Source organism: Sphaeramia orbicularis, chromosome 24, assembly GCF_902148855.1.
Source record: "Sphaeramia orbicularis chromosome 24, fSphaOr1.1, whole genome shotgun sequence".
NCBI lineage: Eukaryota > Metazoa > Chordata > Actinopteri > Kurtiformes > Apogonidae > Sphaeramia > Sphaeramia orbicularis.
This window is the reverse complement of record NC_043979.1, coordinates 48,828,257-48,900,345: the sequence shown is the minus strand read 5'-3', so window position 1 is coordinate 48,900,345 and position 72,089 is coordinate 48,828,257. Positions and strand designations below refer to the sequence as shown.

Here is a 72,089-nt window from a genome sequence, read left to right as displayed (position 1 = left end):
CTCACATTTTGAACAAAATGAGCTGCTTTTAACATGTCAGATTCCTTCAAGTTGAATTATTTTAGAAAAATGACTCCTGAGGAATATCAAGAGTATTGATATGCTCATTTTGGTTTTAGGTTGACCAGCTGTAACCTCTCCGAGAGAAGCTGTGAAGCTCTGTCCTCTGTCCTCAGCTCCCACTCCTCTAGTCTGAGGAAACTGGATCTAAGTCAAAACAACCTGAATGATTCAGGGGTGAAGATGCTGTGTTCTGCACTGAAGAGTCCCAACGGCAAACTGGAAATCCTCAGGTTGTGATACAGGTTTTACTGTGATACTTGTTTCCAGAGTCATTTAATTTGAGTATGCAGTTTCATCATAAGGAAATGGTGAACACTCAACTTCAACAAATCTGTCAAACCCGACTGATAGCCTATATATCACGAATCCATTAGTCTTTCCATGATTACGCACCTGAATGACTCCCCTCATAGTGAAGAACTTTGAATTGTACTCCACCACAAACACTCTATTTGTTTACATAGCAAAACGAAACCTAAACGAACCCGTCACTCTGTTTTTTTTGGGATTCCACGCAGCTGCAGTAGCAAAAAGCAATTTAAGCCATTTCCATGGTTGTTGCTACTATGGCCATACTGCGGCTGCATGGAATCCCAAAAAAACAGAGTGACGGGTTCGTTTAGGTTTTGTTTTGCTGTGTAAACAAATAATGTTTGCAGTGGAGTACAATTTGAAGTTCTTCACCGTGAAGGGAGTGATTCAGGTACGTAATCACGAAAAGACTAATGGATTCGTGTTACTGGGGCTATCACTCAGGTTTTACAGATTTGATGAAAAATTGGTGATGAATGTCATACACACCTTTAAGGTCAAATCACAATCAGAACCATAATCTCTTATAAAGCCATATTTTAACAACTTTTACTTTAATACGTTCTGGTTTCAGGACTCATAGGCTAGGTATGGGGGTTGTTATTGCTGTTATTTTGCTAAAAACTCTACATTTGTATTGTATCGGACCAATGTTGCAATATTGTAAGTGAAGCCACAAGTGACTGGAAACCGGTCATTCCAACTGACAGTGACCATAGTTTATCTCCCTTGAGTTTTATAGTGAACCAAAAGGTTTTTTAACTCCAACATTTGTGGCATTGGCTCAGCAAAGCATCCGCTAAAGCAGTTACTGAGTTATTGTCTGATTTTGTTATTTCAATTGTCATTTCTTCAGTAACTAAACATCACATAGTTGTTGCAGCTAACTTTGGATGAACTAAACACAAATTAGCATTTTTTGCAGGCAGATACTAACCCAGTGGTTCCCAACCTTTTTTGGTTCGTCACCCCATTTTAACATCACAAATTTCTGGCGACCCCAGACATTCAAACCAAGACATTTTTTTTTTTGCTAAAATTAATCTGTTTTTGATCATGTAATAGTTTGCTATACTATGTTGCAAATTAAGGTTAATTTTAGAGGACATTTAGTCTATATAATGTATATTATTCTGGACAGAGGCAGTAAATGCAGGTGTAGATTACTGTACAAAGGGAGAATTTGATTTTCCTTGGTCAGGATAAGTACAGTCAGTCCAGCTTGGATTTACAAGACTGACAATTAATACTGAACAAACAAGAACTGAAACTATGAATTATGAAAGAGCTGCAGCATCTGAAACCGACCACAATGAACATTTGACAGATGAACAGAACCACAGTGCCTCAGTTTCAGCTTCAGTTTGTCGTGTCTTTTATGGATTGGCGTTGCCTCTGTCAACTCACCATAGATTTTTTATTAGTAAGTTTTGTTTTTTTTTTTTTTTTTTTTTTTTTTTTTTTTTTTTTATTTTTATCAATTACTCGAAATTCCAGGTGACCCCATTTGAATTCCGAACAACCCCACATGGGGTTCCAACCCCAAGGTTGAAAAACAGTCTTAAAAGGTATTATTTTTGTCCAGATCTTGGGTTAAATTCCAGGCGACCCCAAGGTTGAAAAACACTGTACTAAAGAGTCACTTTAAACAAACATGAGTAAACTTTCTAGCCTTGTAACATTGTACATAAACAACAGTATCCATACTGCTGGCAATGCTCATTTCTGTTTATACACTGATGACACCATCCTGTATACATCCTGTCCATCCCTGAACACTGCCCCGACTTCCTTGCAGCACAGCTTCAACATCCTTTCTCCAGCCTTCACCATCTTTGAAACAAACAACCAAACTCATGATTTTCAATCGGATTTTACCCCAGAAGGAGGTTCCTTGGATGGTTTTTCCCAAGGAAGATTCTGTAGTCTCAGCTCTACTGTAAAACAATTAAGACGATAATCACATCAAACGTAAGATCAACTGATTCTGTGCACAAACATGAACAGAGAAAACAATAAGATGGTCATTACCAAATATTAAACACATCACTGTCTTCCTTTTCATCACAGTTTGATAGTGTGTAGACTGTCGAGGAGAAGCTGTGAAGTCCTGTCCTCCGTCCTCAGCTGCCCATCCTCCAGTCTCCGACAGTTGGATCTGAGTAACAACAAGCTGTTGGACTCAGGAGTGAAGATGCTGCTGAGTGGATTAGAGAGTCCAAACTGCAAACTGGAAACTCTCAGGTCCAGACGCAGGTTTTATTGAAGTGTGACACTGTCTGATGCTTGTTTTCAGATTAATTTCATTTGATTTGATCATAAAGAAAAACAAAGCTTATATAGTGACTTTAACCCTTTTTACACGATTCTCTGGCGACTCACTTTTGCATTCACCGACATTCAAATTATCGCAGCTCCTGAACCGTATGTGCTGTTAACGAAATCCAAACGTCATCCGAATGCTGAGATTGGGAGCTTTCTATTGGTTGTTAACAGAATGTAAATAACTGTATATACTAGTGATAGTGCTGTTTTGAAATGTTCTACTAGTGTGATTTGCCGTGTTTTTGTTGAGTTTCATAATGTAACAATAAGATTTATTGATTTATTGATTTATTTTGCACATACATAACATTGATCAGAGACATAATAAAACAGTAAAGGTGTAGGGAGAGAATGGTTTGAAATGGCTGGTTTTAAAGCCTGCACCTTAGAAATATGTGGACATTATTATTAAGTAATTTGGATGGATGGATGGATGATACTGGTGGGTGGATGGATGGATGGATGGATGGTATTGATGTATGGATGGATTGATATGGACGATATTGTTGGATGGATGGATGGATGGATGGATGGATGGATGGATTTGGATGGTATTGATGGATGGATGGATGGATTGATATGGACGATATTGTTCGATGGATGGATGGATGGATTTGGATGGTATTGATGGATGGATGGATAATATGGATGATAATACTGGTGGATGGATGGATGGATGGATGATTATGGACAGTATAGATAGATAGATAGACATTTTATTAATCCCCAGGGAAATTCAAGGACTTTGTCATATTTGTGACATATTTAATATGAACTATATGTCAAAATAACTACAGCGTAAAATTCTGTCCTTTCACACAATTTAACTTTAGAAGTTTAGTTTAGAAATGTAGCGAAGTAACGCTAAAGAATATCAATCCTCCAGAACTAATCACGAACCACAAATATTTAGACGCACAATAACTTTTAAGTTGCAGAGTATTAAAAGCATAATTGTGTTTTTGTTGCAGGTTGAACGGCTGTCACATGTCAGAGGAACATGTGAAGATCTGTCGTCAGTTCTGAGCTCTCAGTCGTCTGGTCTGAAGGAAGTGGATCTGAGAAACAACAACCTGATGGATTCAGGAGTGGAGCTGCTGTGTTCTGGACTGAAGACTGACCACTGTACCGTGGACATCCTCAGGTGAGGACGGACACCGGTCTAACAGAACCAGTAGACCTCAGACTGAGCTGTTTTATCACTCATTAGAGCTCACTTTAACCATATCAGCAACAGCATCCCATTGAACGGAACTTTAAAGCTGCGTATGACTTTTGTTGCCAATTTTTCATCAAATCTGTAAAACCCGAGTCGTAGCCTAAATATCAGGAATCTGTAAGTCTTTCCATGATTACTCACCTGAATCTCTTCCCTCACGGTGAACAGTTTTGAAGTGTACTCCACCATAAACAAACCATTTGTTTGCAAACAGAACCGGTAGGTCACTCGGGCATTTTCGTAAATTTATTGCGATGTGCATTTTGGGAAGGGGAGCTCCACGCACCTGCATTATGGCAGCGGCAACAAACATGGAAATGGCTGGAGATCCACTTCCTACAATGCATGTTGCGACAAATTTCCGAAAACACCTGACTGACCTACCAGCTCTGTTTGTAAACAGAGATTCAGGGGCGTAATCACGGAAAGACTTACGGATTCCTGATATTTAGGCTAAGACTCGATTTTTACACATTTGATGAAGAATTGGCGATGACAGTCATACGCAGCTTTAAATAATCACCTATGAAATATTTAATTTAATTTACTCATTTATTTGAATGGGACAGGAGGTTAAGGAAGGCCACGTTCATCTTCTTACTTCATTGTTATAATGTTGACCCTGTAAGTAGGCTGCCTTGTTTTCTTTAGGGTTTTTTTTTAATTGGAATGAAAGTGTCAGAAAATGTCTTTTTTTGCCAATTCTTTTGCACCTTTTTTTTAGGAAGAACTTAATTTTCAATATCTGTCCATTAATTATCATTATTAATAAATGCTTAAAACAGTGTTATAGCAAAACATTTTAAAACGGAGTCGATTTTTTTATTATATTTATTATGAAAAACAGCTCTAAATATTTAGAATGAAATTTTCTGAAATTATAGAAATAAACTTTAAACTATTTCACAACATGTTAGTTTGTCTAGATCGTTCTATGTCCGTGTTACAGCTTCCTATTTTTAATTTTTTTAAATTTTATTTCTAGTCATTTTTATCCTGTGTGATAGTCTGTGTTCACTTCCTGTCTAGTTGTAAACAGACCCCCTCATTCACTGATAAAAACATACATCATCGGATTCTTTTACAGGCACACTGCATCTCTTTCTGCCCTGGTTAGCATTTTGCATATAGATTTACATGTGTCTAAAAATTATACATACATTTATATAATATTTACAGCTAAAATACAACTACCAGTGAACTATGCAAACCAGAAAAATACAGAAAACAGTGGGAAAAAAAGAGTGAAACTTGACAGAAACACAGCAAAACACACGAGTAGAACACTCCAAAACAGCACTATCACTATTATATATAATTATTTTCAAGAATTCACCACTAAAACCTCGCTAAAATGCTACTAAAACTAATAAAATCTTCCATCTCTCTGTCACCGGCTGCCCTCTGCTGCTCTCTGCTCCGCCCACTTCCACCCCTCCCCCTCAGCCAATGCAGACCTCTACCTTATTTTGCTATAGACCAATAGAAAGAACCTGATCTCAGCTAAAAGATGACGTTTGTCTGTAACAAGAACAGTTCAGGACTTACAGTAACTTGAATGCTGTATAAATAGTAAATTCCTGCCACACATGGTCTTCAAAGGGTTAATGACTGACTGTGTTTCAGCCTGACTGGATGTAATCTGTCGGACAGAAGTTGTGAAGCTCTGTCCTCAGTTCTCAGCTCTCAGTGTTCGGTTCTGATGGACTTGGACCTGAGTAATAACGACCTGAAGGATTCAGGGGTGGAGCTTCTGTGTGCTGCGTTAACCCGACCCCAGTGCACCCTGGGAATTCTCAGGTGAGGAGGAAGGAAATGGTTAACAAGGACCTTATAGTCAATAGCATCAAAGAAAATTTAGACGAAGATGCAGAATAAACATTAAGACCAAACATAATTGTGTGTACATATGTAATGAGGCTGACGTCAAACAAGTACCACAGTGAATATTGGACTGGTTTGATTCATGAGTGAAAACTGAAAACCTCAGATGGTCATTTGTGGCTTTAAACTGTTCTTTAAAGCAGCAATGAGACAAAAATTATGTAAAAGATGCAACACAAAGAAAATAACATATAAGATCTAACACGTGTGCAATGTTTATTTGTTGTTGGTAATTTAGTTTTCTTGCTGTTTATTGTTATTAGCTATTATTACTTTATTCTAATTATCATTATTAGTAGTTTTGCGTTTATGAAACTATATAAATAAATACATACATACTGCACATATTCTAATGTAACATAATTACTTTTTTGTTATTTATTATTATTATTACTACTTTATTATCGATTTACTTTCTAATGTGCAATTGCCTTTTTGTCAGTGCCATTTTTAGAGCTATTGTTATTACTTTCTTTCCTTTTTGTCTTGTAATATTTCTTATTTGTGTAAATTTGGTATTATGTTGCGTCTGGCATCAATGAAGTTCAATCTAAAATAATCTAATCTAAGATGACATGTAAAAGTAGCATTTGACAGCATGTAAAGGTGGAGATGTAAAAGCTGAAATATTATGAATTTTAGCTGAGGATATACATACATGTAACAAGTGTTCAGAGAACGCAAACCTCTGTCAAGCACCCTGAACAGTGTGCATGTGTGGATCGACTATTTCTGTTTAAATTCAACAGTTTCCAGGTTGTTCCATACAGCAGAAAAAGTTGCAGCTTGGTACCAGTCATGTGTCTGTCAAATTATATTCAATTCCAATCAATACTTGTTGAGTTCTAATTTTAAATGTGTGGTAAATGGGATTTTCAATGTTCAATGTAAATGTCCACAGAGTCCACATTCCACAGTGGATGTGGACAATTTAGTTCCAGATACAAGATAATACTCTAAGCTACAGGTGGATCCAATTGGAGGCTAATCGGAGTCATTTTGAATTTTTGATGAATTTTGGAAAATGGCTCAATGATGACAGATAGGAAAATTGTAGATGTTGTGACCTTGCTGTGACCTTGAACTTTGGCCTACTGGGACCAAAATGTACTGGGTTGGTCCCAGGGCCTAGGCCTATCTGTGGGGAAGATTTGGGAAAGATGGGTGGAAGAGTTTTCCAATAAAGTTACAAACAAACAAACAAACACACAAAGCAAAGTGATCACAATACCTCCTGGCAGAGGTAAATATATGTGTCACAGTGTAAGACATTAAACATTAAATATCATTGTAGGTATTTAAAGGACAACATTTTGTTTCCAGGTTGACTTTCTGCAGTCTTTCAGAGAAAAGTTGTGAGGCTCTGTCCTCAGTTCTCAGCTCCCAGTCGTCTAGTCTGAAGGAAGTGGACCTCAGTAACAATGACCTCCAGGATTCAGGAGTGAAGATACTTTCTACTGGTCTGAAAAGTCCACACTGTGCCCTGGAAACTCTCAGGTAACCCTTAGTTGGAAGCTGTTTTCTGAAAGAGTATCCTGTTAATGAACGTTAATGGTGTTGGACTGGGTTTGTGTGGAGTTCTCCTGTTTCCCCCACCATTAAAAACAGGGACATAAGGGTTCATTCTCCTGACCACAATACTGATGGAGATCTGGAGTTGGTCCCTTTAACCTCCTGAGACCCAGGACAGAACATCTGTTTTTTGTCTTTTTTGTATGAAAGATTGTCTTGAGTGAAAACAACATCCGACATTTTTCAGATACATCTTTAATTTATAAAAACATATTTAAAAGAAGTATATAAATACAGTCGTGAAAAACGTTATTGGACCAGTTTCAGTTTCTTGTTCGTTTTAATGCCTGGTCCAACTAAAGGTCCATTAGTTTGGACAAATATAATGATACCAACAAAAATAGCTCATAGTAGTTTAATTTCAGAGCTGATATCTATCCATTTAACATGTTTTCTTGATAAAAAACAAAATCACTTCACTTCTTCCATCAATATGTCATTGTACTGACAAAAACGGTGCTTTTACACATTCCATGTTTTCTTTTCTGTCTGTTTTAGTCACATGATACACACAGGAGTTAGGACTGGATTACAGAACCATTGTTTATAATGTCTTTGGATGATCTAAGAATTTTTTCCACGACTGTATACCAGGAATTCTGTCCGTCCTTCTGTCTGAGATTTTCGTCCAACCGATCTCTCAGACACTATTCACCCAATTCTTTTCAAATTCGACATGTGTGCTTTTATATTTTGCACTTTTATACAAATTGTGGAAAACTTTTTGAAAAGATTTTTTGAAGTGTTTTGCGACTGGGTGGGGTTATTGGTAAGCTCCGCCTAATTTTACCTGTTTTTCAATGGATGTGTTTTGCTGTAGACACCTTTTTGTTTTTTGTTTTTTTCCCAAATATAAATAAGTAAAGCTCTGAAACTCTTGTCCACAAATAGGGATGTAACGATATGAAAATTTCATATCACGGTCACTGTGACCAGAGTTGTCACAGTTATCATTATTATCGTGGTATTGTTGAAATTGTACTCAAAATGTTCAAAAAGTACTAATACACACACTTAAAATTAATTTAACCAAGTTGTATTTTGACTTTACTTTCTGTTGCAGAAACATTCAAATATTAACCTTCCAAAGTCTGAGCCTATTTTGGCCGTTTGTGAGTCCATTTGATTTTGCCTTTATATACTATATAAACAAATGTTTACTATACCCATGTTTGAGATCTTTTTTTTTCAGCACAACTTCATCTATATCACCTGCCGATTATTTTTTTCACTTTAACCTGCTATAAAAACATAAAAGGCCAGAAAACACACACACACAAAAAAAATCCGATTTGAAAATTGTGTATACTTTATTGCATAAATAACACAAAGATGCTTAACGAACCTTTTCAAAGACTTTAAAAGTGAATATTGGTTCCAAATATTAGGTATAGAAAATCAAAATTGTCATAAATTAAAACTATACTCAAATATTGAACATAAAAGCATAGCTTTATGTAGGGTTTTTTCCTCTAAACGTGCGGTAATCAAACAGTTATCATGATAATTAGAATTTAAACGGTCATACTAACCGTCTACAATTTTACCGCGGTTTATCATTATACCGATAATCGTTACATCCCTATCCACAAACGTAGACAAAAACCCATAGATGGGTCTTCGGAGGTTCATAGCAGCTCAGAGTGCTTTTTAAAAAATGTAACCTTTATTTAACCTGGTCAAGACTCACCTAGGTCAGGGTGTCATGTAGAAGGGTGTCAACATTTAACACTTCATCCTGTTGTTCCAGACTGTCAGGGTGTCTGATCACAGAGGGGGGGTGTGCATCTCTGGCCTCAGCCCTGAAGTCCAATCCTTCCCACCTCCGTGAACTCGACCTGAGCTACAACCATCCAGGAAAACCAGGAGTGAAGCTTCTGTCTGCTTTACTGAAGGATCCACACTGGAAACTGGGTGTTCTCAGGTGAATCTGAACCTCCTCTACGGGTTCTTCTGCTCCGTTCACTTGTTGAACATCATCTGGTCATGTTGGGTATGGACCAGAGGTCAGGAGGCTCATTCACACTGGACCCTTGGGTGGACTGATTTTGGACCATGGGCCGTGTGGTTGACACCCCTGGGTTAATATTTTCAACTAAAATCACAATTTAGTTTGTGAGAAGGTATTTATGAGGAGACAGTAGCTGATGAATATGTGAAAAACAAAAATACTGATTTAACGTGGTGATTTGACCTGTGAAGCTTCTTTAAGCAGGTAAATTAAACACAAAGCACAGATAAAAGAAAGCAATAAGGATCATTCATAAGGCAGGTTACACAGATCACACAAACACATTATTTTTACAGTCAAAGTTACTAAAACTCAAAGATATCATAGAGCTACAAACAACACAAATCATATTCAAAGCCAAAAATAATCTACTACCAGGAAATATACAGAAATTATTCACTGAAAGGGAAGGGAGTTAGAATTTAAGGGGTAGATTGAATTTAAGGGGTAGATTGAATTTAAGGGGTAGATTGAATTTAAGGGGTAGACTGAATTTAAGGGGTAGACTGAATTTAAGGGGTAGATTGAATTTAAGGGGTAGATTGAATTTAAGGGGTAGATTGAATTTCAAAATACAGAAGGTTCGCACTGCTAGGAAAACTTTTCGTCTGTCTGTGTGGGGTGTTAAAGTTTGGAATAGAATTGAGGGAGGAGCACAAGGAATGTCCAAACATAAACCAATTCAAAAACACTTATAAGAGAATGCATTTCAAAAGATATAGGGATGAGGGTTATTAATTGTCACCGTATGTTCACTGTTGTTACCTCCGCCAGGGAGGGTATGTTTATGTCGGCGTTGGTTTGTCTGTCTGTCTGTTTGTGTGTCCATGTGCAAGATAACTCAAAAAGTTATGGACGGATTTGGATGAAAGTTTCAGGAAATGTTGATACTGGCACAAGGAACAAATGATTAAATTTTGGTGGTGATTGGGGGTGGGGGGGCCCATGGGGGGGCCCACTGATTGGCCTTGGTGGAGGTCTGCGCTCTCTGAGTGCTTCTAGTTTTTGTATATATTTCTTTCTTGGAGTTATTTATTATTTATTTATTTGCCAGCACAATTAAGAAACACATAGGTAAAAGATTATGGGCCGGATCTACTAAAGGTATTCAAATGTGTGCAAACTCATTGCACACGCAAAAAAATGTACAAACTGATTTACTAACAGTGCGCACTAAGGGCTGCGTCTTTCAAGGGTGCAAAATAGCACGTCTGCATCCAGTTAGTACATTTGACACAATGAATATGAAATATAGTGCGTTTACACGCAGTTGTGTGTGCGCTGGGAGGAGAAAATGTAAATATATTAATTTAGCACGCACAAAGTGATTTATTAAACCCCAAAGTAATTTTGCTGATAGAAACTGCATCTATATTTACCACGTCTCAAAAGGAGGAGCAAACAGTTTGGATGTGTAATTACATACATGGCTGTGGTTAGGAGACAAAGAAATGATGAGATGAGATGCAGAGAACGCCTTTTCTCCCTGGTGTGAACATTTTTGGAGTGACGGAAGGAAAAATAATTGATACGTATGCGCCCCCCCCCCCCCCCCCCCCACGCCTGACAGTCATTCAATCCAACTACCCCCACCCCACCACCACCACCACCACCACCTTTAAAATGAAAAATTAATGAACTAGAAAAGCACTCGGAGACCACAGACGTCCACCAAGGCAGACCAGCAACCCCACCCCACCCCATCACCACCAAAATTTAATCATGTGTTCCTTGTGCCAGTATCAACATTTCCTGAAAATTTCATCCAAATCCGTCCATAACTTTTTGACTTATCTTGCACACAGACAGACAGACAGACAGACAGACAGACAGACAGACAAACCAACACTGGCATAAACATAACCTCGTTGGCGAAGGTAATGAGTCATGCAATACCCTCTGTGACTAAACTCCTCCAACGTTACATTTCCGTGCGTCTGGATCATTCAGTCTCTGTTCCCATTAGCGCTGGTTTATCCCACAGCAGTTTTTACAGCGTTTTGTCTCAGTAGCGCTCGCAAAATCCTCATTTAAATAGGGCGGTCTCCAAGACTTTGTACCCATTGTAATTTTCGCAAGTAATCTTTGTAAATTACCTGCAAACTGCAGTTCAACCCCACACGCAAAATTCTAGATTGCGCAAGTAAATTAGGACACGCAAACTGGGATCTTAGTAGATCCGACCCTACATGTGTATTGGTATGTGTGTATGTGTACTTGTATGTTATGGGTATATGTAGAAACGGATGTATGTGTATATGGATGAATGAGTGTGTGTGTGAATGAATACATATATAAATATAAAAGAGTAATGTAAAAGGAAGAGGGATATATATATATATATATACATTATTTATAGTATTTTATGGAGAGGGGGTGGGATTAAAGAAGTTGCACTTCCTCCCACCCCTTTTCGAGTGTTCGGCTTGTTTGCATATATGTGAAATGTCATTGCATGTTCGGAATAAAACACTAAAATCAAAAATCAATTCAAATATTTAATATTTAAAAACAGTGTAATTATATTCTCTTCTTTTAAGATTGTAGAGGCTTTAAGACACTGACCTTTAACCTGTTTCTTAAACTCATGTCATGTTGGACAGAAAATAAAATCATCTGTTTGTTTTTCCAGGTTGGACCATGGTGGACCACACAGGTTAAAACCTGGTCTGAAGAAGTGTAAGTGTGGATTTAATCTGTAGTTTCAATAAGAACTGTCAGTTTGTGATTGGTTTAGATTTACTCTATCTTAATTTTCCCTCAGGCTTTTGTTTTGTACATTTCATTACAGTTTCCTCCTGAGATCGTCTTAAAACTGTTGATTTCCAGAAAAACTGCACAGTTTTCATCACTTTAAATTGCATTGCATGACAGTTTTTTTGTTATCCTAATATTTCTGTTTTTCATGTCTGAACCCTGTAAAACAAACCCTAAAGACAGCAGTGGTTTGTAAAAACACATTTGAAATCAAAGTTAGAGTTTTGATCGAAGGAGAAAACCTTCTCCACTCTCTAACTGTCGGGTATTTTTACATCCCCTTTAAATAATCAGAAAATCTGAGTTAACTGTAACGTATAAATACAAAATTAAACAAAAATGCAGCGTTTTTAGTTATAATGTTCTAATATTAGTTTGTATTGTGATCGCTTTGCTCTGTGTATGCATGCGTGTTTGTTTGTGTGTTAGCAAGATAACTCAAAAAGTTATGGATGGATTTTCATGAAATTTTCAGGAAATGTTGATACTGGCAATGATTAAATTTTGGTGGTGATGGGGGGTGGGGGCAGATCTGTCTTAGCAGAGGTCTGCGCTCTCCGAGTGCTTTTCTTGTTAAATATGTGTTTCTTCACTTAAAGTTAACCTCCTGGTGTCCAGCTGAGTGGACATTTTTTGTAACTCCATGAAAAATAACTTCATAAAAATTCAAAAATGGCATTTTTTTCATGCCTAAAGAGGAATAAAGACAGTTGATTAAGGTTCTCATAATCCATGCATGAAAGGGTTAACTAGAACCTCTCCACCTCCAGAACACTGACCTGCAGTTTGAAGGACTCAGACTGGACTAAAACTCTGTGGTTCCATCAGATGTTAGCTGTGGCATTTCTTTGTTAAATCGTTGCTAGCTGATGGATCTGACACATGTCCGTTTCCTGTCCTTCAGATTTCTGTGCGCTCACCCTGGACATCAACACCGCCAACAGACACCTCAGACTGTCCGACAACAACCGGAGGGTGATCCGGCTGGAGGAGGAGCTGCCGTACCCGGACCATCCGGACCGCTTCGACCGCTGTCAGGTACTGTGTTGCACTGGTCTGACTGGGCGCTGTTACTGGGAGGTGGAGCGGAGGGGATGGGTGGACGTCGCAGTGACCTACCGACGAATCAGAAGGAAAGGACGAGATTTTTCAACCATGCTGGGAGGAAACCTTCAGTCCTGGTGTCTGTTCTGCTCCGATTATGGGTTCTCCGTCTGGCACAATCACAAACAAATAACCCTCGTTGATTCCTCCCGCTCCTCCTCCTCCTCCTCCTCCTCCTCCTCCTCCTCCCCTTCTTCTTCCTCTCCCTCCTCCTCTTCTTCCTCTCCCTCCTCCTCCCATCGGGTGGCGGTCTACGTGGACTGTCCTGCTGGATCTCTGTCCTTCTACACCGTCTCCTCGGACAAACTGATCCACCTCCACACCATCTACACCACATTCACTGAACCTCTGTTTGTCGGCTTCAGGTTCTGGTCCTTGTTTCCTGGTTCCTCAGTGTTTCTTTGTCCTTAAAGACCAAAAACTCACCTGCTGAAATCACTGTTGCAATGTAAGCGTGCTCATACTGTGACGAAAGAGCGGAGGGAATATTAGCAAATGTCAGAAAAATGGGAAAATACGAGTTTGAGCAGAAGTGATTGGAGGAGGAACTATTCAGAACCTGGTTAAAACTGTATCTGCAGTTGGACATGGACATTAAATGTGTTTGAAGTGGCATTCAAAAGCATTAAATTAGATTTGCTGATGTCTGCAGAAACCCTGTTCACACTGTCACCTACTACAGCAGCTGGTGTATGTGGTAGACACATCGTTATGATTAACTCTGGTGTAATCTGTGCAGTGACGCAGGAATCTCAAAATGTTTTACATAGTTTTTAACTTTTTTACATTTTTTGTGTTTCATCAACTTGAACCATAAAAAATACCAAATATTCAATAAATGACATGATTTCAACCCTTTAAATGCCATATTGTTTGATGCAAAAAACAAACTTTTTTCCCCCCAGTACACTACATAAAAATTGGATTATTTACATTTAATTTTTGCAGCCTGGCATATGTCAGTGATTAACAGAAACATTGGTTAATACACTGGAAAAAATCTAAATCTTACCAAGATAATTTTCACTTGTTCCATTGGCAGATTTTTTTTGTCTTAATTCACGATTTTTTTTGCTTAATTCAAGTAAAAAGGGGTCAAATTTTTTGCTTAATTCAAGCAAAAAAAAATCTGCCTATGGAACAAGTGAAAATTATCTTGGTAAGATTTCTTGAAATAAGATTTTCCAGATCTAATAAATCTAAAATTGTTTGTATTTCATCAACTTGAGCCATAAACACCAAATATTCAATAAATGGCATGATTTTAACCCTTTAAATGACATTTTTTGATGCAAATAAAAACCAACCTGTCCCCCCCCCCCCCCCCCCCCCCCAATACACTACATAAAAATGTTATTATTTATATTGGATTTTTTCATCCTGGCATATGTCAGTGATTAACAGTAACATTGGTTAATATACATTTTTATTTTTTGCTCTCGGTCAGATGTTTAATGCTAAAACAGAGTTTCTGCGCATCATTAAAAAGCATTAAAAGTCATTAAATACATTTTGTGTAAATTAAGGCCTTAAATGGCATTAAAACATTAAATTAGATTTGCTGATACCTGCAGAAACCCTGTTCACACTGTTACCTACTACAACAGCCGGTTTATGTGGTAGACACATCGTTATGATTAACTCTGGTGTAATCTGTGCAGTGACGCAGGAATGTCAAAACGTTTTTCATACAGTTTTTAACATTTTTTTGTATTTCATCAACTTGAGCCTTAAACAAAAATACCAAATATTCAATAACTGGTAGGAGTGTGTATGGGCAAGAATCTGGCAATACAATACAAATCACAATATTACGATCACGATACGATATATCACGATACTGTTAAAAAGGTGATTTTGGTGTTTGTTTCTTTTTAAAAATGATTATTTCCTTGAAAATTTTAATTACACCAGAAATCTGCACAAATACTAATCACATTTTTATTTGATCCCAACAGGATCTAATGCTATATCATAAAATGTTCAAACTGTGTTCAAACTGAAATGATGTTTTACAGACATTCCAGTTTCAGATCCTGTTCAAATGTTCATATTCTTAGTTCAGAGCTAACATCAGAACATTATTTTAGTTCAATCCCAACAAAGGAACTAACATTATTGAATAAAACAGTGTTAAATAATAAAGAAATATAAAGAAAAAAGAAAAAAAAACCAAAAATGAACCTCCACAAAATCTGCATCTGAATAAATACCTAAAAATACCTGATGCCATCTGACCAGCATATCCGTGCTCACCCAAGTCACCAGAGGACATCACGAGGACAATCGACGGCGTCAGTGAGCGACTGGACCGACTTATAAATGTTTTCACAGACATTAATATTAGTTTAACCCTTTCATGCATACTGGTCACTCCAGTGGACAGTTCTTCTCCAGCTGTTCTCTTGTATATTAATTTTGTTGTTTTAGTTCCATATCAGCCGACACAGTGGACACTTACGCACCCTCCCATACACTGACATTCAGACCATTACTGTCACTTTTCTGTTCTTGATAAACCTGATCTGCACTAACATGTTTAAGTGTAAATCAATTTTTATTTGTTAGACAAGAATTTTTTTTTTTTTTTTTGCATATTATCTCCATGAATTGAGTAATTACTAGCATTAGAAAATGTTAAAATGTGAGAAGACATCAGATTGACAGTGTTAAAAATGTTTTTATTTCATTGTTTTCATCTCACTTTCTGATATTGGGTTTTAAACACGTTTCTTTACTTCAAAAATTAAATGGATGGATATTTTTGTAACTCCATAGGAAAAAAAAAAAATTCGATCGCATTGTTTTTTCATGCCTAAGGAGGAATAAAAACACTGATGGAAAAAATCTTGTCTAAGGTTCTCACAATTCATGCATGAAAGGGTTAAACCAGTGAGTTTTATGTCCTTGTTTCTTTATATGGTTGCTTCTTAATGTCCTCCTGGGCAGGATTGGCATTGCTGGGTCCAGGGTCTGGTTGGTTCTGGTTCTGGTGGTGGATGTGCTGCTCTGATGTGCACATCGCTCTGTGGAATGACCTATTACCAGTTTCCCAGTGTCACCTCTAAGTGTCGCTAACGGTTCTAAAGCACTAGAAACATGCGTTCACCAGCGATGGACTTGGACTGGAGGAGCGCACTTTTCCACGGTCATTTCACTCTTTATACATCTGAACGTGAGTGTGAAAAAGGGTTTTTGTGCGTACACGCGCTTTATACATGAGGTCCCAGGTCTTTAACCCTTTCATGCATAGTGGTCACTCCAGTGGACAGTTCTTCTCCAGCTGTTCTCTTGTATATTCATGAGTTTTGTTGTTTTAGTTCCATATCAACCAACACAGTGGACACTTATGCATCATCTCATAAACTGCAATTCATACCATTACTGTAACTTTGCTGTTCTTGATTGGTTCTTGAGTGGAAATCAATTAATATTTATTTTTTGCATATTATCTCCATGAAGTGAGTAGTAACTAGTATTAGAATATGTTAAAATGTGAGAAAACATCAGATTAGCTGCATTAAACATGGTTTCATTTCACTGTTTTCATATCACTGTATGATAATTGGTTTTAAATACATGTTTCTTTGCTTCAAGAATAAAATTCATGGTGTAGCTGAGTGGACATTTTTGTAAATCTATGAAAAACAGGTTGGTTTAAAAAAAAAAAAATTCAATCACATTGTTTTTTTTTTTTCATGCCTAAAGAGGAATAAAAACACTCAGGAAAAAAAAATCTTGATTAAGGTTCTCATAATTCATGCATGAAAGGGTTAAGGGTAAAGAAATAATCTGGAAAACACACAAGAAACAGTTTTGGCTTTTGTTTATTTTATGTTCTTCGATCTGCACCCTGGAAACGCACGAGTGCCAAAATACATGTACTACATGTAAAGCGTAGGATACAATCAGTGGATAAATATAAAATTCAGTAAAATAGTACTCTATGACACAAGTGGTACAAATCACTACATGCCTGCCCATTGAGCTAAAACACAAGGTCTTTATTTTTTCCTCATAAACGCACACAAGCTCTGCTCAGCACTAAGTCTGAGGTCAAAGGTCGCCGGCTGAAGGGAGCGAGGTGATGACGCATAATCCAAACCAACCCTGATGTTTCCACAGCTGCAGAATTCAGTCAACGTGGTCCAGTCCAAGGTTATTACACTGGGTTACAGAAAAATGTTTTTTGCAAGTTGTCTAGGTTTTTTCAGCTGAGTTAGGACCATTTTGCACCGCTAAATCCAAAAATGACATCTGTTTTTCTCAATCAGGTCAGGTTTTTTTTGCTAATTTGAATTTGAAAAATTTGATCTTCTCACAAAATATAATAATTCATACCAAAATCAGATTGGTAAGCACACTTTATGAAACTTGTGACTTGATTCCTGTTAGGTACAATGGTGTATTCACCGCAGATGTAGCAGAATACGTCAGGCTTATTTTTGCAAGATCTTCTAGTCAAAGCCATTTCATTCACCTGTAATATTAAAAAAAACAATCATAAATTGGCAAAAGTAAAATCTTCAGAACTCGTTTATTGCAAGAAATATGAAAGAATTTTGTATCATATGATGTGAAAATGCCCATAAATGTAAGCAAAAATGTTCAAAAGCCAATATGTAGCAGAGTTCAGAAAGTTGACCTGATTGAGCAAAATGAATGTGATTTTTGGATTCAGCACCAAAATGATCCTAAATCAGCTCAAAAAACTGAAACAATAAATTTGTTGTTGACCAGTGTTATCGTTAACGAAAACTAGAATTGTAAAAACATTTGCGTTAACTGAAATAAATAAAAACTATGTTTAAAAGAAAAAAACGATAACTAACTGAAACTGTATTGTGTGTTTACAAAACTAACCAAAACGGATAAAAATGATGGATAAAATTCCCTTCGTTTTCGTCTTTGTCAATATCGGATTGATACGAAATCGATTTATTTAGCTCCAGCAATTTTAGCTGGTGGCACCATACGACACTTAACCGTCTGTCACTTCTCGTCACTTGTCGTTTAGAGTCGTCTTCTGGTCCCCACTCTACCTGGAAACATGGAGACTAAAGTTGGGAGAAAGCAGAAACTAGAACTAAGCATGTAGAAAAAAATGAAAACTAATAAAAACTAGCAAACCTGCTCTAAAAATGAATTAAAACTAACTGAATTAGAGAAAAAAAAAGTCCAAACTAAATAAAACTAAACTATAATGAAAAATCCAAACCTATTATAACCTTGGTCCAGTCAGATCATACCTTATTATTGTTATTATTATAATAATACTTTATTAAAGTGAAGTAATAGTACAAGTATGTCATTGAACATTCCATGATATTCCAGGAATCCATCCGCTGGTAGGAACGCTCTCCGTTAATACTTCCCGTCACCTTCAGCTGCGACTATTTGGGCCAGAAATGTAGTACTGAGCACTACTTAACCTCTAAAGCTTATAGGAATATATAAGTATGTATAAATTAAACATATCAGAATGCAAACTCTGGTAAAAAAAGAAAAAAAAACTGAAAATGAAATACTGTGTCTTAGTGTTTTGTGTCTGGTAGTGAAGGCATACACAGTGCAATCACTGCAAGCAACACAACTATTCATTTTCTGCAACTTAACAGCGTTTTTTTGGCAAAAAAAAACAAAAACATGTAAAACGTCTTATCGGGCACGCTGCTTATTACACATTTTCGCATGACTTGCCTCCTAATCACTGCAACTTCGAGTCTATTGTCATAAAAATAAAGTTCCTACAGTTTTTTTTGCTGATTACTTACAGACTGAAAGCGTAAATTTAACCTCTATGAAAAAACACGACTGCGACATTTCCTTATCTCCGTGCTGTAGATATGTCTGGAATAAAGGTAGAAATGCATGAAGAAGAAAGTCATGATATTAAAATGACTAAATCGCGACAAAAGAATACGTGTCTTTGTCAAAACCTGCCATTTTCAGGGTTTAGCTGTAGCTCGGAGGTTGTTGTTTTTCTCCTATTTAAAAAGTTCCAATGAGGCCAAAATTAACCAATCACATCTCATTTGAAAGGTAATAACCACTAGTTTCTGTACATTTCTTTTTTTAGTATGCAGCTAAAATACAACCTGAACTACATCAGCTTCAGTTGAGCTGAAACTGTATTTTTTTTAACCCATTTCTTAACAGTAATATAATTAAGCATGGAATGAACCAGTAATTAGACCTAATTCTTTTGCTTATGAATACTGTAAAATAAACTTGGAGACTCAACTGTACAGAATCTAAGCGTTCTTATAAGGTATAGCACGTGTAAATTGACAAAAGTTTTATTGTAGAAACAGGCGACAAAATGGCAAACGAAGAGGTTTAAAGAGATAAAACGGATAGTAGAAGTACACAAAATGACAATCCTACTGCTGCGGAATGGAAATATTTAGAGTAAAAACAGGGTTCCCACACATTTTAACAGACAAACCCTTTAAAAGTTTGAAAATCTGAGTTGAAATGAGTTAACTGTAACGTATAAATGCAAAATGAAGCAAAAATGCAACATTTTTAGTGAAATGAAGCCAAACCAGCAGCTGTAAACCTACTTCATCTATGTGAATTTTCTTTCAGGCTTTTTAATTTGTACATTTCTTGACAATTTCCTCCTGAGATCGTCTAAAAACTGTTGATTTCAGCAAAACATGCACAATTTGTATCACTTTAAATTGCATTGCATGACAATTTTATTTATTGTCATAATTTTTCTCAGTTTTTTATGAATGTGGGAACCCTGTAATTATTATTAGATTATTATTCACTCTCTAATTGTTGGGTATTTTTTTTACATCTTCTTCAAATAGTCAGAAAATCTATGAGTTAACTGTTATGTATAAATGCAAAATGAAGCAAAAATGCAGCGTTTTTAGTGAAATAAAGCCAAACCAGCAGCTCTAAACCTACTTCATCTCTGTGAATTTTCCTTCAGGCTTTTGTTTTCAGTTTTTTTCTTTACAGTTTTTTGCTTTACAGTTTCCTCCTTACAGCATCACAAAACTGTTGATTTCAGCAAAAAATGCACAATTTGTATCACTTTAAATTGCACTGCATGACAATTTTATTTATTGTCATAATTTTTCTGACTGTGGGAAACCTGTTAAATGAACCCTGAGGACAGCAGTGGTTTGTAAAAACACATTTTGACATTAAAGTTATGACTTAGAGCTTTGATAGAAGGAGAAAACCTTCGTCACTCTCTAACTGTTGGGTATTTTTACATCCTCTTCAAATAATCAGAAAATCTATGAGTTAACTGTAACGTATAAATGCAAAATGAAGCATAAATGCAGCGTTTTTAGTGAAATAAAGCCAAACCAGCAGCTCTAAAAATTTTTTTGTCATCAAAATTTTTCTGTTTTTCATGGCTGTGGGAACCCTGTTAAACGAACCCTAAAGACAGCAGCGGTTTTGAAAAAGCGCATTTTGACATTAAAGTTAGGACTTGGAGCTTTGATAGAAGGAGAAAACATCGGCAATCCCAAAAAAACCTGTAACAGCGTCTGTGATCCACTTGGATTTGGAAGATTTCCTCTGAAAAAGTCACAAAGCTCAGAACAGCAGCATTTGGCTGTAACACTGAATTTAGATTTTATTTAGTGTCTTCTTCTTATTTTAATACCAGTTCTACGTCGTTATAGCTAAGCTTGTAATGCTAGCAGAAAAAAAATATCAGCGTACCATAACGAGTGATATCAACCCACTGAAAAACTACAAGAGCCTGTCGTCGTAGAAAGATCTAATTCCACAAACACACAATACACACGGTAACCTTAATTTGAGTGTAAAGTGAGTAATTGCACATGTAATCTGTAATTCTAAACTTTGACAGGAAGGGAATGTTTGGCAGATTATTCGGAAAAATCCTACTTTTCTAAAAAAAAAAAAGGGGGGGGAGGGGGTGCCAGCATCGAGGCGGTGTCTAAAGAAGCCGCTGAAGACGTGACGTGGGCATCTCAAAGGTCGGTGCGTCTGAAACCTAGACGTGGAAATAGCGGAGTCGTGGCAGTGTGGTCCTTCAGAGCGACGGGGGAGGGGGCGGGGCCACGGCGGCAGGTTTTACCAGTTGTCCAGGAAGTCGAATCCCGTCTTCAGGATGCTGCTGCTGGTGTTGAACTGCGGAGACGGAGCAGAAAATGAGGTCATTGTTGGAAGACGCTGACGCTGCACAGTCACTGTTAAACATCTGCTGCTCGGTTTGGTGTTTTTGTCCCTGGATGTGACTCAGCTTCAGTTTCAGTCCTCAGCCTTTAACCCGTAAACACCCACAGCTGCTTCTATACTCAGTGCCAATGAACACCCAACACTTGAATGTGTTTTCTTGTTCCTGAGCTGCATCAGTATGTTTCAGTTTCACCTGTAGAAGATAATCCCAGACAATTTCTTAACAACCTGAGACGGGTTGAGCTATTGTCACGCTTGAATGAACTTGTCTGCGTTCATAAGACTTGTTTTTGTCATTGCTCAGCTATGAACTGCTCAACTTAAGGAACTGTGGTCAGTTAAGGAGTGCTCATGTTCTGTATATAAAGGCAAACTGAAAAGCACCAAAATCATTTACAATAACTCAGCGATGCCCAGACTGACACCTGACCAAAGATGCCATGCTCTGGGGCTCCTGGAGGCCGGAATCTCTGCTCGGCAGGTGGCGTGCCGTTTTGGATGCAATGTGTCCACCATAGTCAGGATGCAACAGAGGCATGAAGAAACTGGTTCAGCTGCAGACAGACCTGGACCTGGACGAGCACGTGTGACCACGCCACAGCAGGATCGCTACACTGAGCTGCAGCACCTCCGGGACCGCTGTGTGACTTCTGGTTTTGGGGGTCCTTGAGTTTCTTTCTTTATCCTTATTTTTTGTCAACAAATTTGGATGTGATTTTTTATTTTTACCGTATAGAAATGGCCTATGATTAATTCCAAAGAGTTTATGGAATAAAAATCCTCATCCATTTAAAAAAATATAAGAATCTTTAAGTGTTGTGTTTTCATTGGCACTGAGTATATTAAAGGAAGGGATATTTAGCTTTTATTAACCCTTGTAGTTCCTTCAGAAAAATACCTCTAGTCACCCTCAAGCACAAAAATGTACACACACACGAAAACTACTATAAAATCAATATAAGACAACAGTTTTTCTTGCTTTTTTTTTTTAAATAAATCTCTTAAACAACTTCCCCCTGCTCAAAACTACCAAACATTCAACAAATCACATTCGACCCGAACAAATAACCTGAACAAATATGAACAACCTGAAACGTCTAAAGATAATTAAATGCAATTTTAATAATATTCTACCTGTTATTAAATGTTTGTGTATTTGTAGATGGGATCTGTAATGAACATGTCAAAATGATAAGTTGGGGTATGATGTTGTTAAAATTGCACTTATTTTTCTTATGAAATTTCAGTTTTTCATGTATAGGTTGTTATGCTAGTATTTCCCCGGTTCAGCCCACTTGAGATTAAACTGGGCTGAATGTGGAAATAAAGAGTTTGACAGCCCTGATGTAGATGTTCATAAAAGCTCGAGGGAATTCAAAGGTTATTATATCAAAACAGGGGAAACTGTACTGATAGTGACATTTAAAGCAAAATCTGTCATTATCTGAACATAAACCCAGTGTGTTCATCCACTGTCACTGATCCAACTCCATGGGTTTTACTTTGGGAATCAATGTTGGAGAAGATGACGGTGTTTCCATGGTAACTAGCCTCTGAACGTCCAAATATGGTCATATCTGATGACCATGAAAAGATGAAGAACTGTATTTTACACCAATTATTCACATGTATTGATAGGATTAATGGATCAACAGATATTGAACAGTTTAGATCAGTAGATGGTTTAGGTTTTTGAGGGTTAACAGAATAAATACAGGAAATGAAATGATGATTTTTTTTCCCTTTTTCAAGTATTTTGCAAATTTTTTTCCTTAATTTAGAAGGATTTCTTCACTTTTATGCCATAATTCAAGGTTTTTTTGGGTCATTATTCACTTATTTTGCTCATTTTATTCTTATTTTACACGATTTGTACATTTTACCCTATGAATAATTGAGGTAAAACTGTATTTTACACCAATTATTCACATGTATTGATAGTTTCAGTGGATCAATAAGTATTAAACAGTTTAGATCAGTAGATGGTTTTGGTTTTTGAGGGTTAACAGATTAAATTCAGGAAATTATTATTATTATTTTTTTTTTTTTTTCAAGTATTTTGCTAATTTTACCTCAATTTTAGAAGGATTTCCTCACTTCTATGCCATAATTCAATGTTTTTTGGGTCATTTTCTCTTTATTTCCAAGTATTTCACACATTTTATTCTCATTTTACCAGATTTGTACTCTTTACCCTCTGAATAATTGAGGTAAAAGTGTATTTTACACCAATTATTTACATGTATTGATAGTTTTAGTGGATCAACATGTATTAAACAGTTTAGATCAGTGGATGGTTCTGGTCGGTGGTGGTGGTTTGGGTCTTTATGGGTTAATTACAGACTATTTCTTTAGCCCACTTCAGACTAAATGCTGCTTATTCTCCACCCACTGCTGAGTCATCTGCCCTATTTAGCCCAGTCTGTAAAATGATTCATTGCTAGTGGACATCTCTGAGTACATCTTCCCATTGTAACGTGTCTATGCGCATCTCAGGTGATAATGATCTCATTTGACTTTGCAGCTCTAATATGCAAATTAAAGAAAAAAAAAAAGATATGAAGCCGAAAACGGTAAGCTTTCATTTCCCGCAGGCGTTTTTGATACGGTACAAGCTGTCAAGTAAAGCTGCGCAATATGGACTAAAGATTACATCGAAGGGTTGTGTTTATGTCTGTGAAGTCGAGACAAAACACAACTCAGAAATAGAAACAGCAATAACAAAAGAAGCTGCAAGAGGGTCGGTGTATTCCTTTGGAAACTGGAGCAGTGGACCGTTTTCTTTACTGTGGTGAGTTTTTATGCTGCGTTCAAGGCCGGTTTTTGAGCCCGCAAGTCACGACTTCAAACCACGACTCACGACTTCGTAGCGTTCCAGGCAAGTCACGCCAAACTGCCTGAGCGCAAGGAATTGTGGGAGTAGTAGTAGTAGTGTAGTTTTATTTCGAGCACATAGAATCATCAGATAACACAGAACCGAACAACACGGTCAAACAAAACTTTTCTGCGCTCAAAAAGGAGTGGGAAGAAGAGTAACTTATAGACTCCACCCCCTTTTTACAAACTAATAAATTAAATCCGCTTCCTTTGCTTTGTTAACACACCTTTTCTTCTGTATATTTTTACAATAACACAAACCATTCACATATTTTTTTAGTCACCTCACACACAATCAGATTTGTGTAACCAACCGTTTTTAATATAAACTATATTTATATGCGCTTTAAATATTTTCTCTGTTAGCTGTGAACAAACCAGCATGGTGGACTGTGTGTTATGCTCATTTATAATCCTTTCTATCGCCAAAGGTGCTCGTTATTTGCTCATTTGAGGGAAACAGAGGAGTAAATACGGCGCTTAAGGCAAGAGAAGCTGTTCTACCTTTTATGTCGTACACATCTGACAGTATCAGCTTCAGTACTCACCTGGGAAAATGTGGGGCTGGTGTCGAAGCCGGATGTACCCTCCTCCTCCTTCTTTTCCATGGCGGCGGAGACGTTGGAGGACTTGGACATGGGGCTGGACGAGAACACGTCGTCCACGGTGTTGCTGACAGACGGCAGGGTGCTCTGAGAACGTTCCCAGCCCGCGACCGACGACGACACGCTGATGGGCGGCGCCGGGTTCGTGGAAATGGAGATGGATGCCGGCGTGGCGCTGACGGCGACGGGGATGGAGACAGGCGGCTGCGGAGCGGGGGGTTTGGGCGCTCGCTGTTTGGTGGATCTGGTTGGAGCCGGAGCTGGAGGATGGGGAGGTTCTACTAGTTCTGGTTCCTTAGAAACAGACATCTCCTGCAGAATATCAGAACGGGACATTAGAGTTATTAGTGGGGATGTTTTCAGCGTCAATAGTTGTTTTATAGGCGATTTTAAGGGATTTTCTTTGAGATTATACATATTAACTCAGTGGGTCCCAACCTTTTTTGGTTCGTGACCCCTTTTTAACATCACAAATTTCTGGCGACCCCAGACATTAAAAACAGAGACTTTTTTTTTTTTGCTAAAATTTATTTGTTTTTGATCATGTAATAGTTTGCTATACTATGTTGCAAATAAACATTAATTTTAGAGGACATTTAGTCTATATAATGTATATTATTATGGACGTAGGCAGTAAATTCAGGTGTAGATTACTGCACAAAGGGAGAATTGGATTTTCCTTGGTCAGGATATGTACAGTCAGTCCAGCTTGGATTTACAAGGAGGACAATTAATACTGAACAAACAAGAACTGAAACTATGAATTATGAAAGAGCTGCAGCATCTGAAACCGATCACAATGAACATTTGACAGATAAACAGAACCACAGATGAACAGAACCACAGTGCTGCAGTTTCACACTCACAGTTTGTCTGCTATGGACTGGGATTGTCTCTGTCAACTCAACATATATTTTTTATTAGTAAATTGTTTTATTTATTTATTTTTATTTATTTATTTTTAATCAATTACTCATAATTTCAGGCAACCTCATTTGAATTCCAGGCGACCCCACGTGGGGTCCCGACCCCAAGGTTGAAAAACACTGCATTAACTCTTTAACTCCTGATTCCAGGTAAAGGTTCTGCTGTGAATCTGCATCAGTTTCAGGCTCATTAAAGCTGCTGAGTTTGTGTTTGTGTTCCTTTTCTTCAGTGTTTTTTTTTTACTGTGTGTTTTAGGGTCAAAGCAGGTGCAAGAACCAAAAAAGACAAAGAGAGGAACTGAAGTTTGACAGGTTTGGACTAAATAAGGCACTCAGAATGGACATCAATAAGAGATTTAGGATGTTGAACATCAGCTGTGAACTGGAACGCACTGAACAACAACAAGGATTTGAATTTGGGCCCAGTAGTTTATGTTTTGGTCTCTTTTATTTTAAATTAGTCCAAATGTTTTATGACACCAGGTTGAACTCCAAAACGGTTAAAACTCAGAAAAAAAAAACACAGTTAAAACAAACAAAACAAAAAAGTTAAAATCACTACAATACTGTTAACAACAGTAATAGCAAAAAACAAGAAAAACTGTATTTAAAAAAAGCCCAAATCGTCTATTTTTATAGTGAGTCGGTTTCACTCACTGCTCTGTGTTTTACCCCCCATTCCACAGGCAGCAGGGGGTGCACTGAGCATGCTCAGATGTCTATGAAAGAACAAGGTCTATTCTATCAACACGTTTGGAAATATTTCCAATAGAGCAAGTGGTTGAATTTTTATGAATATTTAAAATAAATCCTACATTCAGAACGATCACCACAGACACGACAGGGGATAAAGGGTTAAGCCTCTTACAAAGCAGGTTTGAGCTGTCTGATTTGACTGCATAACATAAAATCAACACAAATTGGGAAAAAAAGAACATCAGCAAACTCAGTACATCACTGTTGCTACTTTTATTTTTTTTCCACTTGTCTCTTTGCCACTCATGGAGGCTTCACAGATGCCAGTTTTCTCGGCATTGGACTAAATTCTATTTCAGGACGCAGAGCTCAGACATAAGTGACAAGGCAAACAAAAGACAAATGCAGCATCTACCAGCTTGAGCATTTTTGTCAGTTATTTACAAGTGACTGGGTTTTGCTGTGCATACCAATAACTAGTTTATACATCATGTGAATGTGGGAATGAACCAAAGGAGAAGAAACAAAAATAAAAGTCAAAGATGAAAACACGAGACAGGAATAAGTCAAACTAAAAACAGATCAGTGGATTCAGCTCTGGAAAAAATAATAAGGGAGTTCCTGTAAATATCCAGAGCTGAATCCAATTCGAAGTCTGAGCCTCTTCCATCAGCAAAATTCTAAGAAATCCCCTCATGTGCTTCATTACAGCTGGAGGTTTTTCCATAAAATCCCTTTAAAATATTTGTTTTTGTCACACTGAAAAGCCAACAACAACATCCTAGATCAGTTTTAAGTGGAAACCGTAACAGAAGCCGACTTACATTATCATATGATAGATTCCAGATTGTTTTTAATGTCATTATGTGTCCATATAATGACATTTAGATACTCAGACAAGATAGAAAACACATTATAGAATATGTACAGCATATATATAAAAAAGAAAAATGGAAAAACGGTACGTACAGTGGAATGCAGTGTTATGAATATGAGTGTAAATGTTTGTAGATTTTGCTGCTCACCTGTCGGAGGTAGGAGGGGAGGGGCTTCTCTCCTTTCTCCAGGGATTTGATCTGACTGGGGGTCAGGGAATGGAAGTCTGCCTGTTCTCCCTCCAACCTGGACCTCTCAGCGCTGATCTTCCAGAAAGACGACTCCTCCTCTTGTTTTCGTCCTTCGCTGACCGACACCTGTATGATCACATCAGTAAGTCACAACTGGTACACAAATTTAGTTAAAGGGACATAAATACCAACCAGAACAAAGTGACTTAAACAGCTGTTGTGGTTAAAGCTCTTTGTTTACAACATATTTGAACTATTTCTTCTAAAAAAAAACTTTGCAGACTTTTAAATAGAGTTCCTACTGAAGCTCCTTTTGGACTTATTTATTATACAAAATACAAAACAGAACATTTTATGAACACATCAGCTGTTTATTCTGATAAGATCCTTCATACCCACTGCCATCAGAGTCTATACCAGTCTAATGCAGGGGTGTCAAACATACAGCCCATGGGCCAAAACCAGCCCGTCAAAGGGTCCAATCCAGCCCCATGGGAGGGATTTATGAAATGTAAAAATTACACTGATGATACTAATAATCAAGGATGTTAAAACCATTTTAGTGCAGGGGTCACATAGCTCAGAACAATATGATCTCAGTGGGTCAGACCAGTAAAATACTATCATAACCTATAAATGACAACTCAAGATTTTTCTCTTCAAAAAAGTAAACTTACATGGAAAAAGTCTACATTTACAAACTTTCCTTTCACAAAAAATGTGAATAAGTGGAAAAAATATGAACAACCTGTAATGCCGTAAGAGAAGTAAAAGTAATTTTACCAATATTCTGCCTGTTTCTAAATGTTTTGTGTATTTGTATGACCTGTAAGTTATAATGTACATTTTTAAATAATGATAAACTCAGACATAATTATTTTTCTTAAGAAATTTCAGGGTGTTAATGTTATTCATATTTTTTAAAGGATACTTAGTAGATGTAAACAGGAGGAATTTATTCGACAAAGAGACAATAACTTGAGTAGAAGATCTACCTCTAGAGGGGACTGTGAGGTGCAGACGAACTAAAACAGGTCAAAACACCATATCTGTTAAAGGCAATAAGAGCTGGAATAGTCTCCCAATGAATATTCGTGAAATCTACGTCTTTTCTACATTTAAAAAAAGAGCTAAAAAAAAGGTTAAAATCTAATCAAACCTGTGAACACCTGTGATGTCTGCTCAGCATTTCATTTCCATCTCAGTAGTTATTCTTCTTGGCAGTTTTATACTGTATTTATTGTATTAATAATGTATGGTATGATGTACACTTTTATACAGTAATGTGTCGCATACACTGTCTTGTTTTTATGTTTAGTCTGTTCTTAAATGTTGAGGACTACGAATGGAAAATAGGTCCCAACTAAGTCCGCCGTATTTACGCAAAATAATGCTTTTATTTGTACTGAGTGTTCATTAATATGCACTGTCTTCATCAAATAAACTAAAACAGAAAGACAGAAACATTTTCATAATGTAACTCAATTTTTTTCACTCATTATTTTACTGGTCTGACCCACCTGAGGTCATAATGGGCTGAATGTGGAACCTGAACTAAAATGACTTTGACACCCCTGGTCTAATGAGTCATTGTTCCTTTTTTTTCTCATTTTATTGAGCTGTTGAAGAGAGTGATTTTCCCCCTGGGGATCAATAAATTTCACCTGCAGAAAACGCTGTGACAATTTAACTCAGTCACATAAAACGATGCGTCAGGACATAATCAGGACTTGCACCTTCAGCATCATTTGAAGAACTACATTTTCCTCACTGGTGGTGATGGAACCTGCTCATACCTTATTTCCTGGTGTATTCTTGCCAATCTGGCTTGAATGTCCCTTGGCAGCCTTTGAATCTGCTTGTGAGGCGGAGATGCCCTGCTCTATAGAGCCTGATGTCAAGCTGAAGTCTAACTGACTCTGCAACATGGAAAAGAAAAGTTTAGAGTAGTATCTCAATGACCTTCATGTGTAACAGTTTATTAATTTGCTAAATAATATTCAGGTTTACCTTTGTTTCCCATGAGAAGGGGGCAGAATGCTCATCTTGCCAGGTAATATCCTAGAACACAACACAGCATTTAATGTCAAACATGGACATACGTTACACATAGGTCTAAATATACTAATGAACCGAAAAGAATGACAGTAGTTACAGAGGAATAACATTAGTACAGTATAATAACAGTATAATACAGTATTCTAAAGGTTATAGTTAACGGTCAGTGTATCCATCTGTGTTTGCATCACAAGTCGATAACAAATAAAGCTAAAGTAAGGCTGACCATGACCCATACATTTTGGGTTCAGTAGGTCAAACTTCATGGTCACAAGAGCAATAAGTTAGTTGAATCCCCTATAGAGTTACTTTATTATACAAGAATAGTATGTAGACATTCACATGATCATCGACATGTTAATGTTTGTTTACATGGACATAACTGTATGTTGTGTCATATTGGAAAACTAAATATCTTTAGTTACATATTCTAGATAGGTACTGGGTGTAGGTGGTTGGATGGGTAGTAATACAGGAGTAATACAAGTAGAAATACAATCAAAAGGGATTTAGAAACACAATAAGATACACTCAAATGTATTCAGTGTCATGTTTTTGCGTCTGCTGTACATATCTCTTTTATTGTGTTATTTTCTAAGTTTTAGTGTCTTTGCTTGCATCTTGTATTCTGCTGTTGTGCCCTTCTGCTTTGTCTGTCAAAGCACTTTGTAAACTCAGTTTTTAAAGGTGCTATAGACATACAGTTGTTATTATTATTATTATTATTATTATAATATCGAGGTTTAAATTGAAAGGCGACCGTGCCTTTTCAATCAGGGCCCCTCGACTTTGGAACAGCCTGCCCCTAGGAGATGAGGCTTGCGGAATCGGTGTCATCTTTTAAGTCACTTCTTAAAACGCATTTTTATAGACTCGCCTTCATGTGATATTGTCCCTTTTTAATGTTGAATATTTAATTTTACCCTGTTTTGGTTATTCATTTATACTGACATACATGATGTTGTTTTATTCCACTCCTTCATTTCGCATTTGACAGCATCATGTTGTTATTTCTGCCCTCTCCACTATGAGACATTCAAAGTTAGTCATGTTTTCATGTTTGCTGGACTCATCTCTTTTATTGTGTTGTCTTGTTACCTCCGCCAAGGAGGTTATGTTTGTGCCGGCGTAGGTTTGTTTGTTTGACTGTCTGTCCATGTGCGAGATAGAAAAGTTATGGACAGATTTGGATGAAAATTTCAGAAAATGTTGATACTGGCACAAGGAACAAATGATTACATTTTGGTGGTGATCGGGGGTGGGGGCCACTGATCTGCCTTGGCGGAGGTCTGCGCTCCCCGAATGCTTTTCTAGAAAAGACAGCGCAGACCTCCGCCAAGGCAGATCAGTGGCCCCCACCCCCGATCACCCCCAAAATTTAATCATTTGTTCCTTGTGCCAGTATCAACATTTCCTGAAATTTTCATCCATATCCGGGGCACTGATCTGCCTTGGCAGAGGTCTGCGCTCTCCGAGTGCTTCTAGTTTTCAAATGGGACTAAACTGTATAAATAAAGAATTAATTTATTTTTTTTTGTCACATTTGACTTAAAACTGAATGTAAGATAGAACATTTGTGAGACTAAAATAAAGTAAGACTGAGGCTTAAACAATGATATTTTAGATAGATTGTTAGATATCAAAGCAAATGTTTTCCAATTATAATTTATTTTGTTTAGAATAATAATATCAACCTACTTTATTTTAATGAACAATTACTTAAAGTGGTCACACACCTCTCTTCATCTACAGGAACCTGGTGTTTCCTGTCCTCTTATGTCCCAAACAACAACACTAACTGAATGTAAAATGCACAACATCATGAGTAACACTGTCTGTGCTCTCCATTGCTTTTCTAGTTTGTTTGCTATGTTTTTATTCTGCTGTTATGCACTTTTGCTTTGTCTGTCAAAGCACTTTGTAAACTAAGTTTTTAAAGATACTATATAAATAAAGTTATTATTATTATTATTATTATTATTATTATTATAAGGATTTGGAAATAGACATATCAAGATAAAATACATCCAAGTAACTTAATGTACACATAAAAAGACACTATGCTAAGACATATAAATGAAGAAATAGAAGGTCCTTTTACTGGGAACTGATGTAGTAGATGAGTAATACAAATGTTTTCAAGAGACTGTGGAGTGTCAGCTGTTAAAATGAGACAAACACTACAAATAGTATAAATCAAAGCCAAAAACAACAGATAGAAACTGAATAGTAGTGATAGGAATAATACAGTCACACAAAATGTTTGTGATCAAGACATGCCAGATCTTTGTCTGATTATGGGCCTCTATGTGAAGTAATATGTGTCCATTTAGCAGACATGTCTGTCTTTGTCTCATCGTGTGTGTGTGTGTGTGTGTGTGTGTGTGTGTGTGTGTGTGTTGGACCCATATCAGGTAACAGTGACGTTTATAAACATACTTTAGCTGCTACGTGGCTAACAGACAACCACCGACCAAACCGGCCTGTAAACACACACATACACACAACAGATACTCATGTCATTCAGTCCGAATACCTCCTCCCCGAAGTGGACTATCTTCTGGCCGGTCTGGATGAGCAGTTTGGGGTAACACACCACCTCTTCTCGGTCCACTCGGTGCATCGCGTATCGGGCTCGGATGTGCGGGTCCATCATCCAGTTGTCGATGGCCGTGTCCTGTTCCTGCGGCGTCATTTTCTCCCAAGACGAGCCGTGATTTTCTTTGATTTTCTCCCGCTCCTGCATTATTTTCTTCGCCATGGAGTTGATGGAGGAGAAGTACTCGAACTTCTTCTCCTCCATCCGATGGGGCTCTAGACCCGCTACCGTCGCAGCCGCCATGTTTAGCCGCTAGCGGAGGTTGTTGTTGTTGCAGCGAGAAGGAGGAAGTGACCGGCAGGGGGCGGGGCTGCGTCAGCCCTGCGTCACTAGGCGGGGCATTTACGATTCACCCAGATGTGTGTGTTAGTGCCGCCATCTTGTGGGTTTTAACCACAACAACACTCCAAAAACTAAAACTAAAAAAAACATCTGCGGCTACAGGTGAAGTGAGCACAAACCAGGTAACTCTTAGGACTGGTTCTAATGGTTCTAATGCAGGAGTGTCAAACTCATTTTAGTCCAGGGGCCACTTTCAGCTAAATTTGATCTGAAGTGGACCAAACTGGTAAAATAATATATCAAATATAACAATATAACATAATAATATATAAATAATGTCTACTCCAAACTTTTCTCTGTGTTTCAGAGTGAAAAATGTAAAAATTACCTTATGAAAAGCTTTACATCTACAAACTGTCCTTTCAAACAATGTGAAAAGCCCGAACAAACTGCAAAAATCTGTAATTTTAACTGTATTCTGCCTCAGTTTATCATTTCCACATGTACATTATAACTTATAGATCACAGTGGATCTACAAACACACAAAACATTTAGTAACAGGCAGAATCTAGTTAAAATTGAACTTAATTTCTCTTAAGACATTTCAGGTTGTTCATATTTGTTCAGGTTATTCACATTTTTTGCGAAATTATATTTTGTTTTAGCATAAATACATGAAAATATTTACATTTACAAAGAGAAACATTTGGAGTTGTCATTATTTCTATGATAGTATTTTACTGGGTTGACCCACTGGAGATTGAATTGGTCTGAATGTGGAACCTGAACTAAAAGGATTATTAATGTCTTAGTGTAATTTTTGCATTTGACAAATTCATCCCAGGGCCAGACTGGACCCTTTGGTGGGCTGGATTTGGCCCCCGGGCCACATGTTTGACACCTGTGTTCTAATGGTTCTCAGAGGGGGAGTGTGAGAGCGAATGAGTAATGGGTCAATAATGTAAAGCGCTTTGAGTGCCCAAAAAAAGCCATATAGAAATCTAATCCATTATTATTAGTAGTATTAGTATTAGTCACACTCTGCTAAGTACAAGAAAAAAATGTAAAAAATTATTTTTTAAAAAATCTCTCTCTCTCTCCAAATATATATATATATATATATAAATTAATTATGTGCGACGGCGTATTAGGGCCACATAAGAAGAAAAAAAAAAACGCTTGTCAATACAAGAATAAAATTGTTCTTTAAGGAGGATAAAGTCGTTAATTAAGGAGAATAAAGTCGTAGCTTTATGAGATTAAACTCGTAATACTTTGAAAATTTGACAGAGTTTTCTGTTTTACAGCGATGGCAACAAGCGAAGCAGCAACTTTCCCTTCTGTTGGACTGCAAAACTCACAGTAGAATCCCCCCAGTTTGTTCAGAAACACAAACCATCTCTGTTTAGTTCTCTGGTGTTTCCACCGATTCCATGACAAATGCCCACAACCTTAATGAAAAAAGAGACAAATCCCCACAATTTGTAGTATGGCATTATTCCAATGGGGGAACTATATGAAGCATGCAAATACTAACCCCTAACCCCCTAACAATGTATATAATTTTGTTACTTTTGTTGCTAATAAAATATTATGAAATAAAGTTGTGGGCATTTGTCTCTTTTTTCATTAAGGTTGTGGCCAGTTGTCTTGTGTGAATTTTTCTTGTGTGCATTTGTCTTGTGGGCATATGTCTGCGCACCATTTCCACCAATAGCCCTGCAGATGACCACTTCATCAGTTTCTCCTCCACAAAAGAGGCAATTTGCTACAAATCATTTCAGTTCTTACAACAAACCCAAATGTGTGCAAACTCTCTTCAAAGTCCTCATACTAATGTGGTGATGAAGGACAGACTCAGTATTTGGCCTTTGTGTCTAAACCCCCAAATGAAAGGAGAACTGCACTAAATGTTCACAGTTCTACATCCATGAGTAGGTACAACTGCTCATTATATTATGACTTTATTCTCGAAATATAATGACTTTTTTTTCGTTAAATAATGACTTTATTCTCATTAAATAACGAGTTTATTCTCGTAGTGACAAGCGTTTTTTTTCTTATGTGGCCCTAATGCGCCGTCGTAAGTATACACAACATATACTATGAATTTATTCAACCACTAGCCAGTGTAAATTTAAGCAACAGCTTTTTGTTTTGTTTTTTGTTTGTTTTTCAAAATTTGCAGTCTTCATGGTTGTTGACATCTATGTATGTACTCCTATTTGCACCCATGCCTTTGTATGTTCTTAAATACGAATGCTTGTTTGTGTATGTGTATATTGTCAAAAAAATAAAAAAAATAAAAAATTAAGCAACAGCCACCGGTCCAAATGTGGGCCGCGAGGGGATTTTATCTGGACTGAAGAATTTCGACAAAAACAGGACAGTGTTTGTCTATTTTTTTTGTTTTATTTTGTTTGTTTGTTTTCTTGTCTTATTGTTTTTCTTATTATTTTATTAGATTTTTGAGCAGGCATAATGAGGTCAACTCAGTGATACTATCGGGGTCCTAAACAATGCAGATGGCAGGAACATGTCTGTATAAGAAGATAGTGTAATGGGCTCTATGCACAGCCCCTCTACTTCCTGAACTGCAGGTGGGTCCTTTATTTCCTGTCTGTGATTAGTGGACGCACTGATTAATCCAGATGTGTCTAATTAATCAGTAGTCACAACAAGAAGTATCAGACACACCTGGATTAATCAGTGTGTCCAATAATCAAAGACAGGAAATAAAGGACCCAGGCAGTAGAGGGGCTGTGCAGAGAGTCCATTCTGAATCTGCAGACACAAATTAACTAGCAATTAATTTATATCTGAGTACTTTTCGGTAACATTCCATGTACTGCTGGATAATTTGTTTCTCTCTGGTGTTCGTGGACTCATCTTAGGACACCTGTTCATTTTTGACAGGTATTCCCCACTCCCACTCAAACCCCACACTGGTACCTTCCACCAGAGAACAGAGCTCCTGTACTGATCCACGGTCAGAGGAAACATTCACTAGGTAAACATCAGATGATTTAATGTACTATACACCGACTGATCTGGAGTCAGATGTCTAAATCTCAGTCAATAAAAATATCCTCTGTCCTCAAAGGAAACTAAGTTTTTTAATCTGAAAAGTTATTCACAGATAAGTGTAAAGCTGTTAGATTTAGAAAGAAAACATGTCACAAATCATATTCATGTGTTCTTTCACATGTACAGGACTGTGAAAAAGCCTTTAGGTACAATATGTTTTTGTTATTTTCCAGTTCTAATAACCACATGCAATTCTCAGTTTCAGTATAAATCAAGGTTTTCAAATGCATTTTGGTTCAGGGGCCACATTTAGCCCAATTTGATCCAAAGCAGGCCGGACCAGCAAAATAATAACATAATAACCTATAGATAATGACAACGCCAAGTTTTTCCTCTTTATTTTAGTCCAAAAAACCCCCACTGAAATATGAAAATATTTACATTTTACAAAAAAGATGAAAAAAATTAAATTTCATCAGAAAAATTAGTGCAATTTTAACATTATGCCTCAATTTATTATTTATACATGTATATTACACACAATGTTACACAAACACTTGGTAACAGGCAGAATATTGTTAAAATTATAGAGTTTGGAACTAAAATAAGAAAAATTTCTGTAATATTATATCTCAGTTTATTATTCACACAACTTACAGATCACAGTGGATCCATAAATGCACAAAACTTTAAGTAACAGGCAGAATATTGTTTAAATTGCACAATTCAGGTTGTTACCTCCGCCAAGGAGGTTGTGTTTTGGTTTGTCTGTCTGTCTGTCTGTGTACAACATAACTCAAAAAGTTATGGATGGATTTGGATGAAAATTTCAGGAAATGTTGATACTGGCACAAGGGACTAAATTTTGGTGGTGATCGGGGGGGGGGGGCACTGATCTGCCTTGGCGGAGGTCTGTGTTCTCCAAGTGCTTTTCTAGTTCATATTTGTTTTTTGTTTTTAATTTATTTGCATTTTATTATGAAATTATAGTTTTGTAAATGTATATTTTCATATAATGTCTTTTTTTTTTTCACAGACATTTTTTTCCCTGTAACTTTTCAAGAAGAAAATTTGGAGTTGTCATTATTTATGGGCTATTCTCTTATTATTTTACTTGAGAACACATTGGTCTGTATGTAGAACCTGAGCTAAAACGATTTTGACAAACTTGACTGTTAATATCTAAAGTGTAATTTTTGCATTTTCATCCTGCGAACCAAATTGGAACCTTTGGCGAGGCAGATTTGGCCCTCAGGCCGTATGTTTGACACCCCTGGTATGAAGATACAACCAGGATCTACAGGAAATATGTGCATCATTAAATTCAAAAGTTAAAATGTCTAAGTAAGTGTTGTATTATAGAATTAAATCAAATACTTAAATTCTGAATGTTTTCAGGGTGAACACAGAAGCTGATAAAGTGGCTTTTTCTATTCATGCACCATGATCATGTCAGTAAATTCTCTGTTTCTATGTTCTCTACTTAAATAAAATAATGACCCAACAAAGGAAAAAACAAATCTGAGACACCATCCAACCATCTTTCCAGACTGACTGCCCCATTTTTGGGTCAAAATGGCTGACGGACACATTCAGTAACACGTTAAATGGTTTTGTCTTTATCGAATATGCTTGTTCTATAGACAGTATTTACGTGGAAATAGATTTGTAACACTAGTAAGTGTTAATTACCACATTTTTATGAATTTCAGATACGGTGGTCATCGAATGAGTCCAGTCTGAACCACTTGGGGGCAGAAAAACTCCAGTATAAGGTAACAGGACGCTGCACAAGTACACAACAGCCTGCAAAATATTGTCTTTTATTTACACAGTCAGCTCACATAGCACTAGCATTAACTGAGAGATAAACATAAAACATTTCTAGATGTGCATTAAAACCTGATTACTTTGTCTGGATTAAGCTGATATCTGTCTAGTATTGGACCCATGTTGGCAGTTTGGGAAATTACTTTTTCCATCTGTTCTTTTCCTTTCAAATAGTCAAGATATTTTAGTGGGTTAGCTGTGAAACACACCTGTTTAGATTCACATTCATATGTTTCTCTGCAGTTTCAGCGACTTGATGAAAATTCAACAAATATGAATGTTTATTCTTGAATATTTTTATTAAGTCGTTACAAGCACAACATGCACTTTTATTGCACTATAATATCAAACATGAAAAAAGCATAACACTGATTCATAACCCATATATTTACAAGCGTAAAAACAGGACCAAAAAAAACCCAAAACAAACAAGTCAAGTTAAATGGCACAGTTCAACAAATTTCATCAGACAAAAATCACTTTTCAGTCAATAGGGGGCAAAAGTGTTGACAAAAGAAAAAAAAAAAAAAGAATACCATAGGTTAGATGTAGACTGGATCAGGTGGAAACTAACTTTATGCTGCTGTGACTGGTCGTTAATAATGCGCTGGACATTTACTGCACTGACCATTAATACCAGTCACAACAGTGTCTCCACTTCTGATTCAAAAAGAACATGTTTATGTATAATCTACAACTCTGATCGTGGCTCTATTTTTCTAGATAAGAATTGTTTTTGGTGAATAATAGGATCAAATAAATATCTAGTAACAATAATTTACTCAAAAAATGGCATCCTTGGGGAAGATCATTTGTTGTCCCTGAGAAATAACAGGAGAAATAACTTCTTGGGGTCTATTTGGAGGAACCAGAAGATGTGTCCTTTTCAGAGTTTTGGCCTTTTCTTCACACTTTTCTCCTGATGAAGCCACTTTGAATCCATGTGTCATTCATTTTTTTCATATTCAATTGAGAATCCACAATCGGAAAATGAAAAAATGACTCTTTATTTCATTATTCATGTACAAATCAAAAATCAAAAAATGAGTTGTTTTTCATTCTTTCGATTGTACGCACAAATTAAAAATTAGACGTAAGCAACTGGACCAAATATTGGGTTTCATGTTGACATTTTTGATATCCGATTTGGTCTGACCCAGAAGTTGCTGACTTATTCATGTTTTGAGCTGGACAATCGTGGGTTTGCTAGTATTCTGGGTCAGTTTATCTTTTGGTAATTTGGATTTTATTTTCGGAAACAAAAGGAAAACTAGTGGTTAACTGATTTTGGTTTTAAAATAGAGGAATTAAAATTGAATTTCAAGGTGTTTTTCTTTCTCAGTGTCAACGGAGATAAACCAAATTTAAAAAACAGATTGATTTTTGTTTTCTCTTTCTAATAATAAAAAATAACCTGACAGAAATAGAAAAACGGACCAAAAGGTTTTCTTTTTCATTTTCTGAGACTGGACGTTGTCATTTTCAAGGAAAGAGCACTAATGTCATCGAGGTCACAAAGATTCTTACAAATGGTGGGTTTGTACAAATCTTCCAGTTTGTACGAAATCTGGAGTTCGTAGACATTCGTGGACGGAGCATGTCTACAGTGTCCAGATTTGGTACAAACCCATCGTTTGTAAGACTCTTTGTGACCGAGGCATTAGCGCTCTTTCCTTAAAAATGACAACATCCGGTCTCAGAAAATGAAAAAAAACACAGCTGTTTTTGGTTTGTTTTTTCCATTTCTGTCCGGTAGTAACTTTCTTTTTTGTTATTATTTGAAAGAGAAAATGAAAATCAATTCGTTTTTTAAAATTTGGTTTATCTGTTTTGATACTGAAAAAGAAAAACGCCTTGAAATTCAATTTTAATTCTTCTATTTTAAAATGAAAATCAATTAACCACTAGTTTTTCTTTTGTTTCCAAAAAGAAAATCCAAATTACCAACAGATACACTGACTTTGCTTATTTCCAGTTTTTAATTTGTGCGTACAATTGCAAGAATGAAAAACAACTCATAGGTGAATAATGAAATAACGAGTAATTTTGTCGTTTTCCGATTGTCGATTCTCAATTGAATATGAAAAGAACGAATGTTAGACGGATGGCTCTGGTTTGTCATATCTGGACGGTTCTTCAGGCTGTACTGTGACTCGCGTCATGGAGACTCAGCTTCTCGTTCTTCATCAAACTCTCGCCGTTAAAACGCGGGTGAATGGCGACAGCGGTCGACGCCACCGTTCTAGATCTTCGTCTGGACGAGCGAGAACAGGCCAGGTAGAAGATCTCCACCACGTTGAGTAGAAGAGACACGCAGGCTACAACCAGCATGAAAATGATGAAGATGGTCTTCTCGGTGGGTCGAGACATGAAGCACTCGACGGTGAAGGGACAGGGGGCTCTTTGGCAGACGATCTGTGGGACCATGACGAACCCGTACAGATAATACTGACCCACAATGAAGGCGATCTCCAGGATGATTCTGAAGAATATGGAGACCATGTAGTTCCCCAGAAGGTTCCCCTTAATCTGGATGTGGCCTTTATCGTCGGAGTACTTGGGATTTTTGACCATTTCATCTCCAGAATGGGTCTGCTTGTATTCTCTCAGTTTGTTCTCTTTATGGATGACGTGGAGGACGTGACCGAGGTAGATGAGGGTCGGAGTGGAGACGAAGATGATCTGGAGAACCCAGAAGCGAATGTGGGAGATGGGAAAGGCTTGGTCATAGCAGACGTTCTTGCAACCAGGTTGTTTGGTGTTACAAACCATGTTGGACTGTTCATCACCCCACACCTGGAATAGATGAAATAATCCATTAGCAACATGTGCTAATAAGCAGGGCTGTGTATCGGCAAGAATCTGGTGATACGATACAGATCACAATACTAGGTTCATGATACGATATATCATGATATATCACGATACTGTTAAAAAGGCAATTTTTTTTTATTGGTTTTGTTTCTTTTTTAAAAGATTATTTCCTGGAAGAACTGAATTACAACAGAAATCTGCACAAATACTAAACACATTTTTATTTGATCACAACAGAATCTAATGTTATTTCATAAAATGTTCTTGTGTTCAAACTGAAATGATGTTTTACAGACATTCCAGTTTCAGATCCTGTTCAAATGTTCATATTCTATTAGTTCAGAACTAACATCAGAACAGTATTTTTGTGCGATCCCAACAAAGGAAGTGACATTATTTAATAAAAGAGCGTTAAATAATAATAAATAAAATATAAACAGAATAGAAAAAAAAAAACGTAAAATGAACCTCCACAATATCTGCATTTGAAAAAATACCTAAAAATATTGATACAGTACTTTTTAATATCGACACAGTATTGTGAATTGAAATATCACAATATATTGCAGAACCGATATTTTCTTACACCCCTACTAATAAGCAGTAGAGTATTTATCTAATACAAAACAAACCACTGGTCAAATGTGTAGAAAAAGAAATTATAAAGCAGCCAGATATAAACTGCTTGCTGCTGCCTTTGAAACTATGAATGATAAATTAAAAGAAATTAAAGGAAGAAAGAGGAGTAACTCTTTAACCTTAAAGACTTGAAACTTTTTTTTTATTGTGACTTCCAAATGAAAATTTTCTCTACATTTAACCCTTTAAAGCCTGAACCATTAAGTTATTGACATGAAACTCCACTTCTTTGAAACTGGAGCCTTTATTGGTCCTTCTGAATAACCAAAGATCAAATATGAATTTCCATGTATGAGTTTCAATTTTGTATCATATTTGATCCATCAGGTCTCAGTGCTCAAATATTATTATTTTTGAACAAACAAAAACATAATATAACACAAACATGTCTACGTCTATGACGCTGGAGGATGTTTAGGTCTTCAAGGCTTTAAGGAACAACAATTCTATTAAATTTACAGTTGGTGTAGTTGCTTTTGCATAAATATATCAAAAATAATGAGGTTATTTTCCCCTAAAACAAAATAAAACTGCAAAAAAAAAACAAAACAAAACAAAACAACTGTTTATATGGAAGGAGGATTTGACTTTACATTGATAGAATCTGTAAAACCCACTTAAACACTTTTCTACATGAGATTTATTCAGAATATGACTTTACTTCAAACTCATCTACATGTAAATTACAAGAAAAGAATGACTTTTTCATCCAAATCTCTCATTAACTGAACATAAACCCAGTGTGTCCATCCACTGTCACTGATCCAACTCCATGGGTTTTACTGGTGAATCAATGTTGTAGAAGATGACGGTGTTTCCATGGTAACTACGGAGCCTCTGAACGTCCAAATGGGTCATATCTGATGACCATGAAAAGATGAAGAACTGTATTTTACACCAATTATTGACATGGATTACTAGAATTAGTGGATCAACAGGTATTAAACAGTTTATAAGGTTTTGGTTGCTGGCAGCTGTTTAGATCTTTAAGGGTTTTAAATTTCCAATGTGACCACCAGAGGGCGTCGGTTCTACAACACAGAGATCAAATCAGTGACTGTGCTGATTTTTATGTGTGTGTGTGTGTGATGCTACAGAAAATAAAGTACAAACACACAAACTCAGACCTTCTCAGCTCCGGCTCCAAGGATCATGATCCTGAAGATGAACAGGACGCTGAGCCAGACCTTCCCCACAACAGTGGAGTGGGACTGGACCTTATCCAGCAGAGACGACAGGAAGCTCCACTCACCCATGGTGTGTGATCTGACAACAAACAACACAGTAAAACCACCGCTCATACACACAAGGGAAGCCTGTTCTTGGTTTGAGGGATTTGGCTTTTTTTTTTTTTTTTTTTTTTTTTCCAGAATATTTTTATTGAGGAAAACGTGGCATTCACTTCAATCACAATTTACCCTCCTTTACACATCTGTACCATTTAATTCAAAACAAAAACAAAAACAAACAAAAATTGATTGAAATCTTTATTTCGAACATGTAGACAGTGAAATCAAAACAAAAATCAACCAACAAAATATAAGTTACTGGTACATAAAAAGTTGATAAGTCTACAAAAGAAAATAAATAAATAAATAAAATTAAATAATACATGCTCGAAAAAGAGTAGGAAGAAGTAAAAACTTATACACTCCTACCCCCAATCTCTATTCCTTATTATCTCTATATAGCAATTATTATTTTATTTGAATATAATAATAATAATAATAATAATAATAATAATAATAATAATAATAATAATAATAATAATAACATCAATAGAGATTAAAAAAATGATTTGTCATATTTTAGGCTTTTGCAGACTTTGCATCGAACTCAAATAAAAACAGAAGAGAAAGGCTGAATTTGTTCCATAATCTGCTGTTAATTTGAATATAATTAATAGTTAATAATACATATAGATCTAACAACACTGTTGCCCATAAAGTTTGAAGATACACACACATTATTTCACATGAATATCAATATAATAATAATAATAATAATAATAATAATAATAACAACAAAAATAGAAATAAAAAAAATGATTTGTCATATTTTAGGTTTTTGCAGACTTTGCATCCAACTCAAATAAAAAACAGACGAGAAAGGTTGGATTTGTTCCATAATCTGCTGTTAATTTGAATATAACTAATAATTAATAATTCATATAGATCTAACTACACTGTTGCCCCTAAAATTTGAGGACACACATGCACATCCCTCTTTTTATTCCTATTTCTACACATCGATAATCATCTTTGACCAGGTGTAATGATTAAATATTGAGTCTTAGTTACACTTTATCAAGAATAAATCACATTGTCACAATCAGTTCATGAAAAGTGGGAGAAATATTTTATCACAACTTCAAAGGGAAGCAGTGTAGTAACATATTTTCATCAAACCACAATAAAATACACTCTTTTACTTTTAGATTTTAGATAATTTTTCATTTTTTTTCAGTATTATTACTCCAGTGCTGTTCTATCTAGAAGGTGTTTATTAATATTTGACTGTTATAAATATTAAAAACTCATATTTTGACTGTATAACATAGTCTGATATAAAATCTAATCGTATAAGCATAGATACAATAAAAAATGACAAAACTAACTCAATTACCATAGTTGCAGGACAGTTAACCACATTTCCGACTATGAAATGTAATAAACATGTTTTAAGAGAATAAAACTATCATCTTGACTTATATTTATATCATAATCATTCAAGCAGTTAATTTGTAATATTTTCTTTTCCATCATTTAACATGTTCAAGCTTTTCATTATTTTTTCAACACATATCACTAGTGCAACTTGTAATTTTTGCAAACATAATCATAAAACCACAGAACAAACATATTTTTTTCTATGAACACATAATTATACGTCATAAAACTGCTGTAATCTATACCGTGTTTGAAATTTAATGAGGGAACAGTAAAGTTTATCACAGAACATAGGCTTATCTCTGTCGATTAGATGTAACGATAGGAGAAAAACATATATGATATAACAGATGCAGATATTTTCAACACATAATTTGAGAAAAAATCAGAACATAAAGAATATATAAACTTAAATGTGCAGATAATTTGTTGTTACGGGACATTTTGGAGCATGAGCATTTGGAAATTTAGTTGAAATTTGGTTAAATAAGGTTATTTTTTTCTTGTCTAGTAAGAAAAAAGTATATATTTTAAAGATAAATATTAATTCCCGACAGTTATACCATGCATAACTCTCTTTGTGTTGAGTCTCTTTGTGTCTTATATTTAAATTACTGTCTCCAGCTTTATATTTTACAGATGAAGATAATAGAAAAGCTTTAAAAGTCCTTCTTACCTTCAGATTTGTGCTGCTTTTGTCCAGACACTGAACCACACTTGTCACCAGCTCAGTGACAGAACGTACCAATGCAATCCCGCTGATCATACTTTGAACTTTACATTTGATGCGATTGTGCAACATGCAGCCTGTCACGTTGTCATGACATCTGGAAATAAGTGATAAACCACAGGCGGAGAATTTGGGGGATCAGCATCGACTAGATTGTACTGGTTAATAATTGCCAGTGCTGTAAATTCTTGTGCTCATTTTTTCATTTTTTTTTCCTCTAATGTTTTCCGTAATTATGTTAATTTTTAGCAGCGTGAGCGAATGGTATTGATCTCAAAACCGTAACGCGATAATAAATGTACAATAAGAATACAGTATAGAACAGAATATCCACCTTTTTTCCCTTTTATTCTCAGTAAAGTATCTACAAAGTTTTTATAAGGAGGCATAAAAAAGCAAATATGAGGCTTGTGCAATGGATACGACTCGAAGCCTGAACAGTCACGTTGCTTTTTTTTTGTCGTGACTGTGTGTGTTTTGTGTGGATTGCATGATTGCACACAATAAGAACAAACTGAAATCTTACCCTGAAAGCTTCACAGTGATGCTTTTGTATGGAACTGCAGCGTTTTTAGCAGCTTTTGCACACTTTTCTGACCACCTTCTGCTGTTTTTTGTCACGTATCTGCTTCACTTATGACTCCTTCTTTATATATAATTTTTTTTTATTAGTTTTTTCGTGCACACATAGAAATATCTGACATGTGCAATGTTTTCAGGTGTTCTAGTTGAAAGGTAATAGGAAGAAAGAACACCTTCTATGAATGAACTATAATTAACCATCTATTTATTTATTTATTTATTTATCTATGTATTTAGTGTTTCTATTACAACTAGTATTATTGCTTCATCATTATTATTCATTTCTTTTTACTCTTCATGTTATTGAAAGAAATGATGTTTATAGATGTAAAACCGTCATTTCTTTTACTTTTATGTCATTTTTATTTATCCCTCTACTTCATGTAAAGTATGAAAATGACATTCTCTTATTTTATTTAAAGTATAACTAAGTCAGTTTGAGCTCATTCTAAAAGCCTTTTGGGTTTCCGACCTCACCTGCACATTTTCGTACCCTTCATGTAATATATGTACATGTATTTGTCTTTTTTTATACCGTATGTGCAAATAATTATCCCTTCCCACCCACTACTGAGAGAAAAAACAACATAAAACAAAACACAAAGAAATATATAATGAAAAAAACAAATAAAACACATGACTACTGCTGGATTTACAATAAAATAAATGAAATTAGAATATATATATGATGTTTTAATGTATGAATATTAATATATAAAGTTATAATTGTGGAATCTAATCAGTGTATTTCATAACCAAGTAGCACGTACGCAGTAAAATGTGAGATTTTAACCCTTTCGTTCACAGTGTTCACTTATATTTGCAATATTTGCTCCTAATTAGCTGTTTTTAGCCTAATTATAACACTACAACACTAGTATTTCTACATTTATATTTTTTTTTTTTATCATAACTTTACTCTAGGTTAAGTTTTCCTGCATCAATCATATGTGTGTTCTAACAGAAAGAGGCTTTTGGACACTATTTAAAAATATATTTATGGCGAAAGTTATTTTTTTCTACTGTAATATATATATATATATTAAAATAATCCAGTTGGACACTTTTAAGTTGTTGTTTTGGAGCACTCAGTTTTGGAATAATTCATGCATGAAAGGGTTAAAGTGTAAAAGTGTAAAGTTCACATTTTATTGTCATGTACTGGATAATAACACAAAATAACCTTCACAGTATTGATTTTCTTACACTGAGAGCCACCTCAGCTTCAGTTATCAGTCAGATTAAATATGTCTAAAGTCAAAGACACTCAAATACTCAGTGTTAATGTGGTAAAACATGACAAAACAGTGATTTTTTTTTTTAATCCAATTTCAATCATTTATTAAAAACAATGTGCAAACATCTCCACAGAACATAGTAGAAACATTACATTTCACATTCATTATTATCCGACATAATAGACAAGACAATAACTTAGACACCGTTCATTGTTTTTCTATGAATACGTGAAAACATCAATACAAAAAAAAACATATTGCACACTTTCCATGATTAGATTTCCTTCTAAAACATCTAAGAAAAAAAAAACAAGGCCTCCAACTGCATCAAGTCTTTTCCTACAGAACGTCACATTTCAACCAGTGACGAAGCATTTCCCTGATATTTTTGCATATTTTAAGCAAGGTCCACTTTCATATTTAGAGAAAATCAACAAGAAGAATCCATCATTTGAATACACGTGAAGGGTGACGGTGGTGGTTTTAATGTCCGCTCAGGAGTCGTTTCTCCTCCTTGGCGCCGTCCAGACTTCCACCGATGCTCTGGTTGCTCTCCATCTCCAGGTTGAGCTTGTTCTGCTTCAGCGCTTCGTCGTTGGTCGACCACCTGGGCCCCGACGGCCCCGACAGCCCCGCCGGGTTCTCCGCCGACGTGATCTTATGAACGCGAGGCTTGGATCTGCATCGGAGCCGGGTGCAGAGCAGGTAGAACACCTCCACCACGTTCAGAAACAAGGAGACGCAGGCCACCACCAGCATGAAGATGATGAAGATGGTTTTCTCCGTGGGTCTGGACATGTAGCACTCCACGGTGAAGGGGCAGGGCTTTCTGGAGCAGGGGAACATGGGTACCATGATGAAACCGTACAGGTAGTACTGACCCACGATGAACGCCGCCTCGATGATGATCTTCGCCACCAGCTGGGCCAGGTAGCTCCCCAGCAGGTTCCCCTTGATCTTCACCTTGCCCTTCTCGTTGGTGTACTTGGGCGTTTTGCGGCAGCCTCCGGGGCTGGCCATCAGCTCCCTTAACTTGTTCTCCTTGTGGATGACGTGCATGGCGTGGCCCAGGTAGACCAGCGTCGGCGTGGAGACGAAGATGATCTGCAGGACCCAGAAGCGGATGTGCGAGATGGGGAAGGTCCAGTCGTAGCAGACGTTCTCACAACCGGGTTGCTGAGTGTTGCAGACGAAACCCGACTGCTCGTCGCCCCAGACGCTCTCGGCGCCGCCGCCCAGAACCATGATCCGGAACAGGAACAGGACGCTCATCCAGATCTTCCCGATGACCGTGGAGTGGGACTGGACTTTATCCAGCAAACTCGACAAGAATCCCCAGTCTCCCATGGTTGGTGGAGATGTTCAGCTGTGGTTAACAGAAAAATGAAAGCAGGGAGCAGCTTTAAATGCACGGATAATAACCACACCTGTTACTGAAACATTAACCACAACACTGGATTTCATCAATTCGCTGCCGTAAGAGGAAAAACACTCATTTCTGCTTTATCAGCTTTTCCTGAAACAGACATTCAACTCTCTTTGAACCCTTCGCTGCTGGTGATTAATCATCAGAACGTTGAAAACACAAAAAGGATTAAACCACAAGAAAACACAGAAAATATACAAACTGAGTATTTCCTTTACAAAAAAAAGGAAATCCTTTTTAAATTTGTCTTAAAAACTGCAAAAAAGTGTAATTTTCTCATTTCTAGTCCAAATATCTCATCACACTTAAAATAAGACAGAATCACCTAAAGGAACTTTTTAGTGAAATATAAGAACTGATTTATAGACAACAGATCTGGAAAATCTGATTTCAGGAAATCTTACCAAGATCATTTTCACTTGGTCCATTAGCAGATTTTTGTGCTTAATTCAAGATTTTTTTTTCTTAATTCAAGATCTTTTTTTTGTGCTTAATTCAAGATCTTTTTTTTTCTTAATTCAAGATCTTTTTTTTTCTTGCTTAATTCAAGACTTTTTGCTTAAATTTTTTTTTGCTTAATTCAAGATTTATTTATTTTTTTTACTTAATTCAAGATTTTTTTGCTTAATTCAAGATTTTTTTTTTGCTTAATTCAAGATTTTTTACTTAATTTAAGATCTTTTTTTTTTTTTTTGCTTAATGCAAGATTTTTTTTTGCTTAATTCAAGATTTTTTTGGCTGAATTCAAGACTTTTTTTTGCTTAATTCAAGATTTTTTTGGGCTTACTTAAAGATTTTTTTTTTGCTTAATTCAAGCAAAAAAAAATCTGCCAATGGAACAAGTGAAAATTATCTTGGGAAGATTTCTTGAAATCAGATTTTCCAGATCTATTGTCTATAAATCAGTTCTTATATCTCACTGAAGTGGGGGGGGGGCAGGCACTGATCTGCCTTGGCGGAGGTTTGCGCTCTCGGAGTGCTTCTGCTTTTAAGTGTGATGAGATATTTTGACCAGAAATGATAAAAATACACTTGGTAAGAGTTAGACTTTTTCCAGTGAAGCTTGACTAACATTTGCTGATTAGTCAACATTTTCCCAAATACAGATTAAAATCATAAGAAAACATTAAAAAAAGGAACTAAGTGAATCTTTCCTTTGCAAAAAATCTTGTGTTATTATTCTTTATACGTGTCTTAAAGCATGGCCAGCCTTTGCTTCTTAGTCAATGTTTTTCCAAACTAGTAATTAATCATCAGAACACTGAAAACAGAAAAAATATTAAACCATAAGAAAACATAAAAAAATGTAACTGAATCATTCCTTTACAAAAACCCCCAAAACAAAACAGAAAATCCTCTTTAAAAGTGTCTTAAAGCTTGAGTAACCTTGGCTGCTTAATCAATATTTTAACAAAACAGAAATTAATCAACAGAACATTGAAAAAAAAAAAATTAAACCATAATCATAAGAAACCATAAAAAATCTATTAACTGAATCTTATCTTTACAAAAACCCCCCCCAGAAAATCCTCTTTAAATGCGTCTTAAAGCTTGACTAACCTTGACTGATTGGTCAATATTTCAACAAAATGGAAATTAATCATTAAAACATTGAAAACAAAAAAAAAACGTTAAACCTTAAGAAAACATAAAAAAGGTACGAAGTGGATCTTATCTGTGCAAAAAACCCTGAAAATCTTGTATAATTATTCTTTCAATGTGTCTTAAAGCATGACCAGCTGTTGCTGCTTGGTCAGTATTTTCCCAGACTGGAGATTAATCGTCAGAAGATTGAAAAATTAAACCATAACCATAAGAAAACAAAGAAAATGTACAAACTCAATCTTTCCTTTCCAAAAATACTGAGTCTCTTAAATGTATCTTAAAGCATGACTTTGGCAAAGATAAAACAGTAAAAAAATGAAGTAATTCACACAGTTTTCTGCTACTTAATGTAAATACAATCTAATATTTGATGCTTTAAAGTGAATAGATTTTCTTCATGAATCATCACATATATTCACTTGGATCGGGTTCTGAGCACAGAGAATGAAATGGTTGCACCTTACCTGACGTCCTGGTACTGAAGGACTGTCTCTGAGTCGGGACGGTCACTAACTAAAGGTGGACCTTGGAGCGTCCCTGGCGCTGGTGAAGGATCACATTGCATAACCCACATCTGGCATCAGTGTCACGTTGAACCCGCGTAGAAGACAAGTCCAAGAAGACTAATAATTGACAGGGGGTTGTGTGTCATGTTTGACAGGTCTGCAGCTATTAAACTGTTAAAGGGGGGGCACCTGTGGCTTTGGGGCCACATGTGGCTCTTGGGCCCTTTTCCAGTGGCTCAATGGGGCCATGGCAAAAAGCAAAAGGAAATGAATGAGACTTATTTTATATACATATATATATATATATATATATATATATATATATATATATATATATATATATATATATATATATATATTTACACATTTTGCTATTATTGTCACAACCATATAGTGCAGTGGTTCCCAAACTTGTTTGGCTCGTGACCCCATTTTAACACCACAAATTTGTGGCAACCCCAGACATTCAAAATGGAGAATTTTTTTTGCTAAAATTAATTTGTTTTGGCTTAGGTAATATTTTGTTATACTATGTTGCAAATAAGCATACATTTTAGATGACATTTAAGCTATATAATGTGTAGCACAGGTGTCAAACATGCGGCCCGGGTGCCAAATCCGGCCCGCCAAAGGGTCCAGTCCAGCCCCTGGGATGAATTTGTGAAGTGCAAAAATTACACTAAGATATTTACAGTTATTTTAGTTCAGGTTCCACATTCAGACTAATTCAATCTCATAATAATCTATAAATACTCACAACTCCAAATGTTTCTCTTTGTAAATGTAAATGTTTGCATGTATTTACACTAAAACAAAGTATAATTTTGCAAAAAATCTGAATAACCTGAACAAATATGAACAACCTGAAATGAGAAGTGCAATTTTAATAATATTCCACCTGTTACTAAATGTTTTGTATGTTTGTAGATCCACTGTGATCTGTAAGTTAGAATGTACATGAGTAAATGATAAACTAAAGCATAATAGTGTTAAAATTACAATTTTTTTTTGTCAGTTTGTTCACGTTATTCACATTGTTTGAAGGGATAGTTTGTAGATGTAAACATTTTCATAATGTAATTTTACTTTTTTTGCTGTAAAACATAGAGGAAAGTTGGGAGTTGACATTATTTATTTATTATTATGTTATTATTTTACTGGTTCGGCCCACTTCAGATCAAATTTAGCTGAATGTGGAACTGAACTAACATGAGTTTGACAGCCCTGATGTATAGAATGCAGCTTTTTTAAAATTTTTATTAGAAAAAGTGTGTGGTGTTTTAATTATGACACATTGAATTATTAAAACATATTTTTTATAAGTAATTTTTAAAAAAAATCAATTAGAAACTAGAACTAGAAACTATAAATTTCAGGCGACCCCATTTGAATCCCAGGCGACCCCACGTGGGGTCCTGACCCCGAGGTTGAAAAACACTGATATGGTGATTCTGATGTTATGCAGTTGTAAAAATGTAGACTACACTCCAAGTGAATTTTAAAAAAATAGTAGTAGTAGTAAAAGTAGATTAGTTTTTAATTTTAAGACACTGAAGGTATTTGTATTCTTCATGGCAAAGAAAGTTTCCCATACCAGTTGATTTTTGAATGAAAATAGTGACAAATATCACCATTTTCATTAGTTCTGTAATTTCTTTGTGGTTCTGAAAACGCACTGAAACTTTGATTTATTCTCCACTTATTCTGTACAAACTAATCCTTAAAGAGCTTCTTAAACAGTTTCCTCTTTGAGGAAAGATATAAAGGTATCTTTTGGCTCCAGACAGTTTTGTTTTAATATTTCTGTCCTCAAATGGCTCATGAGTTAAAGGAATGTATGAAAAAAACAAAACAAAACAAAAAAAAACAGTAAGAAATGTGCAGTAGTTAGAACGTGTACCTAATTTAAATAAACCTCATTTTAGCCCAAATTTCAGCCCAATATAAAATAAAGTGGGTCAAACCAGTAAAATAATCCCATAATAACCTATAAATGACATATGTAATTAAACTTATCACTTTAACTCAATAACTGATAATCACTTGACTGTTGGTTATTTATCGTCTCCTCCACCTCCTGGTGTTTATAGTTCTGTTCTAGTCGATTCTTTCATTCATTTTCTGAACCTGCTTTATCCTCACTAGGGTCATGGGGGTCGCTGGAGCCCATCCCAGATCCTTATGACCCTGGACATGTCACCAGTTCATCTTAGGGCGGAACATACAGAGACAAACAGTTAGACCTATGCACGATTTAGATGAACCTCCTCAGACCCAGGAAATGTCAGCAAAGTACAAGCTTTTTTGTTTTTTTGTTACCTGCACCAAGGAGGTTATGTTTTTACCAGGGTTTGTTTGTTTGTTTCTGTCAGGTACTAAGTTTCTTTTATGTTCTTAGAGAGAGAACACGAAAATCAATCTGCTTTCTAAATTTGGTTTATCTGTTTTGACACTGAAAAAGAAAAACATCTTGAAATTCAATTTTAATTCTTCTATTTTAAAACAAAAATCAGTTCACCACTAGTTTTTTTTAGTTTCTGAAAAGAAAATCCAATTACCAAAACATACACTGACCATGCCATCAGATAAAAGACACAAAATTATGATTTCAATGGGACTTTACTGAGTCAAATAAAGGTTAAATTTATATAAAAAAAAAAAAAGTTCAATGAGACTAAAACAAATTTAGAAAACAGATTGATTTTTGTTTTCTCTTTCTAATAACAAAAAAGAAACTTACTACCTGACAGAAATGGAAAAATGGACGAAAAATCCCTGGTTTTTTTTTGTTGTTTTTTTTCCCAATTTTTTAGACCGGATGTTTTCATTTTCAAGGACAGAGCGCTAATGCCTCGGTCACAAAGATTCTTATGAACGATGGCTTTGTACAAATCTTCTAGTTCGTACGAAATCTGGAGTTAGTAGACATTCATGGAGGGAGCATGTCTACGATGTCCAGATTTGGTACGAATTGGAAGATTTGTACAACATCCGGTCTCAGAAAATGAAAAAAACAAGCATTTTTGTTTTTAAAAATTTGGTTTATCTGTTTTGACCAAGGTTATTATCGTTAACGAAAACTAATGAAATGACGAAAACTAGAACTGTAAAAACATTTTTGTTAACTGAGATAAATAAAAACTATAATTAAAAGAAAAAAAACGATAACTAACTGAAACTGTATTGTGTGCATATAAAACTAACTAAAACAGATAAAAATTATGGATAAAATTCCCTTCATTTTCGTCTTTGTCAATGTTGGATTGATATGAAATTGATTTATTTCCCTCAAGCAATTTTATCTGCTGGCACCATATGATATTTAAGGGTCCGTCACTTGTGGTTTCCAGTCGTCTTCTGGTCCCCACTCTACCTGGAAACATGGAGACTAAAGTTGGGAGGAAGCAGCAGAGTCCTGTCTGGGATTTATTTGAATGCGACGACAGAGAAGAAGAGAAAAGAGACGACTAAACTAAAACTAAACTAAAACTAAGCATTTAGAAAATAACAAAACTAATAAAAACCAGCAAACCTGCTCTAAAAACTAATTAAAACTAACTGAATTATAGAAAAAAAGTCAAAACTAAATAAAACTAAACTAGAATGAAAAATCCAAAACTATTAGAACCTTGGTTTTGACACTGAAAAAGAAAAACGCCTTGAAATTCAATTTCAGTTCTTCTATTTTAAAACAAAAATCAATTCACCACTAGTTTTTCTTTTGTTTCTGAAAAGAAAATCCTATTACCAAAAGATAAACTGACCATGCCATCAGATTAAAGACACAAAATTATGATTTCAATGGGACTTTACTGAGTCAAATAAAGGTTAAATTTATATTAAAAAAAAAAAAGTTCAATGAGACTAAACCAAATTTAGAAAACAGATTGATTTTTGTTTTCTCTTTCTAATAACAAAAAATAAACTTACTACCTGACAGAAATGGAAAAATGGACGAAAAATCCCTGGTTTTTTTTGTTTGTTTTTTTTCCCAATTTTTTAGACCGGATGTTTTCATTTTCAAGGACAGAGCGCTAATGCCTAGGTCACAAAGATTCTTATGAACGATGGCTTTGTACAAATCTTCTAGTTCGTACGAAATCTGGAGTTAGTAGACATTCATGGAGGGAGCATGTCTACGATGTCCAGATTTGGTACGAATTGGAAGATTTGTACAACATCCGGTCTCAGAAAATGAAAAAAACAAGCATTTTTGTTTTTAAAAATTTGGTTTATCTGTTTTGACCAAGGTTATTATCGTTAACGAAAACTAATGAAATGACGAAAACTAGAACTGTAAAAACATTTTTGTTAACTGAGATAAATAAAAACTATAATTAAAAGAAAAAAAACGATAACTAACTGAAACTGTATTGTGTGCATATAAAACTAACTAAAACAGATAAAAATTATGGATAAAATTCCCTTCATTTTCGTCTTTGTCAATGTTGGATTGATATGAAATTGATTTATTTCCCTCAAGCAATTTTATCTGCTGGCACCATATGATATTTAAGGGTCCGTCACTTGTGGTTTCCAGTCGTCTTCTGGTCCCCACTCTACCTGGAAACATGGAGACTAAAGTTGGGAGGAAGCAGCAGAGTCCTGTCTGGGATTTATTTGAATACGACGACAGAGAAGAAGAGAAAAGAGACAACTAAACTAAAACTAAACTAAAACTAAGCATTTAGAAAATAACAAAACTAATAAAAACCAGCAAACCTGCTCTAAAAACTAATTAAAACTAACTGAATTATAGAAGAAAAGTCAAAACTAAATAAAACTAAAGTAGAATGAAAAATCCAAAACTATTAGAACCTTGGTTTTGACACTGAAAAAGAAAAACGCCTTGAAATTCAATTTCAGTTCTTCTATTTTAAAACAAAAATCAATTCACCACTAGTTTTTCTTTTGTTTCTGAAAAGAAAATCCTATTACCAAAAGATAAACTGACCATGCCATCAGATTAAAGACACAAAATTTGGATTTCAAAGGGACTTTACTGAGTCAAAGAAAGGTTAAATAAAAAAAAAAAAGTTCCATGGGACTAAGTCATGTTTACAGAAGCTGGATCATGTTGTTCCGTGTGTAAATTCCCCCTCCCCCCACAACCTCCTTTTCACATTATACACTTATCACAGTCGACCAATCAGATGAAGATCTGTCCAATTCTGTTGTTTTCTGGTGAAACGTTCTTGGCGACCTCATTGACCGGCGCCGTGCCCCCACCCAGCCCCAGCTTCCGTCCTTGAAGCTCCAGCTCCAGGTTGACACAGTTCTGAATGACGGCGTCCCGGCTTTTGTAGGCCCTCCTCTCAGATAGCGGCGGGGTCACGGGGGTCACGGTGTAGTCCTGCCTCCTGGCCATGCACTCCTTCACCGCCTTCACAAACAGATAGAACAGCTCGACCAGGCTGAGGAAGAGCGAGACGACGGCGGCCACCAGCATGAACCAGATGAACACAGACTTCTCCGTGGGTCTGGACAGGAAACAGTCCACCTTATGTGGGCAGGGGGAGCGGGAGCACACGTAGCGGGTCTCCAGGGTGAAGCCGTACAGGAGGTACTGGCCCACGATGAACGCCGCCTCCAGCACGATCTTACCGACCAGGTGGAGGACGTAGCTTCGGAGGAGGCGTCCGCGGATGCTGATCCTCCCGTTGCCTTTGGTGAAGGTGGGAACCTTGTAGGCCTTCCTCAGGAACATACAGGCCTGCTCGTCCAGCTCCGCCTGCTTCTTCATCCTCTCCTTCGCCTTCAGACAGAAATGATTCACAGACAGAGAGGGTGGATATGAAGTTTTAACAACATTTACCACTTGGAATTATATAACAGTGGTGGAAAAACTTATTTTAGTTCAGTTCCACATTCAGACCAATATGATCTAAAATGGAGTGGGGCAGTAAAATAAAAACATCATCACCTATAAATGATGTCAACTCCAAACTTTTGTCTATGTTTTAGATTTAAAAAAAAAAAAAAAAATCCTATCCAATCCAACTTTACTTGTAAAGCACGTTAAAACAACTGCAGTGGACCAAAGTGCTGAATAATTAAAATCAAAATAGAAGAATAAAATACAGAATAGATTTAAAGACATGGAAACTGTACAAAAAAGAAAAAAAAGAGCTATACAGAAGAATAAATAAAACCCAAATAAAAGAATAAAATACAAGATAGATTAAAAAGACATACAATTAAAAACAACTAACTAACTAACTAAATAAATAAATAACTAACTAACTAAATAAATAAATAAAATAGATAAACTAGAAAAGCACTTGGAGAGCGCCGACCTCCACCAAGGCAGATCAGTGCCCCCACTCCCCGATCACCACTAAAATTTAATCATTTGTTCCTTGTGCCAGTATCAACATTTCCTGAAATTTTCATCCAAATACATCCATAACTATTTGAGTTATCTTGCACACGAACAGACGGACAGACGGACACCAGCAAAAACATAACCTCCTCGGCAGAGGTAATAAGAACAATAAACCACTACCAAATAAAAACAATAGAATAAAGATAGTACCTTTAAACATCTCACATGGTTTCAAAAGCCAAGGAGAAAAAATGGGTTTTAAGAAGGGTAAAAAAAAAAGGAAAATTACAGTATGAAAACATTTACAGTTATTCAGATTCAGACTACTTTATTAATCCCTGAGGGGCAATTCAGTTCATAGTTACCCTGCCTTATTGGACTTCCAAACAATTAGGGACAAACAAACAAATGCAAAACATTCATGACAGACACATACATACATTCACCCATCAGCGCCCATAGAACCGCAACCAGGCAACAAGTTCAACAGTGACATGACTAAGATGCTAAAAAAGAATAAAAACACAATAAACTAGAAAAACACTCAGAGAGCGCATACCTCTGCCAAGACAGACCCCCCCCCCCCCCCGATCACTACCAAAATTTAATCATTTGTTTTTGGTGCCACTATCAACATTTCCTGAAAATTTCATGAAAATCCGTCCATAACTTTTTGAGTGATTTTGCTAATAAACAAACAAACAAACAAACAAACCCTGGCAAAAACATAACCTCCTTGGCGGAAGTAACCAGATAGAAACATTTATGAACTAGCCAACCAGCAGTAAACCACATAGAAACATACAGTATATAAACCAGATAGAAACATATGTACATGAAAAATGTGTGGTAAATGGGATTTTCAATGTTCAATGTAAATGTCCACAGAGTCCACGTTCCACAGTGGATGTGGACAATTTAGTTCCAGATACAAGATATTGTTCTAAGCTACAGGTGGATCCAATTGGAGGCTAATCAGAGTCATTTTGACTTTTTCATGAATTTTTGAAAATTGCTCAATGATGACAGATGGAAAATTGTAGATGTTGTGACCTTGCTGTGACCTTGAACTTTGGCCTACTTGGCCCAAAATGTAATGGGTTGGTCCCAGGGCCTAGGCCTATCTGTGGGGAAGATTTGGGAAAGATGGGTGGAAGAGTTTTCCCCTAAAGTTGCTAACAATCAAGCAGACATGCAAACAAACAAACACACAAACAAACAAACAAAGCAAAGTGATCACAATCCCTCCTAGCGGAGGTAACAAATCAAATCACCTTCAGTCACTTCCCAGCGTTAAGCAGCCTGATAGCTGAGGGGATAAATGTGCTGGAATATCTGTTCGTTTCTCCAACTTTTCGTTTCCCTGACTTTTCTCTCACGAAAAGTCGGGGTAGAAAATGTGTCCAGGCTGATCTTTAATTCCACTGGCTTTATGGACCACGCCTTTTTCCCAGAGAGAGCTCAGGTCCATCAGCTGAACTCCAGTAAGCTTTGAACAAACTTCAACAATCTGGTTCAAGCTGTTGCATTTATAAACTATCCTTTTTTAAAAAAAATGTGAATAACCTGAAATTTCTTAAGAAAAATAAGTGCAATTTTAAGAACTGTTCTGTCTCCATAGACCAGGCAGACTGATCTCATGAAATTGCGTTGTATGTCATGCCAGTTCTTATGGCATTTGGCCTGCTATACGTACACTTTTTCATCCTTTTGCGTGTCGTTCAACGCCATTTGATCGCGTGTTAATTTATGCCAAGATCTCCGGTTTCCTTATCCGTAACCGCTAACCCCAACCCTCAGTGCATGGTTATTAATGTAAATATTTTCAGAATTTAATGTAATTTTTTTCCCTTAAAACAAAGAGAAAAATTTAGAGTTGTCATTATTTCTAGACATAATGTAATATTATTTTTTTCACATTAAACCAAGAAGAACATTTGGAGTGATTATTTAAGGGTTATTATATTATTTTCCTTACTAGATTACATCGGTCTGTATGTGAACTAAAATGACCTAAAACCCTTTCCTCTTCAGTGTAATTTTTGCATTTTACAAATTCATCCTGTGGACCAGACAGGACCCTTTGGCGGTTCAGTTTTGGCCCACGGGCCGCATGTATGACACCCCTGTTATATATGTTAAAAACTGGACCTTTAATAGACCTGTTACACCAGACAACCAGCTGATAAATACTAACATCAAGTTTAACACTAGTCGCTTTTCCATTGACCCTCAAATTGCGCAAATATAACTTGTGCATAAAAATTTACCTAATGGAAAAACGACAATTTCGCCAAAACTCGTTTTTTGATTAAAAGTTTTTGTGCTGGCAAGAGGTGGTTTTTCAGGCGTAGCACAAATGGTATATCATGCGAAACTGCAATGGAAAGACCTTTTTTCACAGCTAGAGTCAGGTAAATTAAAAAAAAACAGATGCTGACGTACATTACAACAAGAGAAGAAGAAGAAACATGGTGTGGGTATGTGTGGACACACCAGGAAACCACATCATTTTTAATTTAGTACAAGATAGAGGGGAAATATATAATAATAATGAATATATCTGTAAATCAACACCATATTTACGTTCATGTTTATGGAATGACTTCTCGTGTCATCTCGCGATAATAAACAAATCATCGTATTTGTTATTTAATAGAAAAACCAACATTCCGCACTTCTGTTTTTTTGACATTTAGTAAATATCGGTAAAGTTTTTTGCAGACGTCCAATGGAGAAGCCACTATTCACAGTATAAAAGCTCATTATATTACATTAAATGTCAAACCTTTTTCTCAACATGAAGCACATGAAGCACATGTCCGAGGTACAGTAGCTTTGGAGTCGCAACAGCAATGATCTGAAGAACCCAAAAACGGACGTGGGAAATGGGGAAGGCCATGTCATAGCAGACGTTCTCACAGCCGGGCTGTTGAGTGTTACAGATGAAGTCCGACTGTTCATCACCCCAAACCTGTGGACCAGACCAGAGGAAACATGGAATAAAAACACACAGCTTCAACAGGTGGAAGCTAGTGACGTCAGAATGAGGGACAGGGTGTTTTAGATCAGAGGTGTCAAACATACGGCCTGTGGGCCAAAACTAGGCCCACAGTCTAATCTGTGAGATGAATTTTTGATGCCATATTTTACATGTAAATGGTTCCAGGTATCAGTCTAGTTCCTACTGATCACTGATAGAAGTCATATATGGACTTTCATTTGGATCCATGACCTTTGACCTTGAGTGACCTCGAAGATGTCAAACTCAAGGTCACCAATGTGTATATTTCAACAATCTTCTCTGAAACTATTGATCGGATTAATTTCAGATTTTACACGTATCTTCCTCAAGACAATGTCTGCAAAATACGTTCACATTTTTGAGAACTTTAGATTTTTGAATTTTTGACAGATTTCTCTTTCCTTCTAATGGTCCATATGTTGATGGTTTATAACATGTAAATGGTTCCAGATGTCAGTCTAGTTCCAATTGATCACTGATAGAAGTCATATATGGACTTTGATTTGGATCCATGACCTTTGACCTTGAAGGATCAAACTCAAGGTCGCAATGTCTAGATTTTAACAGTCTTCTCCAAAACTACTGGTCGGATTCATTTCAAAATGTATATGTATCTTCCTTGGGACAGTGTCTACAAAGTCTGTTCACAGTTTTGACAAATTTGGATTTAAAAGTTTTGGACAAATTTTTAAAGTATTAAAAATGTGCCTTTCCTTATAATGGTCCATATTTAGTTTGTTTGTTTATTTCGTGTATAACATTAAAACCAAACAACAAAAAGATTTATATAAAGAGAAAGGAAAACATTCAAAAAGAAGCGGGATGAAGTTTAATTTATTATCCCCCGCCCCCTTAGACTCTGTCCCTTTCGTAGCAGTAACAATACACATATCAAAAACCAAAATAAACTGTCGATTTCATTACAATTATACACATTATACACAATACACAATATTTTGATGGTTTATAACATGTAAATGGTTCCAGATATCAGTCTAGTTCCTACTGATCCCTGATAGAAGTCATATATGGACTGTGATTGAATTAGTTGAGTTCTCCTCCAGTGAAAGTCCCGCCCATTTCTATTGGAGATTGATCTGCTGCATCCACACCACAGGACTGGAACATGTGCCGCGAGTCCTCTATGTGGTACCAACTTGACTCAACTAGCGTACCAGGTACTATTCCTGGAGGCCATTTTTAATACATTGTGTCTCATTTTGTTCATTTTTCACTAGTTTTGTTGCATATTTTGTGTCTTTACTCATTTTGATGCATATGTTTGTCCATTTTTGGTCACTTTTTTTGTTATTTTGTTAACTTTTTTAATCAATCTAACATTTTTGAACTAACTAAACTAAACTAATGCCGCATTTCTACTATGTGGAACCAGCTCAACTCGGCTCAGCTTGACTCGACTTGGCTCTGGTACCAGGTCCTATTCCTGCAGACCATTTCAATTACAGGATATTACAGACTATACAGTACCTGGTCGTCATAGTGATGCGGCACATTACTTCCGTGCCATCTGCTCAGAGTTGCTGATAAACTTGCTTGTTGCGTGTTTTCTGGTCAAACTCATGCTGAATGTTTGCGTCTGAACCTCCTGGACAAACCATGGTGTAGTTTTCCAGACTGTCATCATGTGGATTCACCTACTGACAGATTTACTGGAAACTTCTGCATCTGTTTTTGTAAAAGGGCGGGGCACACAGACGACTCTGACCAATCAGTGGTCTGCAGTGTGTACATGTCACCTTTTAGTATCTGGTCCCCAGTCCTGGAACCTCGGTGGAGGTGATACCAAAAAACTAGTACCAGATTCCAGGTCCTTTTTCATAATGGAAACGCAAAAAGGCCGAGTCGAGTTGAGTCGAGTCAAGCCGATACCGTGTAGTGGAAACGGGGCATAACTAAACTAACTTAACTAAACTAACTTAACTAAACTAAACTAAAGTAACTAAACTAAACTAAAGTAACTAAACTAACTTAACTAAACTGTCTAAACTAAACTAACTAAACTAACTTAACTAAACTAACTTAACTAAAGTAACTAAACTTAACTAACTAAACTAAACTAACTTAACTAAACTAACTAAACTAACTTAACTAAACTAACTTAACTTAACTAAACTAAACTAAACTAAACTAACTAAACTAACTAAACTAAACTAACTTAACTAAACTAACTAAACTAACTTAACTAAACTCACTTAACGAAACTAACTTAACTAGCTAAACTTAACTAAACTAACTAAACTAACTTAACTAAACTAACTTAACTAACTAAACTAACTTAACTAAACTAACTTAACTAAACTAACTAAACTAACTTAACTAAATTAACTTAACTAACTAAACTTAACTAAACTAACTTAACTAAACTAACTTAGCTAACTAAAGTAACTTAACTAAACTAACTTAACTAACTAACTAAACTAACTTAACTAAACTAACTTAACTAACTAAACTTAACTAACTAAACTAAACTAACTTAACTAACTAAACTTAACTAAACTAAGTTAACTAACTAAACTAACTTAACTAACTAAACTTAACTAACTAAACTAAACTAACTTAACTTGTTGCATGTTGTCTCTTCAAGCTCATGCTGAATCTTTTCATGGGCCATCAAGGACAGAAATGTAAACTCAGTGGAGGAGAGAAGGAGCACAGGGTCAGTACCAGAGTCCTGCACAGGTCCACTTTTTCCTAACTTTTTCGGTCCGATGGAAATTCTTATGTTTTTTTAACCTGTCCCTGCATGTTTTTGCATGTTACCTGTCGGGTATCAGACCCGGTGCAGGGTATGGTCAGTACCATTCACTGTGGAATTAGAAACTTTTATGATTTTGCCTGGTTAAATAAGTATTGTTTCATTCATGGCAAAACATGCAGGTGTACTTTTTACTTTTGTACTTTTTTGCTTTTTTGTACTTTTTTGCTTTTTTTCCACACAAGTAGCTGTACTTCTACTTCAGTACAGAATGCGAGTATTTTTGCCACCTCTGCGTGACACAGATACAGTGACACTGGAAGTATTTGATTTAATGTTTTTTTCTTGAGCTCCATATGGACTGTTTCTGAATTACCTTCTCTGTTGCTGTGTTCAGAACCAGGATGCGGAACACGAACAGAACCGTGAGCCAGACTTTACCGATAACCGTGGAGTGGCTCTGAACCTTATCCAACAGTCGACCCAGTAGATCCCACTCCCCCATCTCAGTCACCAGTGTTTTATATTTTACTGTAATAAGAGATAGATCAGAAAATGCAAATGAACAGTGCACTATAATCCAGGACTCTCTGAGGGCACGCATGCATTTATTTCCTACGCAGAAGCATCGGTCAAATAAATGAGAATATTTTATAAAATGTGCTTTGTCATGAAGAACTGGGGAGGAGTAGGAGCTGGAGGAAATGAATCATCATCATGAGACACTTTTATTTATGAATATAAATACTGTTACTGTGGAGACATAGAACAATACAATAATGAAAGTAAGTTCATGGTGCATAATAATAAGTAAACAGACTAAGTATTAAAGAAAGTACATAAAGCCATAACTCTATTATGTAAATATGCTGAACAATAGTGAAAGACCGTAAAATAAAAGGATTCAGATTTATATTATATAACCTGAATAAATAACCTGATGTACTGCATATAAACTCACAGGTACACACTATATATAACACCTAGAATGTTGGAATAATTATGTTTTCAGACACATTCCTCTTTTTTTCCCTATTTAATCAGGTTTAATGATCACATACTGAGTTTCATTTACACTTTATCTATAACAATAAATCACACAGTCACAATCACTGAATTGTAAGAGGTATAAATATTTTATTCCAAATTTATGGGCAACAGTGTAGTAACATGTTTTTACATAAACAAAAAGTCACAATAAAATACATTTGTTTACTTGTAAGAAGCTTTGATTTATAGATAGTAACAAATTTTCATTCTGTTTTACTGCAGTTTTGTTATATCTAGAAGGTGTTTTTTTATTAATATTTGACATAAAAGTAAAAAAAAACCATATGTTTACTTTATATTTCCCTAAAACAGAACAAATCACATTGTCCCAATCATTTCCTACAAGAGGTAAACATTTTTTTTCCAACTTTATGGGCAACAGTGTAGTTACATATTTTCACATTAACAAACAAAAAGTCACAATAAAATACATTTGTTTACTTGTAAGAAGCTTCAGTTTGTAGATAATGACAAATTTTCATTCTGTTACTGCAGTTCTGTTATATCTAGAGCGTGCTGGTTTTTTTTGTTTTTTTTATATTTGACATAAAATTTAAAAAATCCATATGTTGACTTAATATTTCCCTAAAAAAAACAGACTAATTTACTTGAAACTTTTGTTATCGGGAGACTTGCTTTATCGTTCTCTAATGCTACTACTCAACTGTCTTTTTTTTTTTTCTTTTTTTAATTTTTGCTGAATTTTTTGAAATATTAAAAATGCGCCTTTACTTCTAATGGTTCATATTTTGATGGTTTTTTAACATGTAAATGGTTCTAGATATGAATATAATTACTACTGATCACTGACAGGAAGTCTTATATGGACTGCCATTTGCCATTACAGCTATTACAGTAAACAGTTGACATGATAGTCAATGAAAATAAACACATCCAAAATCCATTAGTAAAGTTATTTCATTACATGCCTTTATAAAGCTTCTCTGTTCTTTCCTTACATATCTAAAAACATATCTAAACAGATAATATAGTTGGTGAAACAAGGAAAGTATGGATTTATATCAGGGGTGTCAAACTCATTTTAGTTCAGGGGCCACATTCAGGCTGGACCAGTAAAATAATAGCGTAATAGCCTATAAATACTGACAGCTCCAAATTTTTTTGTGCAAAAAATAACATTAAATGATGAAAATATTTCTATCCAAAACAAAAAAGATGTGAATAACTGAAAAAAACTGAAATTTCTGAAGAAAAATAAGTACAATTTGATCAATATTCTGCCTTGATTTACGATTTCTACATGTGCATTACAGATCAGATCAACAAAGACACTAAACAGGCGGAATATTGTTAAAATTACACCTATTTTTCTTTAGACATTCCAGGTTGTTCATATTTACCTCCGCCAAGGAGGTTATGTTTTTGCCAGGGTTTGTTTGTTTGTTTGTCTGTTTGTTTGTCTGTCCGTTAGTGTGCAACATAACTCAAAAAGTTATGGACAGATTTGGATGAAATTTTCAGGGTTTGTTGGAAATGGGATAAGGAAGAAATAATTAAATTTTGGTGGTGATCGGGGGTGGGGGGGCCCACGGGGGGGGCCACTGATCAGCCTTGGCGGAGGTCTGCGCTCTCCGAGTGCTTCTAGTTGTTCAGGTTATTGACATTTTAGAATGAAAGGATATCAGAATTGAATGTTCTTTGCAATAAATCAAAGAGAAAAAAATGGGTATTACCATTATTTAGAGGCAAAATATCATGATTTTTCTCACATTAAACCAAGAAGAACATTTTGACTCATTATTTCTAGATTATTATGCTGTTATTTTTGAGTTTGATGCCCTTGACTGTTCATATCTTCAGGGTAATTTTTGCATTTTGCACTTTGTAAATTCATCCCGTGGGCCAGATTGGAACCTTTGGCGGGCCGGATTTGGTCCCTGGGCCGCATGTTTGACACCTGTGATTTATATGAATGTGGAAGTCTGTGAACATGATATTTATCCCATAATATAAAACTATATTCTGACATTAGTCATTATAGTTTTGTATCCCAGACCGCTGTTACACCTGAATTCAATGTGTCCACATACTTTTGTCTACATAGTTTATAAAAACACTATATGAGGATATAAATATGTTTAAAAATAGGTTTAAAAATGCATTGCACATGTATGTTCCCCTGGGATGAATTTGTGAAATACAAAAATTACACTGAAGATATTAATCATTTTAGTTCCGGTTCCACATACAGACCAGTTTAAACTGCAGTGGGTCCGATCAGTCAAATACTATCAGAATAACCTATAAATACTCACAACTGCACATTTTTCTCCTTGTAAATGTAAACATTTTCATGTCATTTTACTGTATTTACACCAAAACAAACTATCATTTCACAAAAACGCGAATAACCTGAACAAATACGAACATTTAGAAATGTCTGAAGTACAAGTTTACCAATATTCTGACTGTTATTAAATGTTTTGTGTATTTGTGTGTTATATTTCACAGTATTAATGCATTAAACACATTTGCATTTTGCACTTTGTAAATTCATCCCGTGGACCAGATTGGAACCTTTGGCGGCCGGATTTGGCCCCTGGGCCGCATGTTTGACACCTATGATTTATATGAATGTGGAAGTCTGTTTTTGTCAAAGAATTAGACAATTAGACAAGATTATATGAAATCTATGGGATGCACTGACCTGGTATTTGTGATTTTGTGTTTTTTTTTTTTGAACAGATAATTTGTCTGTACAAACTTTCCACTCAAGGCCAAACTGAACTTCTTGCAGACGTGTGACTTTGCTGATAGAAGACGGTACAGCTGCTGATTTCCAGTCTCCAAAACACACTTATCTCCTGCAGACCTTAACCTTGGCTAAAACCGACCGTTTCAGACTGAGAACAGAAATCTGCATCCAACCTATCAGCACAGGCTACATTAGATTCACTTTTATGCACATTATTTAGAATTTATTAATCAGTTTAGACGTTATTTGTCATTGAAATTTACTCCACACAGTGCTCATGACGACAAGATTTCATTGCCTCAGCTTCGAGTTGTGCAAAAATAAAACAGCGGCGGTGTTTAAGAGTTTACAGAACTGACTGATACAAAAATACACTATGTGGACAAAAGTATGTGGACACGTTGGATTCAGGTGTTTCTTTTCGAACAGGGGTCTGGGATACAAATACAGTTTTATATTGGGATAAATGTCATTGCGTTGGTTAGTTTGGTTTAACCCTTAAAGACCCAAACAGCCACCGGCGACCAAGGTTCGAATAGTTTTGGGTTTTTCATTTTAGTTTAGTTTTATTTAGTTTGGACTTTTTTTCTCTAATTCAGTTAGTTTTAATTAGTTTTTAGAGCAGGTTTGCTAGGTTTTATTAGTTTTTGTTGTTTTCTAAATGCTTAGTTTTAGTTTAGTTGTAGTTCAGTGGTCTCTTTTCTCTTCTTCTCTGTCGTCGTATTCAAATAAATCCCAGACAGGACTCTGCTGCTTCCTCCCAACTTTAGTCTCCATGTTTCCAGGTAGAGTGGGGACCAGAAGACGACTGGAAACCACAAGTGAACACAAGTGACGGACCCTTAAATATCATATGGTGACAGCAGAGAAAATTGCTTGAGGGAAATAAATCGATTTCATATCAATCCGACATTGACAAAGATGAAAATGAAGGGAATTTTATCCAGAATTTTTTTTACGTTTTAGTTAGTTTTGTAAACACACAATACAGTTTCAGTTAGTTATTGTTTTTTTTTCTTTTAATTATAGTTTTTATTGATTTCACTTAACGAAAATGTTTTTTCAATTCTAGTTTTCGTCATTTCGTTAGTTTTCGTTAACAGTAATAACCTTGCCGTCGACCAAAAACCATCTTCTGAACTAAACTGTTTAATACCTGTTGATCCACTAATCCTATCAATACATGTAAATAATTGGTGTAAAATACAGTTCTTCATCTTTTCATGGTCATCAGATATGACCCATTTGGACGTTCAGAGGCTCCGTAGTTACCATGGAAACACTGTCATCTTCTACAGCATTGATTCCCCAGTAAAACCCATGGAGTTGGATCAATGACAGTGGATGGACACACTGGGTTTATGTTCAGTTAATGAGAGACTGAAAAAGTCACTTAGGTAAGGTTAAATGTAGAGAAAATATCATAAATATATTGTTATATTTGCTTCCAAAATGCCTCAGAAATGGTTTTTGCTTCATTTCACTCAACATTCATTCTAACGAAATATTGATGTTTATAAACTATATCAGGGCTGTCAAACTCATTTTAGTTCAGTTCCACATTCAGCCAAATTTGATCTGCAGTGGACTGGACCAGTGAAATAAGAACAAAATAATATATAAATAATGTCAACTCCAAACTTTCCTCCATGTTTTAGAGCAAAAAAAGTTAAATTATGCAATGAAAATGTTTACATCTACAAACTATCCTTTAACCTCCTGACACCCAGGAAAGTGAAACTTTTAGCTTTTTTACATGAAACAACTGTCTTGATTGGAAATTGCATAATGCAACAGTTTTTTCGGATACATTTTTAATATTATATTATATTATATTATATTTATTTATTTATTTATGGAATGTCGTTTGCAATAGACAGCATTTTTTTTTAAGTAAAACTGTTAAGCTTTTGTCCACTACAGAGGACAAAAATGCATGGCTGGATCTGAGGAGGTTAAAACAATGTGAATAACATGAACAAATCGAAATTTCTTATGAAAACTAAGTGCAATTTTAACAATATTATGTCTCAGTTTATCATTTACACATGTACATTATAAATTACAGATCACAGTGGATCTACAAATACGCAAAACATTTAATAACAGTCAGAATATTGTTAAAATTACACTTCAGACATTTCAAAATGTTCGTATTTGTTCAGGTTATTCACTTTGTGAAATGATAGTTGGTTTTAGTGTAAATACAGTAAAATGACATGAAAATGTTTACATTTACAAGGAGAGAAATGTGCAGTTGTGAGTATTTATAGGTTATTCTGATAGTATTTGACTGATCGGACCCATTTGAGTTTAAATTGGTCTGTATGTGGAACCGGAACTAAAATGATTAATATCTTTAGTGTAATTTTTGCAGTTCATCCCAGATGCCAGACTGGACCCTTAGGTGGGCTGGATCGTGCCGCATGTTTGAAACTTCTGAACTATATGGACATAAATATTGGGACACATCATAGCTGAAGCTGCACGACGTCCTGTTCATGAGGATTTGACAAATAAATGCTATTTATCCCATAATATGAAACTATATTCTGACATTAGTCATTATAGTTTTGTATCCCAGACCGCTGTTACACCTGAATTCAACATGTCCACCTACTTTTGTCCACATAGTTTATAAAAACACTATATAAGGATATAAATATGTTTAAAAATATGTTTAAAAATGCATTGCCCTGGGATGAATTTGTGAAATACAAAAATTACACTAAAGATATTAATCATTTTAGCTCCGGTTCCACATACAGACCAGTTTAAACTCCAGTGCGTCCGATCAGTCAAATACTATCAGAATAACCTATAAATACTCACAACTGCACATTTTTCTCCTTGTAAATGTAAACATTTTCATGTCATTTTACTGTATTTACACTAAAACAAAGTAACATTTCACAAAAACACGAATAACCTGAACAAATACGAACATTTAGAAATGTCTGAAGTGCAAGTTTACCAATATTCTGACTGTTATTAAATGTTTTGTGTATTTGTATGTTATATTTCACAGTATTAATGCGTTAAACTCCTACATAAGATAAAAATAATAAATAATCAGTTCATTAGGGCGGATTCTTCTAATATTTAAATAGTTTGTTTGCAAAAAGTACATTTTAAAGCATTATATCACCTAGAAACTCTGGTTTTATTCTGCAGTCTCATGTCTCATGTTAGTTTATAAACCTGGTTCCACATAAACAAACTTTTCAGCGTCTAAGAATCAGCTTCGTCTCAGAACGGACTGCATGTGTGAGACCAGACGTGTTGTTTTATTTAAATGAACTCACCCACAAAGAAAGAAAATCAGCTGTTTGAACAGTGCGATGCCTCAGGAGGACGAAGAAAAGAGAGTGAAGAAGCCCGACTCTGTTCTGTACTCCTTTGGCATCTTATCTGGAAGGACATCACTCCAACCCTGACCAAAAAAACCCAACAACAACCTCCAGTTGTGAGAAACAAAGAGCGAATCAGACCCAGAACGGTGGTGTCTAACGGCTCCGACTGTTTAGTCTGTTCACATCGCATTTATAGTTGAAGGAAGAAGGTATGAGGGACATGGACTTCACTTTCCTTTACTACGTCTCAAATGTAACCCAAAAAATTAAATACATAACGAGCCGTCACTGGATAATTACAGCAGTGATTAATATGTTCTATTTTTGTATTATTATTTTTTTACTTCTTTTGTGGAACTTTTTATCAAATATAACATAATTTCCACTAATGTGTTAATAATACAAAGACTGACACTGGACCCATAGAGAGAAAAAAAGGCAAAACAAAACACACAGAACAGAACAGTGCATTCTGGTACATTTAAGGAAAGAAAATAAATAAATAAACAAACAGGTCAATAACAATGCAAACAACAGTTCCAGTCCAGGTAACACATTCACAGCATAAAACCAATCCACTATTTGTAAAGTCTAAAATAATTAAATTTAATGATATGGCTGAATTGCAAACAGCACAATTTCTGTACAAAGGCAGAAATAATCTGTTACCAAACCATTTACAGAAAATGTTTCAGGAAAGAGAGGGAGGGGATAAATGAAGGGAAATGACATTTTAAGACACAAAGATGAAAAGATTCTGTTTATCCAATAATGGTGTAAGACTATGGAAGAGACTGGGTGTGGAGCGGAAACAATGTCCAAACATCAGACAGTTGAAAAACAAACACAAACAAATGATTTTTACTAAATACACAGAGGAAAGGGCCTGGGGGGGGGGTCCAGTGTTTTTCATAGTGGGGCTTTGACACATATGTGCTGATAATATCTAGTTTAAATATGGATATATGAATATATTATTACTATATCACTGTATAGGACAGTATAGAATATCATAAATATTTATATTATATATTTATATATGTTTTTGTTTGTTTGGTTTTGTTTTGCTTTTTTTTTTTTTTTTTTAAGTTTTTATTAATATCTGGTATTAATATCTGGTAAGATAAGTTGGAAATGGGTATTATCATATTAGTGTATATAGGGAAAAGGATGTGTGATATTGCTATATTATTATTATTATTATTATTGATATCCATATAAAATATTGGGGGTAGGAGTACATAAGTTTTTACTTCTTCCTACTTCTTTTCGAGCATGTATAATTCTTTTTCATTTGTTTTATTATTATTATTATTATTATTATTATTATTATTAATAATAATAATAATAATAATAATAATAATTTACTATTATTATTTATTTATTATTTTTGTGGTTTGTTTGCTTATCAGTCATTTATGTACCAGTACTTATATTTTGCTGGTTGATTTTTGTTTTTATTTCACTGTTTACATGTTTGAAATAAAGATTTCATTAATTCCTTCATAAAACAGGCTCCCATGTGTTGACAGAGTTATTTAGGGTGCACCTCATTTTTTCTAACATTATATTAAACATGATGTCTCTGATCCATTGGTCGTTTGTTGGAGGTGATGAGTCCTTCCATTTGAAAAGAATGTTACGCCGAAGTAGTACAGATGAAAAGAACACGACTTTTGTAGGTTAAAAGGAGCGACTGACCTTCTCATTTCTTAAAGGAACATCAAGACTGGACAGCATCATGGTTCTTCAGGATCAGAATGTTAAAGGGAGCTTATTTTACATACGGATCAGAGTCCATGGAGTCTAGATCTGAACCACAGGGTCCACACCTGAACCACAGAGTCCAGACCTGAACCACAGAGTCCAGACCTGAACCACAGAGTCCACATCTGAACCACAGAGTCCAGACCTGAACCACAGAGTCCAGACCTGAACCACAGAGTCCACATCTGAACCACAGAGTCCAGACCTGAACCACAGAGTCCAGACCTGAACCACAGAGTCCACATCTGAACCACAGAGTCCAGACCTGAACCACAGAGTCCAGACCTGAACCACAGAGTCCACATCTGAACCACAGAGTCCAGACCTGAACCACAGAGTCCAGACCTGAACCACAGAGTCCAGACCTGAACCACAGAGTCCAGACCTGAACCACAGAGTCCACATCTGAACCACAGAGTCCAGACCTGAACCACAGAGTCCAGACCTGAACCACAGAGTCCACATCTGAACCACAGAGTCCAGACCTGAACCACAGAGTCCAGACCTGAACCACAGAGTCCAGACCTGAACCACAGAGTCCACATCTGAACCACAGAGTCCAGACCTGAACCACAGAGTCCAGACCTGAACCACATGGAGAATCTATGGGATGTGATGCAGTAAAATCTACAGCGGTCCAATTCTCCGTCATCAACACCACATCTGGACAAAAATTAAGACCCTTTAAAACCTAAAACTATTTTTATGGCAACATTTAAATGAATGTTTCTCTACATTTAACCTTTAAGCCTTTTATTCACTATAGAATGTTATAATATTATCCTCTACGTTTTCTATTTTCTGTCGTAAACCATGTATTTAATTCACTGATTATGATAGATGTTCATGAAAGTCCATAAAAGTAACAAATATTTACCTTTTTTAACCCTTAAAGACCCAAACTTCCACTGTCGACCCAAACCATCTACTGATCTAAACTGTTTAATACCTGTTGATCCATTAATCCTATCAATCCATTTCAATAATTGGTGTCAAATACAGTTATTCATCTTTTCATGGTCATCAGATATGACCCATTTGGACGTTCAGAGGCTCCGTAGTTACCGTGGAAACACCGTCATCTTCTACAACATTGATTCCCCAGTCAAACCCCTGGTGTTGGATCAATGACAGTGGATGGACACACTGGGTTTATGTTCAGATAATGAGAGATTTATCTGAAAAAGACACTTAAATAGATAGAACTAGCAAAAAAATGAACAAAACCAGCCAAAGTGATCATTAAAACAAACAAAAATGAATAATAAATCAACTAAATAATAAGTAACGTGGAAAAAAATAAGCCACAAACTGAACTAATGTTGAAGAAAAGGCAGCAAAATTAACCAAAACAAATAAAATAACAATTGAAATTAATAAAAATGAACAAAATTAATAAAATATAACCAAAATGAATAAGAATTAACAAAATAAGGTTGTAGACGTTTGCTTTCTATGCCTAAAAAGTCAGACAAATTAAAAATACTAAATATCTTTAATATGAGAAATTAATTGTGTTTAATATTATTTGCAGT

The 72,089-nt window shown here is 35.8% G+C and overlaps 4 protein-coding genes, 1 long non-coding RNA gene and 1 pseudogene across 5 annotated transcripts; 1 reads left to right on the top strand and 5 right to left on the bottom strand.

Moving 5' to 3' along the window:
* The window catches only part of LOC115414729 (NACHT, LRR and PYD domains-containing protein 12-like), a 19,538-nt pseudogene extending 5,432 nt beyond the window's left edge, over nt 1-14,106 (top strand).
* LOC115414730 (uncharacterized) lies at nt 390-4,094 on the bottom strand. The gene is made up of 2 exons (XR_003934708.1): nt 4,061-4,094; nt 390-456 (listed from the first exon to the last, which is right to left on the bottom strand). It is a non-coding gene; the product is annotated as an uncharacterized LOC115414730 (long non-coding RNA).
* Nucleotides 14,107-19,386: 5,280 nt separating the features above from the next.
* On the bottom strand, nt 19,387-32,542 carry LOC115414723 (uncharacterized protein C1orf198 homolog). Its single transcript, XM_030128002.1, has 6 exons — nt 32,191-32,542; nt 29,607-29,657; nt 29,393-29,515; nt 27,555-27,722; nt 24,851-25,219; nt 19,387-21,377 (listed from the first exon to the last, which is right to left on the bottom strand). Exons 1-6 carry the CDS (start codon nt 32,494-32,496, stop codon nt 21,321-21,323), a joined length of 1,074 nt encoding a protein of 357 aa, XP_029983862.1. The 5' UTR covers nt 32,497-32,542; the 3' UTR covers nt 19,387-21,320.
* A 6,987-nt stretch (nt 32,543-39,529) lies between these two features.
* Nucleotides 39,530-42,102, bottom strand: LOC115414727 (gap junction Cx32.2 protein-like). Its single transcript, XM_030128007.1, has 2 exons — nt 41,974-42,102; nt 39,530-40,189 (listed from the first exon to the last, which is right to left on the bottom strand). The coding sequence occupies exons 1-2, from the start codon at nt 42,100-42,102 to the stop codon at nt 39,530-39,532; spliced, it is 789 nt and encodes a 262-aa protein (XP_029983867.1).
* Nucleotides 42,103-46,395: 4,293 nt separating this feature from the next.
* LOC115415208 (gap junction Cx32.2 protein-like) lies at nt 46,396-47,580 on the bottom strand. Its single transcript, XM_030128709.1, has one exon. The coding sequence runs from the start codon at nt 47,410-47,412 to the stop codon at nt 46,549-46,551; it is 864 nt and encodes a 287-aa protein (XP_029984569.1). The 5' UTR covers nt 47,413-47,580; the 3' UTR covers nt 46,396-46,548.
* A 7,079-nt stretch (nt 47,581-54,659) lies between these two features.
* Nucleotides 54,660-68,939, bottom strand: gja11 (gap junction protein, alpha 11). Its single transcript, XM_030127796.1, has 4 exons — nt 68,740-68,939; nt 62,045-62,199; nt 58,716-58,901; nt 54,660-55,357 (listed from the first exon to the last, which is right to left on the bottom strand). Exons 2-4 carry the CDS (start codon nt 62,171-62,173, stop codon nt 54,752-54,754), a joined length of 921 nt encoding a protein of 306 aa, XP_029983656.1. The 5' UTR covers nt 62,174-62,199; nt 68,740-68,939; the 3' UTR covers nt 54,660-54,751.
* Between the last annotated feature and the right edge of the window lie 3,150 nt (nt 68,940-72,089).

What these genes read in the sequence shown, in the direction of transcription:
- LOC115414723 (XM_030128002.1), bottom strand. Translation starts at nt 32,496, where the DNA reads ATGGCGGCTGCGACGGTAGCGGGTCTAGAGCCCCATCGGATGGAGGAG. An exon ending in TAGTCCACTTCGGGGAGGAG is followed by an intron (nt 29,658 to 32,190) that starts GTATTCGGACTG and finishes GTTGTGTTCTAG; the next exon opens with GATATTACCTGGCAAGATGA. An exon ending in AGAATACACCAGGAAATAAG is followed by an intron (nt 27,723 to 29,392) that starts GTATGAGCAGGT and finishes GTGATCATACAG; the next exon opens with GTGTCGGTCAGCGAAGGACG.
- LOC115414727 (XM_030128007.1), bottom strand. Translation starts at nt 42,102, where the DNA reads ATGGGTGAGTGGAGCTTCCTGTCGTCTCTGCTGGATAAGGTCCAGTCC. An exon ending in TTGGAGCCGGAGCTGAGAAG is followed by an intron (nt 40,190 to 41,973) that starts GTCTGAGTTTGT and finishes CATCTATTCCAG; the next exon opens with GTGTGGGGTGATGAACAGTC.
- LOC115415208 (XM_030128709.1), bottom strand. Translation starts at nt 47,412, where the DNA reads ATGGGAGACTGGGGATTCTTGTCGAGTTTGCTGGATAAAGTCCAGTCC.
- gja11 (XM_030127796.1), bottom strand. Translation starts at nt 62,173, where the DNA reads ATGGGGGAGTGGGATCTACTGGGTCGACTGTTGGATAAGGTTCAGAGC. An exon ending in TGAACACAGCAACAGAGAAG is followed by an intron (nt 58,902 to 62,044) that starts GTAATTCAGAAA and finishes TCTGGTCCACAG; the next exon opens with GTTTGGGGTGATGAACAGTC. An exon ending in TGCTTCATGTTGAGAAAAAG is followed by an intron (nt 55,358 to 58,715) that starts GTTTGACATTTA and finishes TTCTGTCTGAAG; the next exon opens with GCGAAGGAGAGGATGAAGAA.